Below are 72,089 nucleotides of genomic sequence, written 5' to 3' on the forward strand. Positions count from 1 at the left end.
ATGAGAAGCAGCACAGGGCCCCTTACAACCCACTCTGTTCAAACTACACTATGGAGGAGGAGAAGGGGGAGAGAAGGAAAAGGACAGGATGAGGAGGAAAAGAGGAGGCCCCATACTAGCCTCTTCGTTCAAACTACACCAGGGAGAAGGAGAGGAGGAGAGGAAAAGGAGGGGGCCCCTTACAAACCACTCTGTTCAAACTACAACATGGTGGAGGAGAGGAAAGGAGGAGAGGAGGGGGCCCCTTACAAACCACTCTGTTCAAACTACAACATGGTGGAGGAGAGGAAAGGAGGAGAGGAGGGGGCCCCTTACAAACCACTCTGTTCAAACTACAACATGGTGGAGGAGAGGAAAGGAGGAGAGGAGGGGGCCCCTTACAAACCAATCTGTTCAAACTACAACATGGTGGAGGAGAGGAAAGGAGGAGAGGAGGGGGCCCCTTACAAACCACTCTGTTCAAACTACAACATGGTGGAGGAGGGGGGAGGAGGAGGAGGGGAGGAGAGAAGGAGGAGAAGGGGGCTAGACTGTTAAATGGCATCACAAGTGCTGTGATCCTTAAGCAGATGATTAATGTTTTAAGGAAGAGCCAGCGCGGGCATCTGCTCCTGGTTACGGGCCTGGAAATGAGATTAAAGGAAAATCTCCAAACAGATTGAATTGTATTTGCCATAATTGCTGAGAACAGCTTATACAGAGCAGACCGCAAATAGCAGGGTACTAAAACCAAGGAGGGGAGGTGGGCTGGGACATCTGAGACTGGGGCTTTTTGGGTTCCTTAAAGTAATCAAATACAAGGCAAACACTGGAGTAATTAAAAGGTCTTCAGGACAGGGCAAGGTGTTGTCAGTCTGTGCAGCTTTCATTTTGGGTCCAAAAAAAAACAAGAAAGAAAAACAGAAATGTAGTTTGAATCCACACGCTGCATGCAACATGAGTAGAATGACAGCAAGGCTAGGACCATCACAACAAGCCATTACACTGATGAATGTGGAAGATTCAAAACAATGACGCAGCCTGGCAAACTCCGGCAATTAAACTGTCGGCTGGTGTACAGGAAGGGGCCAAAGGTGTCCTCGTGAAGGGCCCACCGGACTTCAAACGGATCTCTGCAGAGCACTTCCATATGACACAGCCTCTGACAACAATCCCCACCCCCTTGCTTCTGGCACACATTTGCACAAAACCTCCCCTTCACAGAGACACCACGGCGGTGGGAATGGGGATGGAGATGGGGATGAGGCTGCGGCTACTACCCCCCACCCCACCCCCACTACTGCGGCTCTGAACTTCGGCGTGGGCTATTGGCAGCACCTGAGGAAAATCAACCCCTTTGAGAGCGAGACAAAAAAGTACAAATCCACAAACGGTGCAAGATAAGAGCCGAGGAGCCGTGCCAGAGAGGCCCTTTCATTCCTCTTGTGATTGTGTTTCAAGTGAAACCACATGCACTGCACTGCGCCCACTCACAAGAGAGAGCTGTGGGGGCCTGGTAGAGAGCAGCTCCCTCCAGATGCTTCTGTTTAGGAGGAACAGAGGGAGATCATTACAGTGCTGCCAATAATACTTCTCAAACGGACTGAACTTTCAACTCCCACGAGACATCATCAAACAACACCGTCGCTGACAATCAAAATATTGAGACTTTATATCTTGGAGGCAGAACAAACAGAAAACACGCACACATATACAGTATGTACCCACACAAACATCTGATCGGTCTGGAGCCCCAGGGCTCCTGGTGGGGGGATGGCTCAGTCATATGGTTCACATGTCAGGGACACATTAAATGGATATGTCAAAAGCCCACTACTTTAACAAGTGGTAATTTGGTTCAATCAAAACAACAATGCATGTCAACGTAAACAAAACCAATCAGTGCCAACATCTGTTTAGATGAGACTTTTTTTTTTTCTTTCAAAAAAAGAAAGCTCAAATGCTCTTTTAGATTATTAAAGACATATGCAATGACAGATGTGCGTTATGGCACTATTTTACATATCATTAACCTCAACAATTAACCCAGCCTTTAATATGGTTCATTGTGGAAAGTGACGTACATAGTACCAATTAATTATTTAGGCAATTATTTAAATACCCCTTTTACAGACATCTACATAAACACATTTCTGTTTTTATAGGAAATACTGATTAATCAATTGGGCAATTATCTAAATACCCCTTTTACAACAGACACACGCAGAAACACATTTCTGTTTTATAGGCACTTTTATTGATGTTTGACTAACTTGTAAAACTAAAAAAAAAAAAAACATTAAATAAAACCACAACACACGCCTGTTAAAGACCAGTAGTGGATGGAAATCATGACATTGGTAATATATTGTATTAATGCAAATTTTTTTAACTCCCAAAAGGAAAATAAAAACATATCAATCCCAATCATGTTAGGTCAAACATTCAATCAGAGGTCATTTAAAACAGTTTAGTCAATATTACTGCATTATAAACGGATACCATGAGAAGTGAATATCATGAAATATATTGTTTTAAAAAATCATTCGCTTTTACAACTGATTGATCAGCTGACGAAAGCCTTTGACTGCATAAAGAGATAAATACCACCTCTACCGTGGGATTCAATGACTGTCCTGCGTCCTGAACTCTAACTAACTCCAGACCTGCTGTATATTTTACCTCAAAACAGGGTTTAATAAACATATTAAAAAGCCATGAAAAAATATATCAGTTTGCAGGCAAAAAAATGAAGACTCTCAAATGCCTAAAATCTCCCTACATTGAAAAAAAAACCCAATAACCATGAGAGCTACTCAAGTAACTTCACCCGGAGTAAAAGTACTAAACTTGGCCAGCCAAGTCACACCACTAGAGGGGGCTGTTGTCCCACTGGCAGGAGGCAGGCAACTGGGATAGGGAGGACGCTGTGTCGCCGCAAGGCACCAGAAAGCAATCAAAGTCCCATTCGCTTAACCAGGAGACACACCATTAACATTCTGTGACCCAAATCCGGCATTGACATCCAGAGTGAACCACACATAATGCTGTGGACCCACCACTTGTGTGTGTGTGTGTGTGCGCGCGCGCGCGTGTTTGAGTGTGTAAGAGAAATACAAACAGAGAGAGAAAGAGAGAGAGACAGACTCTGCGTCTGCCTCAGCACATGACACCCCCCCCCTTAGAGAGAGAGATGGAGAGATGAGAAAGAGAGTAAGACAGTGAGAGAGAGAACATAGATGAAGCGTATGACTAAGGTGAAAAAGACAGGAATAAAAGGATGAGAATGAGGAGGAGAGAGATATGATGGAGTGAGACAGGGCCGCTGAGATTAATGAAAAAAATGGAGTAAGGGAGAGCCTGACAGAGTGGGAGCACTGGAGACGTGTGGAGTGTGTTGATTGGTTTGGACCTGCAGGTTAAAGTCATTGTGGCGGATACCCCAGGGACACTGGTAGGGACGTGAGAGTGGAGCTGCTCATATGACTGTGTGGGTTCTGTATGAGTGGTGGGAGTCCGGCTCCCAGTCTGCTGCGCAAGGCAAGGCGGCGGAGAAGCTACAACCTCCTCTCTCTAGCGTGTGTGTATGGGAAGAGTGAGGGGTTGGTAGTCTGCAGATGCAGGCGGGCGGGGTGTGTGTGTGTGTGTGTGTGGCTATGTGGAGGGTCAAAGGAGGGCACCACGGAGGGAAAGTAGACCGTAACTTCTAATCCCGTCAGAGGCGTCATGACATTGACGTGACTCGATTGCCAAAAACTACACTCACACTCCCATAACGCCAACCTCATACCCCCTCTAAACAGCCACAAGGCACTCCACTCCCTCCCTTACCCCCTCCCTCTACTCCCTCACCCCCTCCACTCACTCCCTCACCCCTCCACTCACTCCCTTGCCCCCTCCACTCACTCCCTTACCCCCCTCCACTCACTCCCTTGCCCCCTCCACTCACTCCCTTGCCCCCCTCCACTCCTACCCTTACCCCCCTCCACTCACTCCCTTACCCCCTCCCCTCCACTCCTTACCCCCTCCCTCTCCCCTCCCCCCTCCCTCCTCCTCCACCCCCCCCTTTTGCTTTAAGAACTGCACTTGCCCTCTCTTTCCTCACTTCCACTCACATTTCTACAATACTTCCCAGCCATGTGTTCACATGCACGCCTGAGCGCCCTGAACAAACCTCGTCTAACGTGATCTAATCACTCCCAACACCTGCTAATACTGCACATGCTAAACTAACATGTAGTGGCTGTTAACCCAAAGTTCCTGGTCACCTCCTTCACATGTGGCTATCTATAGACCCTGGACAGGCATATGACGCTTGACGCCAACGTGGATCTACGTGGGTTGCTACGTTGGGTGGGCCCACATGTGGCTGTGCAGTGCATTGTGGGATGCTGGGTGAATGCTGGTGCTCCCACCGCGCTCCCTCTAGCACACAAACTCCTGCCGCATACGGATGATCTGCAGTAGAGCCGCCTGGACGTCTTCATCCATGTGCCCCTACGAGACACCACACACACACACACACACACACACACACACACACCATTAAATAAGTCTCATTTAAATCCTCAACCAGTCAGCCAGCAAATCCTTAACTGTCTACACATGTAAGCTACATCTAATCCATCCCTTCAGCCACTGGTAAACATGTCTGGACCCTCATGCTGAGCTGTGGGATGACAGCAATACTACGGCCCTCAAGTTCTGACACCTGAGAATCACATGGGCTCAAGCTGAAAATAGAGGACAGCGAATGTTTGCACGAATAGACCATTGAATACATACACACACACACACACATATATATATATATACATATATATATATATATATATATATATATATATATACATACATACATATCCATATAAACACAGTCGTGTTTGGGAAAACGTTTTGGGACATTTTTCCCAGGCTGGAACAAATTGTTCATGACAGAGCCCTGATTTCCAAGTAGGCAACACACAAAGCAGAGGGGTGGTGTTACCTGAGCAGCACTGAGGAGATGAGTTCGGTAAATGGAGACCACTTCCCTGTGCTGCCTTTCAGCATCCTGTGGGAGGGAGAGAGAGAGAGGGAGGGAGTGAGAGAGACAGAGAGAGGGAGGGAGTGAAAGAGAGAGGGAGGGAGTGAAAGAGAGAGTGTGTGAGAGAGAGAGAGACACAGAGAGATAGAGAGAGACACAGAGATAGATAGAGAGAGAGGGGGGGGGAGTGAGAGAGAGAGGGAGTGAGTGAGAGAGGGAGGGAGGGAGTGAAAGAGAGTGTGTGTGAGAGAGAGACAGAGAGACACAGAGAGATAGAGATAGAGAGAGAGAGAGAGAGAATCAGAGGTGTCTGGGGCTCTCTGATGATCTGCTCCCGGAGCAACTGAGAAACTGAGCCAGCACAGGCTATGTATAGAAGCGCACTCACCGCAACTCGCTGCCTTCTCAGGCTAAAGCCTGAACTCTAAAAAGGAAATGAGGGGGCCAGTCACAGTCACTGCCCACAACGCATCCTCCTGGACAACCTGATCTGCACAACAGTTTGGACACCAGTTTCTGGTCTTTAAAAAAGTTTGCAGGTTATTCCCTGCAGGTTGTTTCTGATTTGGCTCTGACCTGGAGGCAGGTGTCTTACTGGCTTCCTGACAATCATTTCCTTTGAGAGGGAGTGTCTGAAAGATTAATTATTATTGACAGGAGGAATGGTGTTTTAGTTCACACCTCAATCAATTACATCACTAGAATGTCAACTTTTGACTGTCTGCTTTGCCTTGTTTGACCCCAAGTTTAATAACAAGTTAAGTTTAAAGTTTGAACAGTTTTGTCTCAGTTAGACGTACATTTTAATTCAGGGAAACTCTTGCCCAGTGGCGAGCCAGATCTCCTGAAGGCAAGCCGCATATAAACATGTCAAATCCACTCATTTCTCTGACACGGAAACAGCGGCGCAGTTACGCACACTCATTTTTTCAACATAAACAACCAAAAAATATGCCAGTCAGTGAGTGTGGTCAGCACGTCTCATGTAAGTTATTTGTGGATTAGACAAGCTTACGTCTGTCCAATCCCCAGGTGGGAGAACGTGTTGTAATTGATTTCTCCAGCTTATATTTCTGCATACTGATGCCTGCATTGACACAAGGCAGCCCTGGTGTGTGTGTGTGTGTGTGTGTGTGTGTGTGTGTGTGTGTGTGTGTGTGTGTGTGTGTGTGTGTGTGTGAAGTGAACGGGTGAGACTGGACCAAGGTGGGGGGAGAGAGGGGTGAGGGTTGGTTTGATTGACCACGCAAAACACACACACACACACACACACACACACACACACGGTGCTCTTTGAGCAGGAATGGGGTGGGTTGTGGACTCACAGCCAGCTGCTGCTGCAGGCTTTTAACCTGGGCCTGGAGAGCATCAATGTGCTGCGCCTGCCTCTTGTTGGGCGCGCTGCCAGAGTAGGCCAGCTGGGACAGACCGTTCAGCGCCTGCTTCAGCCTCTCCACGTCTGCCAGGAGCTCTGTGATCTGAGGGAGACACACACACAAATGCAAACACACAGACACACACAAAACACACACACACACACACACACACACAAATGCAAACACACACACGCTATTACAGCTGCCGCTTCCCACGTCTGTATGGCCACTTGCAGTGTCAGAAGTGATTAAGGCTAACTGCAGGACAGTGCAGCGCACTGCAGAGGAGAGCGCGAGCAGGCCTCCTCCTCTCTTACCCGCTTGTCCTTGGCCTCGGTCTGCTCGGAGGACATCTGGATCCTCTTCTGCAGCTCGCCGATGGTGTGCAGAGAGCCGTCGTAGCGCTCCTTCAGCTCGCGGATCTCGCCCTCGATGGTGGTGCTCTTGGCCTGCAGGGAGTCGGCCTCGGCGCGCGCCTGCGTCTCGGCGTCGCGGCGCAGGGCCGTCTCCCGGTACAGCTCCTCGTACTGCTCGGCCAGCCCCGACAGCCTCTCGCCGAGCTCCTGCACCTCCTCCTCCAGCCGCTGCTTGTCCGGCTGCTGCTTGCTTCGGCCACCTCGCCTTCCTTTCATGCCCACAAGCGCTCCTCCAGGGCCTGGGTGGGCTCAGCTTCGCTCTGCAGGCGCCGCCCGTCCTCCTCCCATGGGCCTGCCCTCCCTCCTCGGCAGGGCGCCTAGCCGCTGCGTGGCCACCCTCCTGTCCGGCGCCCTGCGGCGCCTCCTCCTAACTGCTGGCTCACCAGGGACCAGGCGCCGACCGCGCCTGCCGGCCCGGCATTTGGGCCTGCAGCTCCTGCTCGAGGCTGGCGGCGGCTCGGCCTCGTGCGCTGGACGCCCTAGCCTGCTGGCATTGCTCCTGGGCCTGCTGCAGGCTGTCGGTCAGCGCCTGCTGCGTGGCCTCCAAGCGCTCCAGCCGCACGTACTCCCCCTCCAGGCGTCGCTGCAGCGCCTGGATCTCGGCGGCGCACAGCGCGTTCTGCTCCTCCAGCTCGGCGCGCTGCACCGTCACCTCCTTGTACTGCTGCTCCAGGTCCACCAGCTTGAGGCTCAGCTCCTCCGACTGACCCTTCTGCTCGGCCTCGGCCTCTAGCTGCCTCTCGCCGGACTCCAGGTCGGCCTCCAGCTTCTGCAGAGCCTCCTGCAGCTCTGCCTCCAGACGCTCAGTCTCAGACTTCCGACGTTCGCTCTCCGTCTTCTCCTGGTCGTACTTCTCCTGCATCTCGCTCAATTGCTCGTTCAAGTCCTTCAGCGCGGCCTCAAAGCCGCTCTCTTTCTCCTGCACGACAGACAGTGGCACAAACTTCACGTGAATAGCCTCCTGTATCGTATCCAGCTCTCTCTTCTGCGCTTCGATCTCCTCGTGCAGCTTCACGGTGTCGTCCTGAGCCGACTGATGCCTGGAGAGCGCTTCCTTGACCCTCTCCTCAGCTTCAGCTAAGGCACTGCTCAGCGTGCTTGTGACCGTTTGGTGGTCACTAAGGCTGATATAGTCATTTTCGAACACCGTCTGAACTTTCTCAAGCTCCTCTTTCAACATGGCACTTTCTTCTTTCACCTTCTGCAACTCTTCCTCCCTCGCCTCCCCGTTCTTCTCCAACGTGGAGATTTGATTCTTGGACTCCTCCAAGGCGGCGGTCAGCTCCGCCCTCATTCCCTCGTGGTCCTCCCTGGACACCACCCGTCCCCGCAGACTCTGCTCCAGGGCCTCCTTTTCGGCCAACGCCTCCCTCAGCTGCCTCTCCCACTCGTTGCTCCCCCGCTGCATGGCGTCCAGCTCCTGCTCCAGCTCCAGTTCTTGGCGTTGCTCCAGCTGGCCACCACCCGCCTGGAGCCTGCCTGAACTAGATGGCTGCTCGCAAGGGTGATCGTTCTCGCACAGCGAGGCCTTCTCGTCCTTAAGCCTGCGCAGCTCCTCCTCGGCCAGCTGCTTCTTCTCGGCCGCCTCGGCCAGCTTGTCCTTCAGGTCGTCCAGCGCGCGGCCCAGTGACCTCTTCACGTCCTCGTGGGACTGTAGGGGCACAAACTCGCTCTGGATCTGGTCCCGGAGGTCCTCCAGCTGCTCCCGGAGGACTTCCCGCTCCTCCTCACTCTCCTCGACCTCCTGGATCAGCGCCTGGCTCTTGGCGGTGATGTCCGACAGCTTCCTCTTGAGAGACGCGCTGTGCTCCTCCAGGGCCGCCCTCACGCGCTCGTGCTCCTGCAGGGGGACGGTCATGGCCGCCGGGCCGTTGCGGTTGTCCATCTCCCTGTGGAGCTCGGCCACCTCCTCCAAGACGCGGTCGTAGTCCTCCCTCAGCTCGGCTATCTGCTTCTCCTTCTCGTCCACGGCGTTGGTCAGCAGGTTCTTCATGTTGTCGAACTTCTCGGAGGGCACCATGGCGGACAGACGGATCTCCACCTCCTTGACGTGCGCCTCCATGTCCATCAGGGTCTCGGCCATGTCCTCGCGCTCGTCCTTCAGGACGTTGAGCTCCTGGGTGAGCCGCTCGGCCTCCACGGCCAGCTGGCCCTCGCTCTTCTTGTACTCCTCCAGCGCCTTCTCGCTCAGCTTCAGGTGGTTGCGCACGCGGCCCACCTCCGCCGACGCGCCCTCGTACTTGGCCTTGACGTCGCCGAGCTGCGTCTTCAGATCCTCCACCAGCTGGTTGCTCAGGTGCTCCTTGACCGCCACCACGTGGGCCTGCAGCTGCTTGACCTTGGCCTCGGAGTCGAGCATCCTCTTCTGCACGTCGCCCAGCGCCTCCTCCAGCTGCCGCACCTGCAGGTCAGCGTCGCGCTTGGTGGCGTCGCGACTCTGCGCCAGCTCCTCGCACTCCTGGACCTTACGGCTCAGTGCCGCCTGCAGCTGGGCCGTCTCCTCCTCCAACGCCTCCTGCTTCTTCCGCAGAGCGTCCAGCTCCCGCCGCAGGCTCTCCGCCTCGCCGCCCGACGCCACCAGCGATGGCGTCCTTGTCAGCTCCAGGGGTCGCGACACCGACGACTGCAGGACCTACAGAGAGACACAGTGCAACATTTAGGAACCAGCTCACATTTAACTAGGCAAGCTTTGACCTTCCACATCCATCTGTCTGTCCACACACAGACACAGACATAGACACACACACAGGCACATTAGGGTGGTCCTTAAATGGGGTAAAAAAAAAAAATTGGAAATGTTTAACTCTCACCTCCTAAATGTGTTAGGATATCAATAAAAACACACTGTGCAAAATTTTGAATTGTTCCCACAATATCTAGAGGTTGCTCAAGGCCTTTGAATATTTCCGGAATCGCTAATTTTTGCAGAAATTGTACCATTTAAGAACACAAAAAAAATAAAATGCAATATTATGCTTAATACTGTGGTATGTTGTGGTAAACAACATACAACATCAAAATCCTAGAAAGAAAGAAAGAAACAAACAAACAAACCAAAATCACTTGTCATGCTTGTATGACGTAATGACAGAATGTTGAACTCTAACTATAGTATAGTATCATCATATTGTACAGTTGTACACCTGAGATGTCCATTTTCACTCTGGGCCAGAGGAAAGTCTCTATCTTATGGATTCTTGAGATGAATGAGTGCATCCTGAAATGCAATATCAAACAGGTCTCCTAACTGGTCTACGAAGGCCTCTACATTGGACTGCTGAGTCTTGGAAGTTCTCTTGGCATTTTTCTTGGCTTCTGCCATTTGTCCTGAAGTGTTTCCAGTTGTTTTATGGCATGATGTTGGGGACGAACGGGAATCCTAGCCTTGTCCTAGAATACCAAGACTTCTTTTAGTTTTTTTTCAATGTTTTATGTGATACCCTTGGGTCTGGCCCTTGAGTCGTGGATCTGCTCGAGGTTTCTTCGTATATGTATCTTTAATTCTAGGGAGTTTTTCCTCGCCCCTGTTACTCGTGGGCTCTCTTTAAATGTTTAACACTCTGTAAAGCGTCATGACACATGAGTAATGTTTTGCCGCTCTATAAGTGAAATTAAATTGAAATTGATATTACAACACACATGAAACCTGCTTCTTGGAGGGTAACTTTGTTCCAGTTATTTCAGTCTCTTCTGATCCAAGTAACCATATAGCGGACTTGCTTCGTGTTGCTTCAGCCATTGTCTCAGTGTATATTGTCTACTGTGCTTCATTCACATTGAAGTGTTCTTGCTTTGAAAGACAGATCACAACTAAAACAGGAGTTGCTATGAAAATTGCTCACAACACAATATTATTGGGAAATACCGGAATCAGCAGATGAGATCAGCAAATCATCATTGTAAATTTGCATGGACAATATGGAATTCCCATTTTAAGATTACTTAGGTGATGTAGGTAAAACCACCACATGTGGTCACCAATAATCAATACACATTGTCATTGACTGCATGGTCAAATAAGTCCATTGCTGTCATAAGCATATATTATTAAACAATTATACATGCTAGCACAATGTATCACATAATAGGCGAAAAATCCCAAATATATGCACATTGCACAATATGTGTTAAACTTCAAAGGTCTTGAGCAACCTCTAAATATTGATTAATATTGATAAAAATTTGCCCAATTGTTTTTTTTATTTATTCAAAAATATTTGTGGGGTGAGAGCATGAACTTTTAAAAGTTGAAAAATAAGGACCACCCTAAGGCACATACTCAGACAGACACACACTGACAGACACACACAAACACACACACACACACACTTTTACTTGGGATGGATAAGACTGCTCTAATAGGGCAATACGGGTCACAAAAAAAGCTCCCACCACAAATTTAAGTTTATCCCAAACACACAGAGAGAAAAAAAAAAGAATAAAGTACGGGGATTAAAGCTAATGAAATCACAAATCTCCCCTTTTCCTGAGGGGGCAAAGAGCTGATGGTTTGAAATGAGGACTGGTGGCTTATTTGACTGCCTCCCTCTACCTCTCTAAAGCTGCACAGGGCTGACACAAGCAGTCTGTGTAAGGCAGGGCCATGCACATCATTACTGCATTGCTGGCCATCTGCTCAATTCTGCATCGAGGCATTGAGCCATGTGGTGACCTATCAGACTGGGGGTTCACACTGGAAATAATGATGCGTCAGCAGCAAAGCGTAACCAGAGAGGGTCAGTAATCATGGATCTTTGGCATAACGCAGCACTTACCATAATAATACTATTATTACAAATACAAACACCGTTCTATCTTGTTGTTAAGTGATGTTAAGTAGCGGTACTCATTTCTGTATATCAAACAGAAACCTCCCGTCCCTATAAAAACTTTGATTGCTTTGACTGGTCAGAATGTCTGAAGTGTTCCTAGGGTATATCAAACTGACACTGATGAGCCTGGCGTTACACTCTGAAAGTGGAACCAAGCTCCTGGGTCTCTAGTGCAATGCTGGCGGTACCAACCACTCCTCTGCAGATGCAAAGCACACAATAGAAAACCTGCCCCTGTAGCTCCAGACTGAGTACCTGAGCAGAATCGAGACACAGACACACACACACACACACCTGAGCGGAATCCAGGCTGTGGGACTGCCTCACCAGAATGTTTTCTTTTCCTGTGCGGTACAAAAACAGGAAGAAGAAACAGACAGGGTTGGGGGACAGGGAGCAGAGAGACAGAGAGAATCTGTGATCAAAAGCACGGCATGGCTTCAAATAACATAGCACTGCTCATTAGAGACAGAAGTTGCCCATCCGCCCGCCCGCCCGCCCCCCCCCACCTAAAAGCAGATGTAGCCGGTGCGATTCAGAGGGCTTGCTCACCTTTGATAACAGATTGGCCGGAATAATCCCCCTGTAGAAATCAGATGGAAATTTAGTATTCAAATCCACCAGTCAGCCTGGAGTTCAGGGCCAGCTAGATGCGGCCTGAGCATCATGAATAGTCTATGAGCGCTAAAAAGTGTGTGTGTGTGTGTGTGTGTGTGGGTGGTGTGTTGGCCACTGACCAGATGAGACTTCATCTGCACCTTGACTGTTTCCACAGCGCGAGCCCCATCCTCTCCTCTGGCCGTGAGCAGATGTCTGAGCTGTTCCCTCTACATGTCAAACAAACACAGAGAATCATGAGCTGTTCCCTCTACATGTACATGTCAAACAAACACAGAGAATCATGAGCTGTTCCCTCTACATGTACATGTCAAACAAACACAGAGAATCATGAGCTGTTCCCTCTACATGTCAAACAAACACAAAGAATCATGAGCTGTTCCCTCTACATGTACATGTCAAACAAACACAAAGAATCATCAGCATCCTGTTTGTAGAGCACTGTGGGGTACACTGGGAAGAGAGTTAATGGACCGCCGGGCTTGTGAGCAAGAAAATGCTGACATCCTCATCCTCATTAATCACCAGGACGCCAGCCTTCACTCACCTCCATGTGGATGTCCTCCATTGCGGACTTCTCCTACAAGGTGAAAAAAGACTAACTCAGTGAAATATCAGACACCACGGGAGCTGTGACGCAAGCAGCAACATCCCGACCATATTTGGGTCTATGAACCCACTAAGTCAATTCCTGCTCACATTCCCATCTACCGCTCCATATTCAGTTCCTGTCTATCCCTACTGCCTTGCCAATCAAAGCCAAAAGCCCCAAAAATATACAGTGGGGAAAAATATACAGTGGGGAAATATTTAATATAGGGATGCACGATATTTAATATGCCGACATTTTCTCTCACACACACGCCCTGTATGGTGTTTTAAGCCCCTAAAGTAGTCTTCCAGGCAGTGCTGCATAGAAGGCACTAGGGTTAGGGTATGGGTTGAACCCTGAAGTCAACAGTCACAGCGCTGCCTTGAAGTCGACGGTGGGGGCTTAAAACACCATCGAGCCACACAACCACACACACACACACACACACACACACACACACACACCTCTTTTACTCCTTTTAACAGGCTATACTGGAGTTAATCTACTCTTAGTGTTTCTCACTGTGACGGTTTAGGTACTGTATACAGCCATAAAACAGTTCCTTTCATTCTACCCCAATGTATATTTCAAGAAATGCAAACATTAACTCATGGAAAAATAAGGAAATCATTTCAAGTTGGTGTAGAAGTATTTTAAGTGACATCTACAAAAAAAATTAAAGATAATAATAAAAAAAATATCATCCTATTAGAACAGATTTTCATGAGACTGAGTCTGAAATCCGAATAATCATGAGTCTGAAATCCTAATAAATTGTGCCTTGCCGAATTATCTGCCATGAACATGGGCCGAAATGTTCCTATCTGCTGATGCCAATAATAAAATGTTTAAGCTGTTACCTGCTGATATCAATGTTTTTCCAATAATATTGTGCATTCCCTTATTCAATAATATTGTGCATTCCCTTATTCAATAATATTGTGCATTCCCTTATTCAATAATATTGTGCATTCCCTTATTCAATAATATTGTGCATTCCCTTATTCAATGTGGCATAGTGAAGCCTAGTGTTAGGTGTCTGGCTGGTCTAGACTGGACACGCTACCTGGCTGAGCTGCTGCTGCAGCATGTTGACCTGGTCCGTGAGGGCTCTCTGCTCCTGATGGAACTTCCTCAGTGACTCCTGCTGGCTCTCATTCTGCCTCTCCAGGTCCTGCACAACAACACAACAAACTCACTCACCCGCACCCACTGCAGCACCCGCACCCACTAAACACACAGTAGGCAACAAAACATGTCAGCCCTGTAAAAACTGTCAAGAGATGCTGGTGTTTCTCCTGAGAAGTCCTTGAAACTTAAGGCAACAGCTGAGTGAGACAAATCTATATTTACAAATTAAGATTTAACTTACATGTATCATCTGATCCTTGTTTGTATTTGAAGCAGGCTCTACACTCAACTGCTGCAGAGAGACAGATGGCTGTTGGTTAGTGTCCTTGCTGACAGAAAGCTGGCCAGAGGGTGCAGACTGCACATTACCTATCTAAACACCAGGGGGCGGTAATGTTCAACTCTACTGCAGACTGACACAGCAGATGAAAAACTTTAGCTTGGCGCAGTGTAGGACCTATGGGACTTAAATATAGCTTTAGAATGGCCACAGCTGGGAGACTTCAGCTCTTATGTGTACATACACACAAGTCAGTCTTCCTCGCTCCATACACGGCTGCCGCTTAGTCTGTCTGCAGCCTGTTGGATCCCCAGTAAACTAGCTTCGTTTATTTTCATTAGAATGCCTCAGCGGCTGTCTAACGCTACAACAATTACAGCCTAACCACTGAGCGCTTGTGTTGAGCCTGTGCAGAAAACAGTGTTAATGAAAACAATAACCCTGTATAATGAGGCGCCCGACGGCAGAGGCATCGCAGGGGAGCACTGATAGAAGAACACTCCAGTGTGCTGTGCCACCAGACACAAGTGTTTGATTTGCTCTCTACTTATGGAATGTAATCACATCTGTGTGTGTGTGTGTGTGTGTGTGTGTGTGTGTGTGTGTGTGTGTGTGTGTGTGTGTGGTGTTTGGGGAATGGGGGGTGGGGGCGGGGGGGAGTGTTGGGGTGGTGCTCCTCACCTGTCTTTTCTTCTGCTCCATCCTTGCAGCCTCTTTAGCTGGAAAGGACAGAAAAGGAGATTAAAACTACGGTGCGGAACACAGAATCCTGATTTTTGAAGGTTCGGCCGATTAACAAAATCCCTTATTTAAGATTTTGGCCGAATCCAAAACCCAAACACCGAATGAAAGAGGTGTCAGAGGAGATAGAACGTCAGGGGAGTCTATTTGCACAGAGACCACTTTGAGAGAGATGAAATGAGGACAGCTGCAGAAGCAGCGGCACTGCCTGGGTCTCGTATATACTGTGTGCAAAGCCCTAGCACAAACACAGTGATTACAGAATTACACTGTAATTAGGGAGGGATGCTAATGCTGAACGCCACTGCAGATTGTAACCAGACACTGACAGGTGCTAGACGGGGAATTTCAATTAGGACGACACAATAGGACTCTGGCCGTCCGTCCACACCACCGCCGGCCAGCGTCCTCTAATCACCTGTCTGTCAAACGAACGAGTAACTAGCATCAGCCGCGACAGCACGACATATCTCGGTGTCTCACAGAAACGCCACTGACTGGTGGATCAAAAATGGCTTTAGGTGTGAGAATGTGAAAATGTTTGTATGCAGACCAAAGAGGGGATCTGGGAAGCAGAAAGCAGCGGGGTAGTTTCCTCCATGATGGAGATATGACAAATGAGTGATCTTAGCGGTGAATAAGTATAGGTGCAAAGCCTTTTCCTTTCCTGTCATTAGGGAAGGGAGGGAGAGGGATTAACAAGAACCAGCACGCTCATTCACTCCAGGCAACCCAGCCAGGACTTCATTCCACTCCATACTATTGAAATAAACTCCTTTGTTCAGTACAGTGTGGCAGTATTGTTGGGGCTTTGCTTATCTGCGGCTAGTTTCTTGTGCTTGGCTGCCTGTGGTGTATCTGAATGCTCTCTCTGAGGAGGGTCCACCTGCCGAATCCCAAAACATGCTCATTCACCACGGCAACCGTAATGGAGTCCTTCAGAAAACACCAAAACAAATCGCTCACCACTGGATACAGCAGACACGGCCAGACTCTGCTCTGTAGCAGAATGCTGAGGTGAGAGGGCAAGGGTGGCGCGGCGTGGTGTCGCATAGCATCCCTACCTTTGTTGGTGCTGTCCAAGTAGCTCTTGACCAGTGCCACCAGTTCCTGGTTCTTGCTGAGGCGGGCGTAGTGGTAGCTGTCGTGGCCGGAGCCGTCAGTGGCGGTGACGTCCGCTCCGCTTCTTAGCAGGACCTCCACCGCGTCTCTACAGGCGTACTCACAGCCCAGGATCAGAGCCGTCCTAAGGGAACACCACCACAACAACAACAACGACGACGACAACAACAACAAACACACACGTTTTAAAGATATGCCAACTTAAATAGCATGGCAGAAAAGGTGAGTAACAGTTTTGTTCTTACTGTCCATCAAACTTAAATCAGGTTCTCACAGACTATTTTCTATACTTCTATAATTTCTCAGAGAACACATTTTCATAGTGTGATGTTTGCAAATGAAAACTGTTTCCATGTACCCATCACATATTGCCATATACTGCCACTGTAGGCTGAGCATGACCACTGTCAGCTAGCGCAACAGTCATGAGAATACAAATACTACGCCATATGATCACCCTCTCACCATAGCTTACTGCTTTACTTCTACTGTTGATCAACTCTCTGGCCAATCAATAAAATGAACTCCATATAAAACAGTTTCTCAAAATCAATCCCTCGTTAAAAAAAAGGAATAATTAATCCCAATGTGGGAAGTAGGGAGAAAGTAGCTGTATTAAGCCCTGTATGTGTTTACTTCAGTAGAGTAGATTGGTATGTCAAATCTGAAAGTCATAAATCTGCAGGGCAATGCAAACTCAGCAAAGAGGGTGTGGGTAGCGAGAGCAGACGGCTGACATGCGGGCGTACTTGTTCTGTTTATCACGGACGGTGATGTCTGCCCCGCGCTCCAGCAGCAGCTGGCAGATCCGTGGGTGGCACATCTGAGTGGCCAGCACCAGAGGAGTCCTCCCATCCTGCACACACACACACACACACACACACACACACACACACACACACACACACACACACACACACACACACACACACGCACCTCATCAATGACGAAAGAAAAATCTACAAAGTGAAATAGCTTGTTGTACTGATTTAATTATTCACTTTGTTCCATCCACACAGAAAATAAGGACCTGAAAATGGACTAATGTTTAGTGCTGAGATGCTAAACGTATTCGCAGCTTGGGTTCATTTTGAGTGAGACTAGATGAGGGTTTTTTCCCCGTTGTTAAACTGGTCATGAACACCGGAATGCAGAAGTGCTCATATATTCATTGTATTTATTGCAACCCAATGACAGCAGTGTGACAGGGTAACTGTGTGACAGACTCATTTTAAGGTCCGCCCCCTAATGAGGGACTGGAAACAGTGATACTCACAAAATCACTGGTGTTCACCGAAGCCCCACTATCACAGAGCAATTTAACACTGGAGGCACAGCCCGCCATCACTAGGGAGAGAGAGAGAGAAGGCAGTCAGAGCACAGTAGGGTTAAACAGATATGGACGTGTATTTTCTTTGGAACTGAGTAAACAACTGCATTTAAAACCCATTAAAAAAGAAAAAATGTGTTTGACGCACTTCTGAAACAATTTGGTGAGAGTTTAATGCACCAATTTCAGTTTAATTTCACTGCTGGTTATGTCCCTGGGAGTCATAAATCAATGAAGCCTTTTCAGACCCATTCTCAATCTCAATTTAGATTTAGGAGGCGGTCTGGTGTTAGCCAGGCTAAGAATAAACACACTCAGCATAATACCATTACAAAGCCTGCTTCAGGCGTCTACACCCTAATAAAGAGTCTTGAAAAGACAAAGAGGTCCAGGGTGCTCAGGAAGTTCCAATCAGAAATTTGAAGGTACTCTTTGGGTGCGGGAATCCAGTAGTAAATAGAAAAAAGGGGGTCCAAGGCACTCTTCTTCAAAAATATAAAAAGCCTTTATTTAACTGGCTAATTCATCATAGAACGTTTAAAAACATAGGGAGAAGCAACCCACGCGTAGCGCCACAAGCAGCCTTCTTCAGGGTGTGCTTCACAGACAAACAATTTCCCTTTTTGTAGGCTAATTGGAAACACCTGAGTGATATGGTGAATTACCACATGAAACATGCCAGAACAGTCCACTAGGTGGCTGGCTATACATCGTAAATATAAGCCTCCAGAGAGAGTACAAGGTATAGAGAATGACTATTACCAGTTAAGCCTAAGCTAATATATACAGAGAAAAGATGATCACAAAAAAGGACTGAAATCTATTTCTTCATTCAACCCAGGGTAAACTGTGGCCTGTAGATTATATATGTAGAATGTTTCTCTTTGTAAAAGTCATTTTAATCGGTCACCACCCCAAATGTTCTTTTTAATAGTTTCTAAACCCTCTACCATAAGGCCTTCTGGATTGCAGTTGTGCACATTTTGGAAGTGTTTTGCCATAGGGTAATCCAAATTAGCTTTTCTAATGGCGTTTGCTAATTTGGATTACCCTAAAAAAATCTACAGGAGGTTGGATGTTTACGGAAGTTATGGAGGCGGGACTTATTCTGGAGAGGTCTATAGACCCTTTCAACTGCATAAGCAAACAGGTGCGATCCTAAGGCATTGCTAGTGACCCAGAAAACAACATTGAGCTAATGGTAACTTGGGAACAAACAAAAATGAAAGTTGAGTTTTAGAGTTGACATTTTTTGGCGCATTCATTTGCATTTCAAATTATCTTTGTTGATTTTCATCGTTTCAACCGGAAACCCTCTGTTCTAGGAACGGAGTGAAAGGGTCTACAGTGAATGAGTGCATGTTCCAAACACAGGCAGAAAGAAAGTGAGGACAGAAAGAAAGCGCTCTTCTCACCGGCATCATGTAGTGCAGATCTTCCCTGCAGGTCCACGTTTCCCACAGGACAATTGTACTGCAAGACAGAAGAGCCGCACGGCATGAGACTGATTTGATTTAAATGGGAGCTCATCAGAGGGCCTGACACACACAGAGCTCATCCAACACTCCCACTGACACAATCAGCCATCTAAAGTCTGCCTCTCCTATTCTGGGACAGGGAAACACTAAGTAACAAGATAGTTTTTTGTTTTTCACAACAGCATAATTTCAACACCAACAGTAGTAGTTCATTTTTGACAGTGGAACTGCATCATTGTAAAATGTCATGGGGCCTAAATCTGGACGAACAATATGAAATGTGATGGAGCCTATATTTGCCCACATGTGTTGAGTGGTGTGGCTGTTGTGCTCAACGTGATTTAAACTAGTAGAGCGCGAGCAGGTCACGGGCCATGGAGGCTCTGGAGCTGGCTAAGTGGCTGCCGCATTCTTGTCTCCATAGCGACCCCGTTCTGCCCCCGACGAGAGGCCTGAGGAGGCGGAGTGTGGAGCGATTCCGCTCAGAGTGAGAAGCCACGGGGGCCACTATAAAAAACCTCGCTCTCTCTAGCAACAGGCTCCCAAAACTGACTGGTGATGGTCAGCTGACCCAGCGCTAACTGTGGGGCAGAGAAACCCAATCCTCTACCCCGCGGGCAGAAGGAGGAGGATTTACCCCTGACCTGGGGTCGGGTTCCAGCACAGGGCGCCACGCTGCGCCACGCCAAACCCCGTGGACCACCAGCGTGGGCAGGGATGGCGGGATCAGGCCTCCTGACATCACCTCAGGCCCGTGGGCGTTTATTTCGGTCCTACTGGTCTTGCCACTGTAATGGCAATCAGTGTGCTTGTCCTAGTTGTTTTGTCATTTAAAACTGAAGAGTTCCTTAATTGTGCCAAAGGCCCAAGCATGACTGTAAATGTGATTGTAATCATTAGCTCACTGCAGAGAGCCATGTGTAATTTAATCAGCCTATGAAGAGCAGGCCTGGACAGGGACACGGTTCTACAGAAACAACACCAACAGAATAGAAGCTTCAACAATAGTACTAATCAAGAAAAGTGAGAGAGTGAGAGAGAGAGAGAGATAGATAGATAGATAGATAGATTTAGAAAGAGAGAGAGATAGATAGATAGATAGATAGATAGATAGATAGATAGATAGATAGATTTAGAAAGAGAGAGAGATAGATAGATAGATTTAGAAAGAGAGAGAGATAGATAGATAGATAGATAGATAGATAGATTTAGAAAGAGAGAGAGATAGATAGATAGATAGATTTAGAAAGAGAGAGAGATAGATAGATAGATAGATAGATAGATTTAGAAAGAGAGAGAGATAGATAGATAGATAGATTTAGAAAGAGAGAGAGATAGATAGATAGATAGATAGATAGATAGATAGATAGATAGATTTAGAAAGAGAGAGAGATAGATAGATAGATTTAGAAAGAGAGAGAGATAGATAGATAGATAGATAGATTTAGAAAGAGAGAGAGATAGATAGATAGATTTAGAAAGAGAGAGAGATAGATAGATAGATAGATAGATAGATAGATAGGAAGGAGAGAGCGAGAGCGATAGATAGATAGATTTAGAAAGAGAGAGAGATAGATAGATAGATAGACACAGAGAGAGAGGTGAGATAAGATAGAAAAAACAGACAGAGACAGAGCACCAAAAGACAGAGATAGAGACAGACAGAGACAGCACAAGAGAGTGAGAGAGAGAGAGAGACAGAGAGAAAGAGCACCAAAAGACAGAGATAGAGACAGACAGAGACAGTACGAGAGAGAGAGAGAGAGAGAGAGAGAGAGAGCGAGAGAGACAGCACGAGAGAGAGAGAGTGAGAGAGAGAGAGAGAGACAGCACGAGAGTGAGAGAGAGAGAGAGAGAGAGAGAGAGAGAGAGAGAGAGCGAGAGAGACAGCACGAGAGAGTGAGAGAGAGAGAGAGAGAGAGAGAGAGAGGTGAAAACTGACGCCATCAACTCCATCAGCATACTCCAGAGAGCTGGTGGGAACCATCAACGGAAACCCAACTCCCCTCTCTCCCCCTCGCGACCCCAGGGGGACCGCGCTCCGCACTTGTTTTTTTACGACATCTTCACTTTATCCCCCGTGTGGGTGGCAAATGGACAGACTTAATACATTTGCCTGAGACTAATGGAGCCTCAGCAAAAACAAACACTGGCCAGAGACATGGACACACTGACCAGAGAGCCGGGTGAGGGGTGGAGTTTGTGAATGAACATGATGCCCCTCACCCCACCCCATCCCGCCCCTCACCCCACCCCAACCCACCCCTCCTAACACAGAGACCTTGTTTATGCATTAACCCCTAAAACATACCACCAAGGAGCCATGCAGACTGCCACCTCGTTTTGGGAGCGGTTATTAAAAGCTGCGTTGATGGCAAGGAGACGGGGCTAAGACATACGTGTCGGCCGAGACCATGACCTGCCAATCTGCCCCGCAAAGACACAAACACACACAAGCACACACACACACATTTCCCAAGCACGTGTTTTTGTATCTGTTTAGACCTCAGGCAGCACAAATATTCAATAACTGGATTCTAGTTCTGACCAGATATAATTAGAAACTTTCTTTGCCCTTGTTGCCTCAATGTAACTATTGCAAGAGCGGCTACTGACAACATTCACATAACTTGCGCCGTCCGCTCAGTGGGACTTTGTAAAGCTAGTGAGTAGGTTTTTTTCGACGTGTCCAATTCTCTGGGTTCTTTTGTGGTTTGTTTTTCCCTTCAGGGCTGTTTGCCAAGAGAGGCCATAAATCACCGCTCAGAGTGTACAGCCATTAACTGTGACCAAAGGCCAGGCTCTTTTGCAGGAGCCACAGACATGTCATTTTAGCTTGGCACCAGAGCACTGACTGCCTTTCAGGTCTGCAGTCCCCACATTATTTATTCTATTTTTGAAAACGAGGAGGTATGGGGGGGGGGGGTAGTAAGGGGAGGTGGGTGTAAAGCTTAATCCTCTTGCAAAACAAGTTAGCATTCCCTGCAACAGCTTTATTAACAGTTGTGGAACTGCAATGCATCCAAAGTGGTCAGTGGCTGGTCTGATGAAATTCTGATTGTTCTTATGCCCAGCAGCACGTCAGACAGAGGGTTTGGGGTCCTTACAAACATTATTAGATGTCAACATATTCGCTGGGAGAGAGTGCTTGATTGACTGTGATGAGCAGATCTGGCCTCTGACATGTTACACAGGAACACAGCTGAGAGATTTCACTAGATCAAGCCTACCATTGCAGTCTTTTTTTGTCATAGGCCTATTTGCTGCATCATCCCAATTATGAAAAAAAAAAAAAAAAAAAACCCCGACTGGAAGCAGTGGATGTGCATTTAAATTAAGCAGAGGGGGCCCAAACATGATTGTCTGCCGTTTCTATACAGAGGAGAAGGGCTCTGGGGAGGCCAATTAAATGGCAGAATGTGTAATTAATTGTGCAATTGGGCAAACGAGAGCGCCCGGCTGCAGCAGTGTGCGCACGTGGAACAATAAGCCCGTCACGGACGACTTCAAATCAGAAGGCTGCGTTGGCCTCCAGTAAGTCACGTAGCATCACGTAGCTCTCGCACAAACGCTGGGCCAGCAAGAGAGGTAGGTGGGGGGGCCAGAGACAATTTGGCTTCATATGTCACACTGGTGTTTATTGTGCCGAGCTGTGATTCTCTACAATCTGCCATGGCGTCTTTGATGGCGCTGATTTAGGCTTGCAAAATTCTGTCACCTTATTATGAGTCCAGGCCCTCCTGCTCCTACCAGCAGCAGCACAGGCCACTTGTTCTAGAAGCAGCTCATGTGTGGCTGAAAATACCGAGTGTCATATCCCCTGAGATCTAACACTCACTACCAGACACACAACAATGTGAGCCTACCGAGCTCCTCAACACGCTACTTCCAGTGCGGAGGTCCAAAAAAGCAGGCTAGTGCTAATTAAAGCTACACCAGAGGCTACTATGGAAAGGTATGGCTGGCTTTGGGTGGTTAGACAAACTGTCCATCTGACAGCTATCAATTACTGTGGGAGGTGCAGGAGCTATGCAGGTTTTAGTGCTAAAGCCTACACTGTGTTTGCTTTCATTTAAAAATAACCTGCCAGCTCAAAATCTGCAGCCCCATGGAGTCTGCATTTGTGCAGCTGGACAGTCCCGCTCAACCCAACCGGGGACAAATCTTGCAATTTCACCAAATCCAAATTCTAATTTTACTTTGTGTGCTAACTCCTTTCCTGCCCCAGGGGGACGGAGGCCTGGCCAAGCCCAACAGACCAGTGTGCTTGCCATAGCCATAGCTATAGCCATAGCCTGCCCTGAAGTCTGCACTGCAGCAGACCTCAGAGCTGATTACACACAAACACAATCCCAGCTAAAGGGATCAACTGGAAAAACCAGGAGCCCCACTGCAGATCCTAATCACTTCCATGTGTGGCCATCAGGGGCGCCTAGCTGGCAGTGCATGTCCCCATGCATCTAGCCAGGTCTTCAGTGGGGTAGAAAGATCGGCGTTGGCATGCAGGGATGGGGTGGGGTGGGGTGGAGTGGGGTGGGATGGGATGGGGTGGGGTGGAGTGGGTTTGAGCAGGGGGGGGGGGCAAAGCCGTTTGTGGTGATGTCATTTGGAGAGGGCAGGCGGTGGCAGAAGGGGGAAAACGGTGATGTCATGCGGAGTCTATGTCACTCGGTAGGTAGTGCATGCCCCCCGACCTTGTTTTGCACACCATTGTCGGCGAAAGGCCGCCAAAAATAAAAACAAACAACCATTCTATTCCTCACAGCGGAGGCAGACATTCTTACAGAGTGACCCACAGCTTCCATGGCTTTCATTCCATTTTGGGCCACAGCAGGAGGAAAACAGGAATAACAGCGCAATTCACTTCTGCTTAACCAAACAGAAACGCACCCATGTCTGGCTATGCAGCGAGTCTCCGCGGGCAGCGCGTTGAAAGGTGCCTACCCATGATTCATAGCTGGGTGCACAGTTAGAGGACTCAAAGGGCATATCTGCGTCAGGCCTTTGTGAGCGTGTGCTGAATGCTGATTAAGGCTGAGGGAAGGGGGCATCGGGGTTAGGAGTTTTGGGGTGCTTTGGGGAAGGGATGGGGTAAGGGGGCATCAGGGTTATGGTTTTGGGGGGGCATAAGAGTTAGAGTTTGGGTTTTGGGGTGCTTTGGAAGGTTTAAGGGGGTAGCACTCACGCAGATCTCCCCTCCACGTCCAGCTTGGTGGGGATGATGCCCTTCTTGTTCAGCACTGCGGCCACCTTGTCCACCTCGCCGCGTTCCACAGCCTTCATCAGCCGATCGTCATACTTGTTCCAATCTGTGTTCTGAAGGGGGAATTACAGATGCATAGTCAAAACACCATTCAGTTCAAGTTTAGTTACAAAAACACAATGACAGGAAATATTCAGAAGATGCAATCAAGCATAGTCCAGTATACTAGAGAGACCGTCAGTCACTCCACACAGAAGAGATGAGGTTAGCAGGCTAAGAGGGCAGACACAGGACTGTGTAGGACTTGACAACTTCAAGATTAAAATGGGCTAACTGTCAGGCAACGAAAGCTTTCGCACGTGGGAATGCAAGCAAGTCAAGTCCAGCCATTGTTATTCATTTAACCAAACAATCAGATGCAGTATACTTCCTAATGCTAATCGACTAGAGGAAATAACCGACAAACTCTCGCAACATACTTCTGCAAACCTACTAACCACACGGAATCCCTATTTCACAACAACGTGGTCAGCTAAATAAACGAAGGGAGAGAAATTAACAGCCTGTGGGGAATCTTCTCTCGACAGCAAGTTAAAACAAGCCTTTAAGCTGCTCAGAGAACCATATGGCAGCCTTAACCCAGAACTGCAGCTCTCGGCTGCACACACTCTTTGTAGGAAACTGAGAAACATTGTTCCAACTACTGGACAGGTCCGAGTGACTGATAACACTCCCCCCCCCATCCACGCACAAACACATACACACACACACACACACACATCCTTCCCCACCACCCATGTCTGCATATAAAACAAAACAAACCCACTGGACAATTCAAAAGCCACTTCAAATCCCGCCAGATACCTACAAAGTATGTAGAAGTGCACTTCAGCCATCGGCTCATGGCGACGGAGGTGCTGGTCCTTTGGGATGATGTAGCTTCGCTGAAGTTCCTCTCTAGATAACGTCAAACCCCCCCCTTGCCCTTTCTGTTCACAGAAAGTCACTCAGCCAGCGAGTGAGGGGGGATTTGTTTAGGTCAAAAAAAGCGTCTGAGCACAGAGCGAGCAGCAACAAGTTCCTCTGTGTGTGTGTGTCTCAGAAAAGTCCTGTGAGAGCATGGGCAACCAGTGCCTTGCTGATGACCAGGGAGAGTCGTGGGCAGAGTTTTCCCACTGCTGCCCAGTCCGAGAGCTGCTCTCCCTGGGCACTCATCCCTGCACTACTGCACACACACACACGCACACACACACACACACAAACGATCACACAGGCAGGCAGGGAGGCAGATGGGAGGCTGTCCCTGGGACAGCCCTACTCAGCCCAATGCTCCTCCTCTTCGCTGCTCTGAGCCGAGTGTTTGTGTGTGTGTGTGTGTGTGTGTGTGTGACACTGAGGTTGTGCAGGGGCACTCACCTACACACAAACATACACGCACGCACACAAATCACACACACACAGACAGACTCTCTTCTTCTCTCTCTTTTTTCCAGTGAGAGGAGATCCTCTCGGCTGCCTGCCGTTCTGTGCCTCTCCCAACAGCCAAATGGCAAGGTCGGCCAACCCCCTCCCGGTAAATATGTGCGCTCTCCTGGGTTTTAAAATACCTCCCCTCTCCGGTAAACACTGCGCAGACAACCCCTCAGACTGGTTACCTCTTTATTTTTTGACCCTCCAACCTTTCCCCTGTGACTGATTGGCAGGCATGCTCTAAGAATAACCCCACCCGTAGCATGCTATATGCATGAGTAATTGCGGTGGGTGTCAATCCAGCGAGAAACAAGGCCAGCCAAGAAGGAACCTTGCTTGCTTGCTTCGATCGGCATGCACCGCATCTAGAAATATTAACCTAAGAGGAGGAGGGGGGGGGGATTACAGTTGCAGATTTAAGTCCGTTGGCTTCGGGCCCCCCAGGGTACCCTTCCAGGCCTCCCAAACTTTAAAAACTTCAAGCGGCTGCTGATCCCGCCTGCACGGTAGCTGGATTATGTGTCGGCCGTTTTACAATCAGCTGTCTGGGACCGCGCTACTCCACCACACCGTGGTGGTAAACATTGCACGTACCAGCTATTTCCAAAGGAAGACGTCAGTTTTTTATTTGGAGCTGGGATGAAAGAAAAACCGCGGGACAGAGGCAGGAGGGCTAGGGGTCTGCAGAGGTGTTGGTGGGCAGGAGGGTGGGTGGTGGGGAGTGTTGCTGGGATGTGGACGCGTTTCATTTACACATTCTATGCGTCAGGAGGGTCTCAGGTTTTGGCTACAGGCAGACCGGTGGCAAACGAGTAGTGCTGTTATTCTGTGTCCATGTGAAAACGCCGGTCCTCATGACCCATGATGTGAAGAGGCCGGTGTCGGTGTCTGCTTACCTAAACTGCTCTCCCGCATGGAAACAAAGGAACTAAAATGGACCACCTTTAACGCCCTGTTTGTTCGCTTAAATAAGCCCACAGCAGCCCGGACTTCTGCTTTCGTCAGAGGCTTCTAGGGAACGACAGCCTGCATGTATTTTAGGCGGACAGTGGAATAGTGAAGATGTTAAAAATGACACAGTTCTGTTACCACGCTCACTAATGCCAAGTCGACTAGAACAGCAGCATGCATTTATTCAGACAAAAGTCTGCATATTAACGAACGCAGCACTAAAGAGCTGCGTGTATGTCAGCAAGACATCAGCGAGTACGTACAATCTACTCCAGGTGAAAACCTGTGACATGACTCATGTGTTGAGAGCTTACCTCTATCAATAAGTCTGTGCTGACAGCCCGGTCAGCTGTGGTCTCTGACCTGACGGCTCCTCTCCTGAGCTGGCTTCAATAAACAGCGGACCTTCTCTCGTCTGATTTACGTCATCTGATAAAGGTCATCCTAACCGCAGACTACTAGGCTGCGCCATACATTCCCAGTGAGACGTGCAAGTCTCATACTAAAGAAGATGGTTCACACCAAAACAAACAAAACCAGCCTACAACTCAAATGGAACAAAAGTGATTGCAGATTGTAGTTATTCATATTCATGACATGTTTCTTAAAATATTTAGTTTGTTTAGTTAGTTTAGTTGACAGGGACCATGTACAGAACTAGTTCTATACCAGAGTTAGCGAATTTGCATCTGTGGTGTGATGTTAAGCTATCATGTGTGATGTTAAGCTATCATAAAATGCTAGAAGTTAGTCACGCACGTCTCTATGAATTCACTGACCGATGAAGTGTAAACACTACACTTTACAAATACAGGAACTAACGAAGCTCTGGATAATGTCTCCAAAGATTTACAGTGTTGCTAAAAAAAGACCTTGTTATGGATCATAATATCCCTCAAAAGCACTGTGGGCGCAGGAGTAAGAAGTCAGGAATTTCCCAAAGCAAGGAACATTCCCTTTTGAAATACCACAAGTTGAGATAAGACAGACACTTATCCTGGTTTCAACCCCATTAGACTAGCACATTTTTCATTAGCCTGCTCAAGAGCGGAACTGTGTCAATGTCAGTGAGTGGCCTCTGCAATGTGCGTATGCTGACAAAACTGCCCGTTCCTCTGCAGGTGAGGTCTGTACTGGGCTTCACTTGATGGTGTTGCGCCTCAGTGTGCTGCAGCTCATTCTAAAAGCAATCCCCCGACTTCCTAACAGGACTATATATCCTAATATCCTGACACATTAAATCCCCCGTGATAAATGCACTTCCCGATACCTGAGACGCTCAGAGCTCTTCAGATGGGAGGTCAGAGCACTTCTCTTGCTCGCTCCCTCTCTGAATGTGTGAGAAAGTATGTGTGGGGGTATATCGTGTGTGTGAGTTTGGCAAAGACAGAAAGATGACAGAGAGAGAGAGTGAGAGAGAAAGAGATAGAGAGAGAGCGAAAGAGAGGGAGAGATTTTGGTTGTGTATATGTGTTTGAGTGTGAAACAGCTAAGTGTTTGGCAGTCAAGCAACCACTGCTAAAAACACCCCCCCACCCCCACCCGCCATGTTGCTGGAGCTGGGCCGCAACAGTGCTGGTGAGTGAGAGTGATATGTGATCTATGGGGCTTACTTGGCACCCTTCTCAGCCATCTCACTCATCACCTCCGACACGCAACCACCACCTGGACAAGGATGGCAGAGAGGGAGGAGGAGCAGAGGAGAGGAGGAGGAGGAGAAGGAGGGGGAGATGGAGGAGGAGGCCCAAACAAGACACCCTCTCTCTCTTTCCAGGTGTCCGTGTCTCTGCATCCATCATCTCAGGCCCAGCCCCACAGTCTCACACCTGTGGAAGACATCAGTGGTGCTGATTTAGCCCACGCTGCCTCAGATGGGAAAACCCAGAGGCCAGAGAGCTGCTGATGACCCTGATGACGACAGTGGGTTGCCTGGGGCGACTGGCAGAACTCCCACCCAGAGCACAACCACTCCAGAATGTTCGGTCTTAAAAAGAATGACAAGGGGATGATGTTCCGATGTTCTGACTCACGATGTTCTGACTCACAAAAGATGGAAAAAAGTGTGTGTGTGTGTGTGTGTGTGTGTGTGTGTGTGTGTGTGTGTGTGTGTGTGTGTGTGTGTGTGTGAGAACCGAGAGAAGATAGAGAGAGCAAAAGAATAAGTCTTTTTTAGAGCTTTTTCAGGTCAAGGCCCGACAAGACCAAGCTCACTCGAGGCAACTGAGAGGATTTCCTGCGAGTGACTGCACATCAAAGACCTTTTAAACTTGGCCTTCCTAGAGCAGGAAAAAAAGATTTTTTTTGCTTCCCTGCTGTGAAATGTGAAAAATGTCCCATGAAGGATCCTAGTAGCACCAGTAATTGCAGAGGAGCATTTTCAAGTAACTCAGGCAAAGGCCATTTAAAAGCCACGGAGGAGATGGGTTGGGACTTTGGGTTCTTCCTTCGGAAACACCCTGGCCCACATTGTGTTTGCCCTCTTGACCAGCACGGCTTGTTTAGGTTTCCGAGCTGCGACACACCAATGGCAAGTAACATTCTGCTGAGAGGGAATAAAAGTCTGATGGGGGTGCGCAGGGGGTGTCGTAATCGACTGACTATTTTCAGACCGGCTGACGCGCATTCACACTCAGCCAGTGCAAAAGGCCGCAATAAGAGGTACCTGTCGTTATGGAGATTGCAAATTGATGCTTTAATTAGCCCCACCACTATGGTCTCTCTCTCACACACACACACACACACACACACCCCTCCCTGTCTCGGGGGAAGTGGGACTCACAGTAATGCTACATGCCAAGTGTGTAAAGGGAGAGGGAGAGATAAGAGTACAAGAGACAGCTCGGAGGGAGAGAGGGAGTCAGAGACAGAGGAAGAGAAAAAGAGAGAATGAGAGACAGGGAATGTGAAAGAGGACAGACATCCACTCACTGGTGCATGGCTAGATCTCTAGCTCCCACACCAAGTCCAGTTTGAAGGGAAGGCGAACAATAGGGCTCATCTGACCTGCTTTGCCACCAGCCATTATCAGAATTTACAGAAAGGTGTGTGTGTGGGGGTAACAGAGTATACAGAATAGTGTGTGTGTGGGTAACGGAGTATACCAAATGGTGGGTGTGTGGGTAACACTCTATACAGAATGGTGTGTGTGTGGGTAACACTATACAGAACGGTGTGTGTGGGTAGCGGAGTATAAAGAATGGTGTGTGTGTGAGTATATAGAATGGTGGGTACAGGGCCGGCTCTGTGTGTGTGCTTGCGTGCGTGCGTGCGTGCGTGCGTGGAGGGTTGATCAAAGTCTCGAATCGCCACTGATGTGAATGATCGCACAATATTCAATATTACTGATGGCGTCAAGGTGGTGGGGGTATGATGTGTATCAAAAAAGTATATTGTGTCCCCACCAAAGCTGAGACCAAACCTATGCCCTTGTGTGTGATTCTATGTCTCTTGGCAGGGATGGGCAAAAATACATCAAAATGTATTAAAATAAAATATCAAATACCCTAATTTTAAGTGTAAAAAATACAAAATATATTATCAAACCATGTATCAAAATAAAATACTGCATATTTGTATTTTGAAAGACAGATATTTTCTAAAATATCTGTCTATTTAATCTGTTCCTTCATCAGTACACTGATTCTGTTGATTAAGTGGACAATGTTTGAGAGCAACAGCTTTTCTCTGCCTATGTGACATGCCATAACCTGCAAACACTCAACAACTATGCTGACCTGCCTGTTACATTTCATAGCCTAAATACTGTATCAGAGATGCACTCAAAAAGTCACAACTAAGACTTGTCACTACCGCTTGGCAAGTGATCATCAATGCGTACCCAGATTTACTTTTACTGTCTATGAATATAACAGGGCAACCACATACAACCGATTCCATGCCGATTGGTTCTCAATAAACTGATCATTAAAGCTTTTTAAGAAACTTGAGGTTGGTATTGGAGGAAGTATATTGTACTGTATGTGTTAGCAACCTACAAGTTACTCATCTTGCACTCATCTTCCTGAACCTCAATATTATGATCACAACAGGTCTGAGCAATTAAAAAGTCAACACAAGTTAGTCAGAGGCTACATTCATTGTTTTGCACATTTATGATGTCATCACCAAAAGTAGGTTATTTGTTTTAACAAAACTATTTGGTAGTATTTTTAAACTACAAAAATACACACATATAAAAGTATTTTGATACAAAATACTATTTTGTATTTGAAATTTTAAATACGTATCAGAAATACTGCCCATCACTGCCTGTTGGCTTCAGCAAATCGAGCTAGGTAGCACCGATTTTTTGGTGTGTTTGTGTTTGTCAATTTTGATCCAATTTGACTGCTTTGCTATGTTGTCCACCGAAAATTTCTACCAGCCCACCCAAATATGATAGGCTAGAACCAGCCCTGGGTTAGTAACATAATATACAGAATGGTGTGTGTGTGGGTAACAGAATGCCCAGTTCTTCATTCATCTAGGCTTCATTGGTTGCCTGAGGACAGCTCCATCATGTCCTGGTAATGACCACAAAACAGCCCCAGGGTGGGCTGCTGTTCAGCCCAATCTGACTGGTGAGCTCTGTTGCCCCTTGCCCCTAACCAGGCTATGCCCAATAAATTCCAACATTATAAAGTTGGTGGTTGTAGTCTTTAGAATGTAAAAGAAATGTTCTTTGGACATGTGGCTTTTGGACATGTCAAAGTCAGGGGAAACGAGAGGCAGGGGAGGGCAGAGACAGAGTGTCAGACGCACACAGAGAAAGCGAGAGGGCCAGGCACACACTCCTTCCTCTCCTGGGAGGAAGCGGAGCCCTGGAGGTCCCCAGTGACCGTCCAATTTCACAGCCATGTGTCCGGCCAGCTGCCCAGCTGCAGCCAGACAGCAGTCCACTCGGCCAGTCCAATGTGACCTCTGGCCTGGAGGTCATGCCACCTCCCTGCTACCCCCTTACTTCCGACAGCAGGTTGGAGCTCGAGGGATCCACTTTCTGCTGACCCCGCTAACCTTTTTCCTATTTGGTCCACACACACACACACACACACACACACACACACAAAAAAAGCCATGGTGAGCTCTGGCACACTCTACATGGGATGGACAACTTGAGTGCTATGAACTGTGCTGCCACCAACCATACATGCTGAGAACTGCAAACGTCCCAAACAAAAGTTACAAAACAGAGTTAATAATTCACTGTTTACATAGCATTTTCTGGTTAATAACTTTGTGCACAGAAAGTAAAGTACGAACGCATAGTGAGGCCATATAAAATGTATGAATAGTGCCACAAAGAAAATAAAAACAACTACACACAGAATACAGAACACAGGGGCCACTGCTGAATTTTACAGGCCGCACTAAGCCAGATCCTCTCAGGACATCCACACTACTCCAGTGAATTAGACTGGGAGAGAACTTTTGCATAAAACACAATAAAAGCAGCAGATGACCTGACACCCGTGACCAAGAGTTGGAATCGACAGTCGAGGTTATCTGATTAAACCCTCTCTCGATAAAAAAAAACAAAAACACATTGATTTTATTCATTACAAACACAGGGCGAGACTTCAAAAAACACTTTGTTTTTCTCTTCAGAACATGATCCAGCACAAAAGAATCCATTTCAAACAACTCCAGCACAAACAACCCCCCAACCCCCCTTTGGGTTTCACAGAGGAAGTTGTAAATTTGAGATCACGACCGCAAAACCCGTACTGCATTTTAATATAAGCTCTGCCTCCAAAACGCATAGAGCAGGCAGTCATTCCTTTCTAAACCTCAACCTCAATAACTCAAAACGCCGTTCCCTGCGATTCAACACGTTCACATATCTGAAAATATCTCCCAAATATCAAAACATTGCAATACTAGTCTGAAACCGCATCCAAGCATACTCATGGAACATTGTGTTGAAACAAAAGAAATGATAACAAAAGGCAAATGTGCCACACATTAAGTCCAAAAACAATCCAAAAAAAGAACAACATTTAAACCAAAATTCCTCTCGTGTTTGGAATAGCATTAACATGACCTTACGCCTACTCTCTCGGTTATTCACCCCCTTTCACAGGGTCCCCTGACCAATAAAATCCCCAAACCCCCAAGCGTGATTGTGACCTCACTGGCACGTTTTAATTCCGCGGCCGCAATAACAGTGTCCCTCACGGGGACTATGAAAACAGACCGGCTTATTGGTTTTGGCAGGCGGGAGTGGCATATTGTTCCAGCTGGCTTGCTGACATGCATTTGTGGAGAGGGTTTACTTTACCCCTGTGCTGTGCTGTGCTGTGCTGCAGTGGAGAACGCGGCCCAGTGGGCCAAGAACGGAGGGGGACTGGACTGGCTGTCCAGCAACAAAAACACTCGGCACTGTTCCAGCAAAGTCGAGCGCAACCCGCGCTCATAACGCTGGACAGACGCCACACGCAGCAAGCTATAGGTGTAGTCTATGAGCAGGAACGTGTCTGGACCATGACGTGAGTTTCTGGATGGAGAGAACTAGTGGCAAAGTCGGTGAAATGAGGTGAACCCGTGTCAACAGTGTGAAGTGTTGAAAGCGCTATCAGAGCGTCGAGAGAGTTTCTGTGGTCTGTGAAAACAGGGTGGAGACTGAAAGGTGTATGTCTGTGTCACCACTCGCTCACTCACACTCTCTCTCTCTCTGTGTGTGTGTGTGTGGGTGGGTGGGTGTACTCTCTCTCTCTCTCTCTCTCTGTGTGTGTGTGCGTGGGTGTGTGTACACCCACTCTGAGCATAAGCACTGCTGTAAATCTGCCTCCTCAGCCCAGCAACATTCCAGTAAAGCCCCAAGCATGGCAAGCTCAGGCTTGTGCGAAGATGTCACCCCACCCTTAACTCACCACTGACTCAGAGGGGCCGTCTCTGCCTGTCTCATGTGCTCCCTCTCCTTTTTTGGAGAAAAGTCAAGGAATATAATGGAAGATTTCTGGTTCACTGTTGTTTGAGTCATGGAACAGAGATCTACTACAGTATACCTGTCTATTAAGAGCAAACCACTCTGCAGTACCCTGCCTTACCTCTGGAGGGCAGTAGTTAGAAAAGACAACAGAAAGGTCTGATAACTGCTTCTGAATAATTTCATAACTGTGAGCTGCTTACCTCAGGCACATTATTATTCAAAAGATTTGCTGAAAAGGACAAAAAATGACAAAATGAAAAGGACAAAAAATCCTGGCAGACTTGCTGGATGCTGGTATATTACAGTAATACATTTCCCATGGTGTTTCTCCAGTGAGAGGTTCTCAGGGGAAGCGACGACTTCTCACATGGCTCATGAGTCTCTGGCTGAGCAGCCGGGAAATCCCTTCTTAAATAACTTTCGATTAGAGTGATGGAATCTTTTCATTTTACCCCAGAGGAGTTGGGGGTTGCGGCCCAGTCATGAGTCTTGATCCCTGCGCGACAGCGTATTCTGTCGAGTTCCTGTGGCGTGAGGCGTTCTGGGCTCAGCCCCGGATGTGTGACCCTGTACGCTGTGGCTCAGGCGAGGGGCCACGGGTAAATCTCCCATGATTGCCATGACTCGTCTCCACAAACCCCCTCACCCACGAACATGCCTGCGCGCACACAGCCCCTATCGGGCCCGAGAACAAAACAAGCACGGACGCAACATGTCACAACAATAAAGGCTGCTGACGGCTACTGTTGGCTCAGCGGGTAGTGGCTAGCGGATGCTAGACTTTGATGATGTTTAGATGCCATGTTGAATCAGCACCATTGAGTGGGAGTATGAGGAATGAATCATGTGTGATCTTCGTCATCCAACGCACTATATAAGCCTGCTCTGTTTTTATGAATAGATTTTTTTGCGCAAAAATTAGTCAATTTCACTTCACTATCACTACATTTTTTTCAGAGACGTCTTGAAAAAAGAAAACAACTCAAGAAAACTGATTTTATGTTCCAGGCGCTTTCAAAAGCAGACAGTGGGAAACCCATTTAGAGTGTCAAATAGCATTTCACAATCTGTACACTGCGCACGGAGTGTTTTGCATTATGGTTTGTGCATATCATTATCTCAGGGTTTCCATTCATCTTGCCTCCCACTGCGCAGGGTGATGTTACTGCACCATAAGTCATCCCATTCGACTGGCTTAGCTTATTCTCCGCTCCAGCTCGCATTAAATAAAAACTAATCTTCTTCAGCCTTACATATACAAACTGGTAAGGCGCATCAAAGCAAAGGAAATTTTCAAACGTCACCTCTGATTCAACATGGAATCTACAAGAAAACCACTGACTGATAAGATCTGACATACAACCTGTATGAAGCACTTTTTAATCTTTTTTTTTTTACATTTTTTAAAGAGCAACCTGTTGAAACACGGAAGCTGCAGAGGGCATGCGGACTGGTCAAGACCTTCTGAAACGCCTGCATTGTGGCTGTAGGTGATGACGTCCTCGCTCAAGCAAAATGTGTTTTTAACGGCCTCTCCCGAGCAGCCAATCTGCTCTCTTACACAATGGCTCTTGTCGGTACACGCGGGGAGGCCGCCAACAGCGCGCCCTGCCAAGTGCATTCCACAGGATATCAGTATCTGTGGGCACAATTCATTGGCCTCCATTTTGGGCTCCTCCCACCCCGGGCTTCTTTTGGTATTTCAGAGTCCATTTACATGCCAGAGTAAACGGTGAAAGAAGGCCTGCCAATGAATGCAACAGTTGATCAAACGCGTTGAAACGCATCAGGCTTTGTCATAATAACTGCCATGTGCGGTTTCTCTTGCATGCAAATGAAGAAACAGGCGTAATAAGCAACATTGTTTTACTAATAAAAAAGGATCAGCTTCTTGACCTTGTGATTCAGCAAGGAGAGGTGAGAGTTTTGGTTTTTTCCGAAGCACATATCTAAAGATAGCATTTCCAAGGAGAAATGTCAACTTTGGTTCAAGGTCATTCTGTGACTACTCTAACCCTTTCATATTCCCTACTGAGAGCCAGCCCCAAACTGAAACAAAAAAGATGAACTCATTCCACTTCCACTGAGTAGGCTACATTCTTGCTCTCCAAGTACTCCACATTCCTGCAACCTGGGACACAGCCATCATGCATAATTCTGGACTTCCCATAGTATGCTTGTAAGTCCTGCTTAGTTCATTGCAGAAAAGCAAGAGAAAACTCAAAAAAGTAGTCAAATATGATACAATAAAACGAGGCACTGCGTCTGGAGCCAAACAGAAACTTAAGAGAGCTTTTAACTGAGCATGGCAAACAGTTTGAAGGAAAAGTAAAAGTAGCGAAGTGTTTTCTAACGAGGCCTAAGGAGGGCCGGCCTTGTGTGCCAGTGTAAGCTCCAGGGTGTGAGGACTTTCAGTGCCAGAGCACTGGCCCATGGCAGCCAAGAACTCCTGGGTTCTTTCTAAGACACCACGGGGTTGCAGATCACAGTCACAGGAATTGAGGAGCAGAGGAGAGGAGGAGGAGGAAGAGCAGAGGACTTATGGATAACTTGAGGGTTAGAATAGATCACCTGACAAAGTCAACCAAGGTGCATTGTGTGTGTGTGTGTGTGGGGGCGGACAGAAAGATGAATGGAACTGCCCGGACAACTTCCTCCATTTGAGAGCTTAAATATTTTTACATCTTTAAACATATTTCAAAAGCCTAAACGCTGCCTGAAGTCTACATGATTTAAGCTACTTAGTGGCTACCAGCAGCTTTTAATTGTGTAGCTTCAACCTGACCATGCCCGGAAGATCAAAAATTCAGCTTAGAATTAAATCTAGGTTCAATTACAGACACATTCCCAGAGGGCTCTTTCCACAAGATACCTTTCTCCCTGTATAAGTATGCAATAGACATGTTTCTGATTAGGGAAAGTGACGGTGAAGGGGAGAAGATCTATTCTAATCATGTTAGTTGCCTGCTTAGTTAATGTCAAAGTCGTGTTTCAATCACTTTGGGCAAAACAGAAACCCTGGCTTTGCCCACTTAACAGGGAAGTGACATACAAAGAAGAGTTTGCGTATACGTGTTGCTATAAACTGGCCAGAAAATCCAATAATCAATAATGCGTAGAAACCCACCTACCTTCCTACGTAGACACAAAGTCTGAGAGAACAAAATCAACTTTTCCGTAGCAACAGGCTGTAACAATCTGATCATTTACCAAAATGAAAAAATAAATAAGTCCTGTTTTTTACTGATCTGTTTTAAATATAACTGTAGTGTCCATTTAAATAGAACTGTAGTAGTAATAGACTAATACCAATTTACTCAAATGTAGCCTACTTTCTCATCCAAAAGAACCTCTTGTGTGTTTTAAAACACAGACTCGATAAGACAAAGGTTTGAATCAGCATATCACAGCATTCTTCTTTTTCTGGTGATTCAGTGTTCTGGTTCATCCACGTAACTGGTTAATTAACAAGCGGGAATTCCTCATTTCTTGAATTTGACATTCATGTGATCATTTAGAGTAAGTCGTTTATGGTTATTTAAAATCTAAGAGAAGCCGGAGACAGTTATGTTATGTACACTAATTGAAGCAAGATGCAATATCTACCTGGGCTGACAAAAAAGGCTCTACCTTTTCCCACTCTTTTCAAAGCTATTCTGTTGCTCTCCCTGCCATGAGAGAACATCATGAAGATTACATGACAGGAATGCAATAACTGGCCCACTCCCTTCCCTCTTTGGTCTGCTCACAAAACAACCTTGAAACGTTAGACTTTTCACCTTCCCGGCGGGGAGCGACGGTTTCCTTGCTTTGCATTTCCCAGTGTAAACTGACTCCCAACCTCCACAGCAAGCATCACTCTCTGGCATTTTTCTGCCCACGAGTCCTCCTGGGGAGGGGACAGCAGATCACATTCCCCGGGTGGTGGTGGATGGAGGATGGGCTAGTAGACAAGATGGCCTGTATTTAGCCTGAGCTTCCTGGTTCCATACAATTGTACATTTGAATAACGAGAGGTGAGGTGAGGTTCTGTGATTAAAAGACATTAGAAAGCCATGCACAACACCCACTATCTAAATCTAGTAAACGTCTGAGACTCTGTACCCCAAGTATATCCAAGTGTATTAATCAAGCTTATCTTAATGACTACAGACCACCATCAAGCAGCTTAATGTCATCATTCCCATTTCTCAGTCTCCATCATGAAAGCAGCGAGTACATCTTGATATTAATATGCACAGAGTGCAGAGCATTAGCTGGCAGCTCAGTCATTCAGATGGCTTACTCAGTGGCAAGATAAAGCATTCACTCCCCTGAGTGTCTATGCGCTTGTTTTCTGAAACACACGGCCTTTCTCTCAGGCTTTCCCTAAGCCCCTTCTAAAAGCTCTGGCAGAGCAATGGCGCCAAACTGTGACTTTCATTCAGCCGTGTCTGTGTGTTTTACGTACATGATGTACATAAAGCCATAACGACTCATGATTCTGCACACTCCTAGTTCAGCAAAGACCAGGCTAGCAAGCAGTACTTTTCCATAATGAAGGATGGCCCATTATGTGATTCTGAATAATAATAATAATAATAATACATTTAGTTTATAAGCGCCTTTCAAGGTTCATGGACGTTATACTTCTGTAATGGCAGAATATTTGCTACTTATATCCTGGATTCATTCTTTACGCTTTCAAGCTATACAAAGTTTGGCGGTCCTAGATCAATTAACTATAGGACTGTCAAAACAGTTGGATTAATATTCTATTAAATCTAAGTAAAGGCATGGTAGGATTTCATAGACCACAGACAACACACATGACTGAAAAATGAAACAATAAAAACTGTATTTTCAGTTCTCAAATAACAAAAATCCCCTTGGCCTCGGATGACCAAAGTGTCAGTGCATCACTGAAGAATGATTGAGACAACTGCGACAGCACATTTTGATGGTGGAACAGGACAACCTTCTGTAACTCCTTTAGGAGTGTGGCCCCAGTGACGTGCAGTGCTGACGAAGCTGGACCGAGCTCCCACAGCGGCACGGTGCAGGAATGGGGGCTTTTATCCACGGTGCATTCACATCCTCAGTAATCCCAGGCCCTTTACTCATGCTAGGATAACCTTCAATCCACATTGTCCGACTTTTCCAAGCACTCTGGGGGCCCACCCTTGGTGCAGTCGAGCCTTTCAACCAAACAATGCAACTCCACAAGGAGCCCCATGGCTTCTGGCCTGGCCGAGCAGCTCAGATGATCGATATACAGCAGCAACAGCAGGATGACAAGACAAAACGCATCAGCTGAGGGGAAACTTCCAGCATCTCCAGCCAAGAATAAAGGGCCGTTTACACCAGGAACGACAACTATGCAGATAACTACAACTATAACGATATGAGCGTCCACACTAACCAACACACTGTTTCTCCTCCTATTGATGAATTTGATATCTAAAATTTTATGCATTCTGATTAGCTGTCAGCTTTTTATTGTTCTCAAAATCCCTCTGAAAGTGATCTCCAATGATATTGTTCTTCATGTCATTACTGTTATAGTTTATGTATATAGTGGACGCGGTCATTCATATTTTTTTCATACTTTTTCGCTTTACTTTTTAATTTAAGGTCAGAGTGACCCAAGGGTCCTTGTGGAGTGGGTCAACTCGTATCCAAATGCGCTCACAAGTAGGAACTGACTACTGATTCACTTTCATACTCATGGATCACTTGGATGAGAGAGAAGAATGTGTGATTACTGAAATTGTGACAGGACGATACAAGTGAGATGTTGCTGGGTACAGGTGAACGGTTTACCTCCAAAACAGCATGCCTAAAGAAAAGTTTAGTTTATACCTAACCTACAATCCAGCTGAAAATGGATTAATGCCTTGAGAAAACACATACTGTATCGCTTTTGTAGAAAGGAAGTCTTCCTCATTCCCCAGCCAGAGGAGGCATTTGTTCGATATGTGAAACAATATAACATGGAGGATTATCTCCGCGTGGCTGCAGGGGCTGTGTTGTGCCCTTGATACTCAGGGCGACCTTATTGTGTGCATAAATCCCAACAGGTCCGGCCAGGGTGTGGCGGGTCCCAGAGAACAGGGCTGAGGTTTTAATACAAACACAATCCGCCTTTCCCTGACTCAACAACAGACACTCACCTCCGTCTGCAGGTCACAACAACCCCCGCCAAACCCCTGACAACAGCCAGTAGGGCGTTTAGCCTTTATGTAACGACAACACTACCCTCAGGCGTCTAGATGGAAGTTTTCTTTACTGGAAAAACTCATCTGCTAACTTGCCCCAAACACGCAACCTCAAAAACCTACACAACCACCTAAACCTATCACCTACCACAGGTAACTTTTAACCAAAACAAAAGGATTAAGTAGAGTTTCAACGGATTAAGTAGAGTTTGGGAAAGTTATATACACAGTCACAAAATGCCTGTTTTTGTTTGCATCATCATGTCTTACATTTTGATATGCAGGACAACAGCAGAGCTTAATTGGGTGAAAACCTCGCCACTGATCTGATTTAAATAACATAGATAAACAGATTTGTTTCTTATTCATACAAAACCAAAAATAATTAAGCGAATAGTATTTAAACTGTAAATCCATCAAATGTAGAATATATATTTCCCCTGTGGAACTTATTGCACAACCAAATATTGTACGTGGTTAGGAAAGGACAATCTATTCTTCAGTCCTACTCCATGTCGGCATAGTTGCTCTCTGAGGATACAGATTAATTTCTCTTCACTCTTTCAAAACATTGAACACTTCTGTGTAAAACACAATGTAGTTTCCAAACAATGTGTATCATAAATCACAATGTGACTCGTAATCCTTGTAAATGGGGTTTATTCACTCCCACACTGAAGATGCAGCACCATGCAGTGACAATCTACCTGGGACAGAACTAGTGTGAGGTATAAATTCACATTTAATAAATGTAAATAAATAATTAAAAAAAATAGTACTGACTATGGTCAGTACACCACATTACAATTCAGTGCACTAATTCCGAGGTGATTAGCCTCGTAGTTACTCATAATAGAATGTAGCCTAGTCAGTTCACAACAGACATTCATTTTAACTGGTCAAACATTTCCATATCATGCTTTGAATGATGTAAAGTAGGCTCAGCATAGGCCTACAATAGAGTAAGGCATCTTTTTATAGTATCCAATAATTCATTTTATTCATGAACATGAAGCTCTTCATTCACTGTATTTGTTCATCACAGTGATATAGTATAGTAGTAGTAGGCTATAGTAGCAATAATTTCTGCATTCAGGAGAATTGAATAAGTAGCCTAGCCTATTTAGTTCCTTCTGATGGTTTAACCTATTAGAGGGATTCTTCCTTTAAATACTAAAAATGATAACTCAACTTGTCAGGTGGCCTCTCAGTAACCCACAAACCACCACTCCACACAAGGTTTCTTTCTCATGGTAATTAGAAGCCTGTAAAAGCACCAGGCAGCTGAAGCTCTGAAAGGACTGAGCTGAATCTTAATAGGAAAGCTTTTATGTGGCATGATTATTTTAAGGTTAAAATTCCATCCAAAGTGTTGGCTACACCAGAAAGTTTCATGTAAACATAACTGTTTAGCCCATCTAGCATTCAGCAAAAAATAATCAAAAGCTCCCATGTACCATGCTACAATGCACCTTAAATGTACAATTGAGTTTAACATGATCACTCCTCAAATGAGTAGCCTATGTTTATGCATAAACTCTTTTACATATTGGAATATGACATGACAAAAAATAGCCTGTCATTTACGTATGAATATATGTAGCCTACAGAGTTTTGATTGTTTGGCTTTCATTAGTCATATAGCCTAACCAAAGTGTCCAAATGGCTACATGAACCTAACGCCCTTGCCCCAAGAGCGCTCAAAAACCTGAATAACTCCAATACAATCCACAGGGACTGAAAATGATAGGCTATCTTGACACCTCAGTAACGCACTAATAAAAACATCGTTTTCAAATAAAATGGAATGGTGTAGGCTTCGATTTGTGAATCTGACAGTGTTCTTACAAACCGACAGCTAGGGTTTCTGATATTAACGTTACGCGAAGTTTCAGTGATTGCTGGTGAAAAAGACTTAACTGAAAAAGAAAAAAGTCTACTTACAGTGATGGTAACTTCGTGCTTTTTCAGGCGGTACTTTAAACTCTTCATCGTTGCGGCTTCGCTGCGTTGTAAAAGTCAGTAACGTTGTTACAGTAGACAATATCAAGTAGGCTTAAGTTCTATCTAAGGCTTAGGTTAGGCTACTAGTGTTAATTGACTTTTTTCCCTCTCAAAATACAATGATTTTCACCTGACGCATAACTACAAACTCTGGACCTGTTGCATGATTGACAAATCACTAAACTAATCCAATGCCGGTACAATTCACAGTGTTTACTACCTCACCAATCAAGTATTAGATGAGGAGGGACTTCCTCGCTGGCGGCTGGACGCTTTTTGCATGTAGCGCGAGGCCATGGGAACAACCTGCGGTCCTGTAGTGATGTGACGTCGTCCTTACCTGGAAGGGGCCGGACTCCGATGAGTGGGAGCATGTATTAGTTTTACTAAAGATCCTTGATTACTAGATCCGCTTGAACCCTCTCTGGTTTCACTGTAGTTAAAACGAACGACAAATAATATTAATCATTTTAAAAATATGCCGTTGTAAAAATTTATTTATTTATTTTTTTTTTTTAAAGCACAGCAGGCTATTGCATTCTATCATTGCGCTGATCCGCACTGCACTGAACACAAATAACCGTAGGCTAGTGGCCGAGGCATTTAACCTACTTTTAGTTTCTACATTGCATTATCAGTGCCTTATCGTTTTTTTTTTCTGACGGAACTGCAACTTTAAGTTGGATTCAGAGCCGAGAGGCGTGTTCATCAAAAAGTAGGCTATGTTAGCCTAACAAATGAGGAGCAAGCATTTTACGTTCTATTTTATTTATTTTAAATTCTAGGATACCTAGCATATTCTCAGAGTCAGAGCTTTGCCTAATGTGAACATTGAATCAGTGCACAAAGTTGCCCTGGGATATCGAGTTAATAAAGACAGTTGTTGCCCCCTTCTGGTTGTAGGTCAGATCTCCCCATTTCATTGATTGATTGCCAAATCGCAGGTTTCCTTTGCATTTGTGTCCAGTGAGATTGACGTTCAGTTTTGAAAGTAAGAAAACATAAGCTGTAAATGTTCTTCCATGAGATGGGGGCAGGGCACTGATCAGTGGGGCAGGCGTGCAAGTCCGTCTTTGTCCGTGCATGGCGCTCAAGGTCACCATAGCAACAAGGCTGCCATGGCTCTCCAGCGTGAATTAAACAGGGTTGCCAGATTGGAATTGGGCGGTTTTGCAATCTATTTTGCGGGCAAAAATGGGTTTGGGCGGGTGAATAGAAATTGGGCTGGTTTCGGATCAGTTCGGCGGGTTTTTGTAGCCGAAACACAGGCACTTCAGACCCTTCTTCCAGCGACCCTCTTTGGTCAGCAGGCAGCAGTCTCTCACTCACTCACTCACACACCCTCTGGCTGACGTGCCCCCTAAACTCACAACAGACACTCTCAGCTCACGTCACGTTATGTATCGAAACATGCATTCTAGCTATATAAATGGCAGTGCATGGTAGGCCTATTTCCATAACCGCGAGATAGCCTGCTTCACAATGACGGCAATTAGTTGTTAGATATTCATAGCAGACAGTAAAGCCCAGCAGTAATTTATCTAAAATAACACATATTAAGTACCATTCATGATGTTGTCAAATATTGAAGTTGTGGGAAGTTTAAGCTGTATTTTTCTTTTTCTTATTTTAAGCTGTAGGCCTATCATTTTCTCATTACAGTCAATCTCTTCATGAGGGTGCACACTGCTGAAAGATTACCTACGAGACAGGATGGACTTAGCCTACCCCTTCTTTCAGGGTTGATCAGGGGTGAAAGTAAGCCGGTACTGGCCGATACGGAGTACCACTAAAATATTTGGAGAGGGTATGCCGTACCGGAAAGAAAACTATACTGTCTCTGAAAAATATAGCACTTTCAGCATGACAACACAACTGCTAACGTCAAATTACCAGAAGCAACACGTTTCCCCCAAAATATATTTAATATACATCGTTCTGAACTGTATCTGAATTGTGTCTAAACCTCCCGTGCAGCTGGACAGACAACGAGCAAGCTATAGCGCGCATACAGTAGCCTACAGTAATTGCGCCAACGTGCACTGGTATCCAAAGTGTTTTAGCAGACGGACGTTTCTTGGAAAGTCTCCCAAATAAAAAAAACATGCAGGCTAAAGAAAAATATGTTGATGTTTCAATAGCCTATTCTGGTTTTATGTGTGCAGTGTTTCGCTGGAGAGACAGGAGACAGACAGTGCGTGTACGGCTTAACCAGATCTTGCGCAGCAATAATGAAAGTGTTTTAGCGGACAGAAGTATGTTGCAGTCTCCCAAATAAAAAGGCATGACTCAAAGAAACGTGTTTCATGATATACAGTAGCCTATAAAAAAAAAAATTGATTGGAAGTGGGAGCGAGCAGAGTAACTAGGTTAAATAAATAAATAAATGTTGAAATTAAGTGTTTGCAATTTATTCATAATCAAAAACAGATGCAGGTGGGTTAAAGAGTGATACTAGAGTGATAAGAAGTCCTAGTGAATGCTTGATAAGTAGACTATAATACAGTAAATAAACAAATGAATAAATAATAAATAATTAGGCTAAGTGAAATTTTCGGCGCGCGCTCTGGGCGCGCATTATAACTCTATATCATAGTACCACCAAGAAATAAAAACTACTTTCACCCCTGGGGTTGATGGATGTGCGCACAGGTCTTGCGCGAATGGCTTGACATAGGACTACGGCCCACGTTCCGTCCAGCCCGACAGTTGTTGAGTAAGTTTGACAAAGCCTACTAGAACTTTTTAATTGTTAACTTTTTAACAATTGCTCAAAGCGATTTTCACGAAGGGCCTAGGCCATAGGCCTATGTTTTTTGTGTAGAGATGGCCCGCCATGCATGAACGTTCTGCTTCTGCAAAGAGCGTACTGACACTGTCCTAAATAGCCTGTTCAGTGCGATTTTCATGAAAACTCTAGGCATAACTGTCTGTCTCAGAGAATAGATAGCGCCTATGTATTAATTAATTGTTCTAAATCACAGGTGTCAGACTCAAGTTTAACTCAAGCCTTTAGCCTACATTTGGGGTAGGCCTATGAAAATATTTTTTGTGTAGCCGAGTTGGCCCACCAGTTATGAACGCACTGCCTCTGCAAAGAGTCTATAATCAATGCGATTTTCATCTAATGTTATACAATATGCATGTGTCATGTTGCTATTATAAATAATTGAAATGTTGTTTTAGGCTATTTTGTATGTTCATATATCCACTCAATGTTTTTATGTTAGGCTAGCCTACTGAATGCTTTTGTTCCAAGCGTCTATTGACACAAACAGACTAATTGATAGTCTGTTTATTGCATTATTTTCCGTAACATAAGCTTATAAAAGAATCTGACTGAGGTCCGTGTAGCCAACTTTTCATTTGATGGAATATTGTTTCTGAAATTGGATAGGCTAAGTCGAAAAATGGGTAATTTAAAAGCTTGTGATTTCAATGTGTTTAACAAGGGCGGTTTTTTGTGCATTCTCGCGGTTTTTGACGAGGCTTTGGGCTGGAAAACCTTGCTGGCATCTGGCAACACTGGATAAATGTCATTGTTGCACGCAAGGCGTCGCTATGAAGAAAAGAGAACTTGATTATGCTACCAGAAAGCTGGAGCATGCATTATATTATAGGTACTATCTGTAATTAATCTCTCCGTTGTACTCCCTACTTTTGACACTATTTGAATCTGGCATGGCTTTCTTGACACTGTTTGTAGTGCTAGCTTATTGCTCAGCTGTGCTAAGGTCTGTCTCCATAGCCTTAACTTATAAGTTAACTGTTGTTAACAACTCATCAACTGCAGTAACGTTAGCCTAGCAGCATGCTGTGCTGTTATTGTTTTTTTCTGATACAGTTTACAATAACCTTGAGGTAGGCCTAAACAAACATAGCAAACTAGTGAACGTTTATGTTATGAGGCCTATTAGCCTTTTTAGGGGGGTTGGTTAACTTAACGATTTGCTGTACCGATCTTCTCCAGTGTATTGAAAGGTTGTTTGAATTATTTTTACCGTTGAATAAATATGCCACCCAAGTCATTGCTCCAGGAACCTCTCCTCTGGAATGCAGGGACCTGAAGATTGTTATAAGGCTTGAATAGCAGCATTCTGCCAGCAGAAACATGTTTGTTTGCTCCATTTTGTTTAAAACGTGAGCGTGAAAACTTAGTGTGTAAAACTAGTCCTTTAAGTTGTGTATGCTGTGGTAACTTTCAAAACGTAGGACTGACTATGATGTGCACTATTTGAACTGGATCCTGTTGATAATGGAGTCTATTTGGGAAGCTGAATCGCTGGATCTATGCTTATTGCCATAATGGCTCCGCCTTAACAATCTTTGCTGAAGAGTCCAAGTCTATCTTTTTCTGTCTATGGTCCAAGTCGATGGAGTTCAACTATTGACCTCAGGATGTTGATTTAGGAACAGCAGTGCTTGGGTCATGCTCACTGATCAGTGGTCCTGCTGTGGTAGATAAGGTTAAATAGTATTGATTTATTTTAAGTATAAATCCTGTTATACTTAAAAATACAGGAAATCCAATATCAGAACACTCAGATCAAGTATCGAGTATCAAACTAATACATTCTTACAGTCATGTTTTATATGGGGTGACGTCAGGTAAATTGGGACATCAGGTAAATGGGACAAATATGGTTTTACATCTTGGGCTCTTTAAATATTAGAAGGCAATAAGTAACTAATAATGTTATTATATGGTAACTACAAATGTCCTCTATTAGAAACTCTTGTCTGACATCTGAGGTCTGAGATTACAAGGACAGGTGTGGTTACAATATAAAAAAACACTGGACACAGAATTTGCAAGAACATCACCTGGCATGTTGAAGTTGGTTGATGGTGATAAGGGCACTGCAGCTAAAACCTTGATATAATCCAAAACATGCTTGTATGATGTGATATTTTATGAATTGTTTGGGTTATTGTCAAAATATTGTAACACCATACTTTTTTATGGAAAAGAATTGTTGTGACTTTCTGATGCATTAGGTAAATGGGGACAATTTTTCCATGTGAAATTGGCATGTTTATAAGCCACTGGGAGCCATAAAATCAAAAACCTTGTGCCACACATATATAGGCTAATGATTGTAGTAGTTTTGTCAGTTAAGAAATATTGAAAACTATTGAAGATGATGCAATGATTGTCACTATAGTCCAGATAAAAACATTATTATGTAGCTGTTAGTATGTAAGCTTACAGGTGGTTCTCAAAAAATTAGAATATTGTGGGAAAAGTTAATTTCCCCCTCCCCCTAATTTAGTTCAAAAAGTGGATCTTTCATATATCCTAGATTCATTAGATATCAAGTGAAATATTTCAAGCCATTTTTGTTGTAATCTTGATGATTATGGCTTACGGGTCATGAAAACCTAATGAAGGATCACACCTCCGTAACAACATCAGCTGATAAAAACGCGTCACACTACTCCACCGCGTTACCTTCTGATGAAGACGGAAGTATACGTCGAAACATGTCAAGGTAAAGAAAAAACATCTACCAATATATGTGTCTGTGATAAAATAAAAACCAAACTTATTTATCTCAAGTGTGAACACAATGAATGCAATACAAGTAAAGACTTGATAGTTGTCCAGAAGGCACTTATTGATACCCTCCACAGGGAGAGTAAGCCCCAGAAGGTGGACAGGGTGTACGGATCTCTTTCAAGAGAGTTCCATTATCAGCATCATAGTTGGCCCCACAAGACTTCCTTTTTAACATTCCATATGTTATCTTAATGCAGAGGAAGTAGATTGGGGCCCAAATAGAACGTTCAAGCATTGTTTTTGTTTTTATTGTTGAAAGGGTCTATGTGAAAGCATATTCATGGAAAGTTGACTGGAATGGAAAAGGAAAAGGTGTGCAAGCAACAAGGATGACAGCAGCCTTGAGAGAATTGTCAAGCATAGTCTTAAAAAGCTTGGGGGAACTTCACAAGGAGTGGACTGAGGCTGGAGTATAAGTTATGGAGCTAAGTATAAGCATAAGTATATATACTCTTTTGATCCTGTGAGGGAAATTTGGTCTCTGCATTTATCCCAATCCGTGAATTAGTGAAACACACTCAGCACACAGTGCCACGGCTGCCCCATCTGCATCAAGGGCCATATACGTGTCCAGAAAATGGGCTACAAGTGGCATATTCCTAGTGTCAAGCCACTCCTGAATCAGAGACCATGTTAGAGTGTCTTACCTGGGCAAAAAGAGACAGAACTGGACTGTTGCTCAGTGGTCCAAACTCCTCTTTTCACATAAAAACAGAATTTGCATTTCATTTGGATATCAGGTTCCAGTCACTGTTGGACTGCTTTTTGCACACTCACTCTCTTGAGCACCATACCATGCACATAGAACTACAGGCCAGTCCCGGCCCTGCCACTGCAAGCATCTCATGCTTGATCATCCTCAAGCACATTGTGGAAATTTTTTAATTTAATTTATATATTATATTTAGTATTCAGTTTTGTTAGTTTTTCTTATCTTCTACTGTCTCTATTGTACAGTGGAGTTTTGTTATATGTATATACTTATATATATATATATTTACCCTTTCTGCTGTAAATGCATGTTGTGTGTGATGTCTGTATGCTACTGAGACCTTGAATTTCCCCTTGGGGATCAATAAAGTATCTATCTATCTATCTATCTATCTATCTATCTATCTATCAATGTCCCAAGAGTCTGGAGGAAGAGTGGAGAGGCACAGCATCCAAGCATGCTTCAGTCCGGTCCAGTCCAGTTTCCACAGTCAGTGATGATTTGGGGTGCCATGTCATTTGCTGGTGTTGGTCCACTGTGTTTTATCAAGTCCAGAGTTAATGCAGCCATCTACCAGGAGATTTGAGTGCACTTCTTCCATCTGCTGACAAGCTTTATGGAGATCCTGATTTCCTTTTCCAGCAGGACTCGGCACCTGCCCACAGTGCATAGTAACTGGCTGGCTTAGTGCTTACCATGGTATTACTGTGCTTAATTGGCCAGACAACTCATCTTGAAGTATGGTTTATTGTCAAGAGAAAAATGAGAGACACCAGACCCAACAATACAAATGACCATATGGTCACTATCAAAGCAACCTGGGCTTCCATAACACCTCAGAACTGCCACAGGCTGATTGCCTCCATACCACGCCATATTGATGCAGTAATTTGTGCAAAAGCAGCCAACAGTCAAGTATTAAGTATAAATTAACTATTTTAGATTAGTCCGATTAGTTTATTTATTTTCAAAACATTTCTGTATTATAACCTCCTTATTCTAATATTTTGAGATACTCATTTTTGGTTTTCATGAGCTGTAAGCCGTAATCATCTAGATTACAACAAAAAATGGCTTGACATATTTCACTTTATATATCTAATGAATCTAGAATATATGAAAGATCCCATTTTAGGGGGTAAAAATAAACTTTTCCACGATATTCTAATTTTTTGAGACCCGCCCTGTACGTCCCATTTTACCTGAACATGCCATCAGAGTGAGATAGGGTGTCTTAATGTCTTCGAAGGCCCAAAGCTTCAAAAATATTTCACTTGGCAACATATTTTTTTATAGAAATATAGCAGAGTTGGTTGAAATTCTTTCCTGCAGTATTTCCTGCAGTAATCCTACTTTCCTCTACATTTCCCTTAACCTTCAAAACACCTCAATGCTCTCTTGACAGAACATGACTTGTGGCTTCTTCTTCCTGTCACTTTTCTAAAATTAATTTACTTTAGTGAGTGAAGAGTGCACAAAGCTTGTTTTTAACACAGGCACTTTTCAGAACAGAGGTTAAAGCAATTTGATGTAGTTTCTTTACCTTAAAATAACAGCTTTTATGTTATTTGGATGCTATACTCTGAATATGGCAAATGGAGTCTCTGGCATTGCTGATGCTCGCCTGAAACGCCTGGTGGCGCCACGTTAGCTTACGTTGGTGTTAGGGAGCATGACCCTATTCATCGGTATTAGACAAATTGGCCTTGCACATCTGTACATGACGAAAAGGGGAATTCCTACATTGTGTTATACTTTAATGCATGGGCAAACTTCCTTTTCAGAATATCTTCTGTGTGGTGAGTACTGAGAAAATGTGTCATTGCCTGTTAGTTTGTTAATAATTAATTAATCACCTCACTGTTTGTCAAGGACACTATGAGAAATTATCTCATTATAACTTCTCAGAGGTTACAGTAAACTTTATTGTAGCCTAATGGTGATAGAATCTGACCCTGCAATTGATTAACCTACATATGAGGTGAATGTCCTTTTGTAAAATATGCTCTCTCTTTTATTACTTCTTTTTTAGATTAATCACATACCAGAATATGTTTTATCATCCCCTTAGAATCATAAGGTTTTATCTGACATTTTTCTCAAAAATTAGTTATTGACATATTCCTATTTTATGAAAACTTAATAAGTTGGTGTGAGGCGTTTCTCGAAGATGCATTTTTGGACATTATATCTAAAGAGGCTTGTTCCACTTAGTAGAGTAGAGTAGTATAACCATGGAATTCTAACACTTTTAAGCTTTGATATCTCACTTTAAAACTTTGATATCTCAGAACTAACTCAGATGTAGATAGAACCTTATAATTCCAAGGGGACAATGTCTAGATGTAAGATCTCTAGTTTTCCTTAGGCTATAGACCCTTTCAGTCTGTTCCTAGAGGGTTTACGATTGGAACATTCAAAACCAACGCAGTACTTTGAATTGAAAAATGAATAAGACTTTAGCGTAATGTCGACTTTCAATCTTGTTTTTTTATTTTTTGTCTGTCCCCAAGAAACCATTAGCTCAATGTTATTTTCTGTGCCATCAGAAATGCCTTAGGAAGGCACCCGTTTGTTTATGCAATTGAAAGGGTCTATACTTTTAATCTTAAGACCTTTAGGAACCTCTCTTCCCTTAGCAGAGCAAGCAATCATAAACCAGTATAGGCTATCAACCAGTCCAGCATTATATTCTACTGTGACAAGTGTGATCATTTGGATACAAACTAATCCACACACCTGTTTGTGTCTACTGTCTGACTTCCAACTGCATGTGTCCACTAGTACATTCTCCAGGAATCTCAACTTTAAGATACTCCAGTGCAATTTTTTCGTATTGACAGTACTTGGTGACCTTGAGAAACAGAAATCTATATGATAAATTGTTTTCCTTTAACTTTCAAGTCAACATAGGCTTCCAAAACAGATCACATGTTTGTTCTGGGTTCCTCCATGCAAACAGACTCATACATGTACATGTCTGGGCATGACATTGTGTCCTAGAAATCCTCTTTAAGCTCATGACTTAAATATGCAGCTAGTGGGCATCTTCCTCTCTTGTGATTCTAATGAAAATAATCTATCTTCTCGCTTACTGTCCCTATCAACTGTCCCTATCATCGTTTTCACTCCAAGTATTACCTTGAATTAGGACTTTTGAAATGAGGGTGTACACTAATTTGAAAAAAGGATGACAAAAGGAAAATAATTAAAATATTGTTCAGTATCTGATTGAGTCTCACAGAACAGAGGGAATATTTTTTCTCACTTGCCAGTTAGGTCAATAGATCTATTCTGGGATTTCAATTCGGGACACAACTCTCTGGAAAGCTTTGTAAATCTCCAACGTCCTGTGATTATGTCGAGTTGTGTTTACTACCATATTTCTAAGACTCAATCAGGATGATGCAAGATCAGGATCCAGGCTTTATTCTTTTCAATGAGGGGCCAGTGGCCCTCAAGGGAGAGAAGTACATGTTTGTTTCACCCCATCATGGATTTCACCAGATTCTCAGTATTCTCTGACTTCTCTGACTATACAGAAGCAGTCTACCATATTTAAAGTTACACACATAGAGAAGGAGTGACCTCTAGGTCCAACCCAGTTTGAATATGCAATAGAAAGGGAGGATGAGGATTAGGCCTTCATCAGGTCTGGTCAGCTTCTATTGTCTTTTAATTAAAACTACCCCCTTTCCTGGGAAGTCCTTCAGAGGCTTGGACACATGCTGTTCTACAAACATTAACATTTCACACCTGGTGATAGGCAAAAGGCATCTAGACAGGCTTTCATTGAATTCTAATCATTCAAGAATAAACAATGGATACACTTTAGGGTACACATGGGTACAAAAATCACAGATGACCATAAGAAGTACGCAGTATGTACATTTACAAAAAATGAGGCTGATTCACAACACTTTCAAATCCCCCTCTTCAAGTCATAAAGACTTGAATCATTAAACTATTTACATAAAATATGAATCAGCTTATAACAAACAGATGACTTTTAGGGTGTGGAAGGAGGTTACAGATCATGGGAGGACAAAAATAACAACAGTAGAAAGACTGACATCATCTACCAAAGAAACAGCTAAGAAAATGCACCCAAAGCCAGTTTCCATTCTTCTTGTGGTGCACAATGCAATAGAATAAAATCACAGGTGGTTTGCTTTCATGTGGTGCACAATTTTTAGAATGTGTATGTGTGTGCAAAATGTGGTTAGGGTGGCGCTTGGCTCTATTAATAGGGGGCCCACACCCTGTGTTCCTCTTCTTTTTCTTCAATATTTCCTTCTCCAGTTAAAGTATACCAACAAAATAAAATTCTCTAGTCTAAACGTCAGGGTCGACTACCTGGAACCTTCGGAGCCTTGCTGTTTTTGGGGGTTATTTTGCCCACAGCAGGTCCACTATTCTAAATTGATCCAATCTTTCTCGTGATGTTCTGACCAAGGTCCTTTTGTGGGATGGTACACAAGACTTCCAAATGCTGCTCTCCCAGGAACACTGTGCTGCTGGGGTCTTCAGGGGTGGTGTTGGATATCAGATCAAAGGGCTGTCCCCCTTTCGATAAGCTGTGTCTTCCACCATCACACTTCTGTCCCATCCATCACACTTCTGTCCCAACCATGAGAAGCCAGCGGGGGAAGTGAGACACACAAACAATACAGTACATGAACTTTGAGGCTTGTGATGCCTCAGAACAGAATTCCTAGTAATAATGTAAACATTTCTTATGACAGTGGTAACAAAACATCTCGTCCAAATCTATTAAACAGTGTTCTTGAGAAGTAAAGTTTCTTGAGGAGCCCTAGTCCTCAACCTATAATGTAACAGGCTATCTACACACATCACCATCACCATTGTTAAAAACCATCAACCATCAACCATCCCCCTTCGGATCGGTGGCACACCCTTGTCCATCAGATCCGCCTCCGAAACTAATAACAAAACAAACTACATTGTATGAAATAACATGTTACAGTTCTGCTTGTAGACATCAAATATCATCCGGTGATGGGTGGCTAGGAGCAAAGCTTGTAAATGTATGAAATAAATCATTAAAAAACAACAAACAAACAAACAACATAAAAAAATAAAACTTCAACCCGCTTTCTAATGAAATTAAAATATATCAGCAGTTAAAGCAAGCAAACAGACCATCAGAAATTTAAACCAATGAGAACAAGGAACAAATAAATAAAAATAAAATAACAACACAGCCAGGAAAGGCTCAAATGGGGATTATATAAAAAATGATCCTCCTGTTATCTTGGCACCTATAATGGAATTGGGAAATCTGTAACCATATCATCTGAGCAACAAGTATTCCTAGTCAGGACAAACTGAGAAGGAAATCAAATGAAATAAACCGTAATATAAAGAAATAAAGGTGCAACAGAATAACAAAAAAAAAATTCAAAGTCAAAGAGAATCAAATCAAAGAAATAGAAATTATATTTGTTACTACCAGCATCTGTATAGCCTAGGTGTTTTAAAGCAACAAAAATACTTAGTCTATGCTCTTAGACCGGAGCATACAACAAAAAACAGTACATAACTTATTATCTTCAGCTTTCAGTGACTAGAGTAAAAATAAACTAAGTAATCATGAGTCAAACTCATGGAAGTGTGTAAAGGAACAGACAATAACACTAGATACATGCTCATTGCAAATGTTTACCATTGTGTTCCCCATATAAACCATAGAAATAAAATACAGTAAGATAAGGAAAGTAACAGTAATCTGGCCTTGCCCTGGTCAGAATGCCAGACATGAAAGGAAAGAAATAAAAATAAAACAAAACAACAACAACAAAAATAGAACAACAAAAATAACAACAATTGTCAGTCTTGATTGCATTAAACATTGGCTCACCATTAAAGAATTCACCAGCCAACCTGGAAATCAATTTGTCTTATAAGCATATTATAAGAAAGCAAAGAGTAAGAGACTTGCAATCATGTAGTATGGAAGACAAATGTAAAAAAAAAAAAAAAAACAACAAAGCCACTCTGACATGGCAGAAATTCATAAAACAATATTCAAAACATTATAAAAACAGGACTGTGATTGTAGATCACCAAAGAAATTAAATCTGTGTTACATTTATAAAAAGTTCCCCTTGGTACAAAGCTATTACCATTGGAATTAAGTTTCCACATTCACACATGCTGGCCAGCACATACACTCACACATTCATTCATTCATTCATTCAGGGCCCATGTTGACAATAGCAGTGACAAGACAGACAAGACAAGACAAGACAAGACAAACTCATCATGTTAGTTACACTGAACATAGAAAACTCCATCTTTGCAGATGGGGCAAATATTACTTGGATCCTGATCATCCATCATAAGTCTCCATAATTTAAAAGTTGCATTATCAATCCAATTTCAAACTAGATGTACTTTTATCAATTTGAAGAACACAGTATCATACCAACTCCAATGTCTTTACTTTAAACGGTGGAAAACGTCATTCGACGCCCAACTATTAATATTACGCTTTCAGTTCAACATCTTTATAGGCTACTTCAAACTGTGATCTTAGTTACACAATCTAAAGATGGTTTCATACATCTGTTATGACCAGCAACACTCTTATGCAATTTAATTTTCAGGTGAGAGATTCTTAGGCAAGCAGTCCCCCCAAATGTAGCCGTAAAGTGGGGAATGGCCAAGACCCCGGCTACCCTGAAAAGCTTAATCCGATAAGCTCCAGATTGTGTCCATAGGACCGAATATGTTTCTGTCTAAAACATACATGGCTATTTCCAGAACTATTGTTCTAACGCCAGTCTCATAGTGACGAAAGTATTTTCAATAATACTTACGGGCCATTTACAGGAACAAAATAAGCTTGTTACTAACGCCCAACAGAGCTCCCTGCTGGAGCCCGATAGTCTGTCAAGGACTATTTAGGACAACTCCCTAATATCTCACCACCAGAAAATATCAATTACCTTACCTTAAGAGTGTGCCGTCAAACACGATGTTGAAGATCTCTCAGCAAAATTTGAATCCAATTTAAATCTAAAATTTTAGTCTCACGGTTGGAACCTCCATAACTGATAGTATATTTTTTACTACCATATTTCTCTTAAGACTCAATCAGGATGATGCAAGATCAGGATCCAGGCTTTATTCTTTTCAATGAGGGGCCAGTGGCCCTCAAGGGAGAGAAGTACATGTTTGTTTCACCCCATCATGGATTTCACCAGATTCTCAGTATTCTCTGACTATACAGAAGCAGTCTACCATATTTAAAGTTACACACATAGAGAAGGAGTGACCTCTAGGTCCAACCCAGTTTGAATATGCAATAGAAAGGGAGGATGAGGATTAGGCCTTCATCAGGTCTGGTCAGCTTCTATTGTCTTTTAATTAAAACTACCCCCTTTCCTGGGAAGTCCTTCAGAGGCTTGGACACATGCTGTTCTACAAACATTAACATTTCACACCTGGTGATAGGCAAAAGGCATCTAGACAGGCTTTCATTGAATTCTAATCCTTCAAGAAGTACGCAGTATGTACATTTACAAAAAATGAGGCTGATTCACAACACTTTCATGTCACACACCTTTGATGACTAAAACGACTGATAAAAGGAAAAACAGAAGAACAAATGCAGACAATAAAATGTATACATATAATACTCATGTACATAACCATATACATTTAACATAGACACTAACACATGTTGACATGTTGAATGTTTAAAACATGTTGAATTGATCAAATGTAAGCAACAGGATCGGCAGAGAGCATTACATTGTTTTTACACTTTAATACAGTATATTTACATACAAACACAAACACATACAGTTGGCTGCTTGAAGCTGAATGCCAAGCGAAATGTAAATTAACCCATGGCAAATGACTCAGATGTACTGGTAATTACTGGTGGTTAACCACGGCTCAGCTTCATGATGATTTCTTGTAAAAGGATCCATCTTGATAAAGGTTACTGAAGTGTTTTGTCATATTGTGGTATGGTCATCACAAAAGTCAGCATGAATGACAATGTATGCCACCTTATACATGAGATGCATCAGATATTATAACTTAAAACTATTTCAATCCAATTATATTTTCTTTCACAGCATATTCTGCTTTTTATACTTTCAGCCATAGTCTCAACACATGCACCACACAAATACATACTATGTAATAGTATGTAATACATACTATACCAATACAAACATGTGTATTTGCTCAGGCCTTACCAAATTTATTTCAATGCCAGAGAGAAGAGAGACAGAGACAGAGATCAAATGCATCACAATTCCAGGCACAAATAATATCGTTCATTTCAGAGAGACCAAATCCTTTAGTTTTTTCCTGAACTCCTTCCGCATGAGACAGTAAATAATTGGGTTTAAACAGCTGTTGGCATGGGCAAGGCATACTGTAACTGGGAATATGTAAGTGTGAACCATATAGTATGTTTTATCCCAATAGACAACGTTAAATTTCACTAGAACACCCCAGAATGTAATAGCATGATTGGGCATCCAGCAGAGAAAGAAGGACAGAACGACAATGGTGACTGATTTGGTTACTTGCGTTATTCGTCTCGAACTATTCTTCATACTGCAACGCCGAATGAGTCTCACTAACATCAAGTAACTGACTGAAACGATAACCATAGGTATGATAAAAGCTATTAAAATTTTCTGTAGATGATAGACAGCCAGCCAGTACTGTCCCTCTGGAAACTTCAGGAGACAGAGTTTTTCTCCAGCGACATTTGTGACAGTTGAAAAAATAGCCGTTGGTGCTGTGGCTACAGTGGCCAGAACCCAAAGCGCCACACAGACCCATTTCACCGAACAAGATCTCTTTCGGGTTCGGTCTTTCAGCGCAGAGGCAACCGACCAGTACCGAGTAACGCTCATTGCAGTCAGGAAAAACACACTTGCGTACATGTTCATGACGGTGACGGAGAGCACAATCTTGCACATGGCATCTCCAAATGGCCAGCTGAAGTCCAGCGCAGTGTCCACAGCCCAAAAAGGCAGAGTTAGAACAAACTGGCAGTCCGTAGCAGCTAGATTAAGTATGAAAAAGTTTATTTTAGACTTGCGCCTCTCTTTTCGTACTTTGATGAAGAACAAGACAAGTAAATTTCCAACTAGACCCACAGCGCATACAATCGAGTAGGTGATCGAGATCAAAAATCTCAAAACGGGACTTCCATCGACATCGATGTCTTCCAAGCTTCGGAAACGGTCTTCATCCGTTAACGACTTGTTTATTATTCCGCTTTGGTTTAAGTCTTCCATCTCCTCAGCCATTGGAATGCCTTAGCCACAAACAGCGCGTAATGCGCAAAGGTGCATCACGTCTCTATCCGTAAATAATGCCTTCTATCGAGGACAGTAATTGTCAAACTACGCACACTCTGTTCTCTGGTGCCTGGTGGGAACTTTATGCGGACTGCTTCTGCCAGAGATCGGCTTGGTTATGATTTTATGTCATGCGCCTTTTGGATGACATGCCGCTGAACCAACCGATTGGCTCATATTGGTGTTGGTCGTGCTTGAGTGACATACAATTTCATATGAAAGCGCAGTGATATATTTTCAGGGGAAAATCTGTTTAAATAGCTGTTTCTCACCCATCAACAACACATCTACTGTAATAGGTAGGACATGGTAAATAGGAGTTGTTTCCATATGCAAAGCAAGTGCGATTTGGTCAGGCCTTGCCCGTGTCTTTACTGCCACCTGCAGTTCTTACGAATGTACTGCATGTTTTGATAAACTACTCTTTTCCCATTAATGCAAATCTGATATGATGAGCGCCTGATGGGTTTGTCAGTTTTGTCAGCCTTCACACTATGAAGCTAACAGCATCTTAGAAATATCCTCCGTTACAATACTTGCTCTTGAACAAGAGGCATTTTACAACGATGCTTTGAGGAGTACTTAAGAAAGTAGCCTATCTGTAGTAGTATGTGATAAAACGGAATAGTGTTCCTTTCATTTCATTATAGGACGTCATTGCAAAGCCCACACTAGGAAATTAAAACTATCTTCTGGGAATGCCAACATGCTTTGGTAGCTTTGAGCCCTGAACAGCTTCACATCATTACACTAATGATGTTTTTGGTGGGGAAATATCGAGGTAGCCTGACAAAACAGGACTACAAGTCAGCCCCGTTGTTTATTAATCAACATGTGTGCAATTATGTAAAACTAATGTCTCATTTGGAATACTCACAGGCCTCCAGCAAATACCTAAAGTAGGCCAATAGGCCTCAACTTTGAATCCCAAGTGAATGGTTTACAAGCGCACCAAGCGCTGCCTTGAAGTCGATGTAGGGGGCCCAAATGACCATATGACACACCAGACATTTCAGGAATAACTTTACTTTAAATCTTGGATCTATAACTAGTTCACATAGGTTAATCCTTCACTCGTCATGGAAGCTAATAGTACTGGTGTTCAAAGCCAGTTTCTGTGGTCCAAGGTGGATGAGGAAGGGCTGTTTCCACTGCAGGAACTCGGGGGTAGCCCCAAGGCAAAGTTTGTCCCCATTCAGTTGGGAGGACTGAGACCGTGCAGACAAAGAGCCTTATCTAGGGCCACAACACACAATCAGCCACACCAGGAAGTGAAGGTAAAACGAGAGAGAATGTCTGCACACCGGAGTAGCTCCCAAATTTATAATAATAATAAAAATAAAAACAGAAATGGATGGGGTTAGTTCGTAACACCAGTATGGCAGTAGTCTCTATACATACAGTTGCCGCAGACAGTTTGTCCAATGACCCACATGCACTGAATTCAAGCCACAGTACACTGAAGACAGTAAAGCATGGTGGTGCTCAATTCATGTTATGGAGATGTTTCTCATACTATGGTGTTGGACCTATTTATCGCACACCAGAGATCATGGATCAGTTTCAATACATCAAAATATTTGAAGAGGTCATGCCTTTGAAATGGGTGTTTCAACAAGACAATGACCCAAAACACACCACTAAGTGAGTAAAGTCTTGGTTCCAGACTAACAAGATTGACGTTGTGGAGTGGCCAGCCCGATCCCCAGACCTCAATCCTATAGAAAACTTGTGGGGTGACATCAAAAATGCTGTTTCTGAGGCAAAACCCAGAAATGCAGAGGAATTGTGGAATGTAGTTCAATCGTCTTGGGCTGGAATACCTGTTCACAGGTGCCAGTAGTTGGTCGACTCCATGCAACACAGATGTGAAGCAATTGGCAGAAATAATGGTAATGCAACTAGATATTAGTGCAGTGATTCGAAGTAAAGCAACATCTTTTAGTTTATACAGTCAATGTTTAGAGTTTGTAAAGGAAAATGCAAACACTGCTATTTTTTTGAACAGCCTAACATTCCTTTTTCTTCACTTTCTGTAAAGGTATAACACAAACTGATCAATTTTGGTCATGTTTGATTTGAAATTGAATGTGCAGCGTTCCCAATGCATTGATATTATGGAATTAACAGTTATTCTAAGGATTTTGAGCTTTATTCAATTTTTTAAAACACACCTCTTTTATTCTGCACACAACTGTATGCCTCCCCATCCACTTGAATAGGAAAATAGCTGCCCAATAAATGCCCAAAGTGTGTTACCAAGAGTGGGGGGAACTTGCCTTAAAGGACTTTGATGAAACTACATATTTCAGCATTGAGTGATGAGGCGCTGTGGTGTGTATTAAGTTTATATTGAGTACTGACAGTAAATGAAACCTTAATATGAAGCCAAAGCGAATTGCAACTTTTAATATTGATACAAAAGATGTGTCAATGGAAAAAAAACAAAGGGATTGTGGACACAGATGTGAAGAGTGCTTTCATTTTTGTTGATGGGATTGACGTGTTCCCTTTCTAAGTTTCATGTTGTGAATCACTTGCGGACACCAATACATTTGGGCATCTAGTGTACTCACCTCAAGAGTGACAAAGCAGAGCCTCTCCACACTCACCACAGAACCGGGCATTCCCTTTGGTGAGGCCAGCCGTGGCTGCCGGTACCTTAACAGCATCTCTTTGGTTGCACTGGTTCTAACAGTTTGTCCTCAGAACGTACAGAGGTTCCTTCTGGGGGGAGTGAGGGCAGAGAGAGACTCACCACACAACATGATTTCAGTGATTCTGATGTATGGTGTTACCTGACAATCTAGAACGCCACTGCTTATGAACTCCCAAATGTTTCTGTTTTGAAAGACTAGAGAAGACTAGTTCTAGAAAGACTCAAGAAAAAGAGTGACACCAAATTGTTCTGCCATGGTTACCAAAGGGGCCTATTCTGTCCATAGACTGTTCAACAAAGAAAGCTATGACACATTTAACTCAATGCGGTTTATTACATCTAAACTTCCCTACATAAACAGGTAACATTCAATAAGTAAACAATTTCTTTCAATGCATGTAATAAATATTTTTTTTTCACTTAGTACTTTATACAAACTGACATTGGTCAACTGTACATCATTACTTTCGTTTTTTTCCTTAAAAAGCCATTTCTCTCGTAGGACATGCCGCATGGAAACTGACTCGATGGGGTTAAGGCAGTGAGCGCAGACGTCAGCTGATCTGAAATACTTTAAAAAAAAAAAAAAAAAAAAAAAAAAACAAAATCGGAATCCATCTCAAACCCACTTGGTGCACAATTTTCTTTGTATCTAAAATATAAAATCATTCTCAATAGGATGTTTTTGGGAACGATGACAGAAGACACTATAACATTACCAGAACATTAATTCTGCACAATTCACCATACACTTTGTTTTACCCAGTAATGGCATACACACACACACTCACTCAAAACAGTTTCCCTTTATCAATTTATCGTCTTCACAACACTGACATTGAGTGCAGGAGAGCTCCTGTTGCTTCAGTCATTTTCACAGGATTTCCAACCACACCCCGTGACTCATGCCGACATTGATCGGATCATATTTACAGACATGGCGGAAAATGAGACACAAACAAAAAAAAAAAACACAACACAACTCCCAGCAACGAACAAAACAAACAAAAAAACCTTCAGAAACAAAGCAAGACGGCTGCACTGCATGAGGCAGCCGTTTGGCTAGGTTGTGGCATAGGCTGCCCGTGGGACTGTGGCTAACAAGTAAGGCCCTGTGCTTATCTGTCAATCACTCCATGCAATGGTGGTCACAACTGTTAAATAAATACCAGGGCAGCAATGCACTCATAACACTGACATTTGAGGAGTAATTTAAAAAAAAAAAAAAAAAAAAAAAAAAAAAAAAAAAAAAAAAAAAACAGTTCATCAAACATGGTCTTGGCCATAAAAAGAAGCATGCAAGCCGCATGAAGCACATCAATGGAGAAAAACATTCAAAGTCTCTCTGTGAGCACTTTTAAAAGGTTGTCTTCTGGATGGGCCGTAATGCGTTCTTAACATGAATACTGAGGAGAATGAAGAAGTTTGAGGTTTTGCTACAAGGACTAAGCATGCAGATATTGCATGGCCTGCCACCCAAACCAGCTGATCACTAACACGAGCCTTCAACAGTGTGGATTCATTACTGGGTTCATGAAAAGAATGTCAATAATAAAAGCTATATCCACATGAGTGCGACACTGGGAGAAAAAAAAATGAAGAAAGTGAACAAAAATGAAGCTCATTAAATAGTTATGCTCATACAAGACTAGCAAGTGACAACAAATCAGTTGAAATCAAGATGTAAAAAACATATAGATTACGAAATAAATAAAATACAGAGCATATTCTATACACAGGATGAAGTCAGGAAGGAAAACATTTCATTCAGTCGAGAAGTGTTGAAAAGAATGGGGTTGCACAATTTAAACGTCCCGTTAGAAATCTGTTCAGAAGCCAGGAATGGCTGTGTAACAAGGAACCTTAATGAAAAAGGTTGCTCATCTGACCCAAATAACGGAATTAGAATTCCAGAACATAGCCCTTGGTCACATTTCTGCATTTCAAAGAATAAACTACCCTTAAAGAAACCACTAGATGCTGACACACTGCTCAAACACCTACTCAGGTTTTCGATCATATTTTGGGCTTCCTTCAAACTCTACAAGCTTACAAGAGGACAGAAGGGATTTGACTATGTGTTTTTGAAAATATACATGCACATAAAATGGTCACAAATAAATCTATATGAAATTAACTCTGGGAATGTCTTTGGGGTCACAATGTGTGACATTAAAAACGACACCCAAACTATTTCCCCGATCTTACCCCTTATTCTTTTCATCCGTCTAAGCATTTAAGTTTAATAACTAACATTTATTCAAGGCTTGAACACATTAATCTGTCAGGGAAAATTCTGTATATAATTCTTCCAGTGGGGTTGCAGACTGATTTTTGCTCCATCTGTCTACATCAGGGGCAAGACCGTGACAAACATAATTGTAGAACATCTAGTTTAACATAAACATCAAAAGAGATGTCTATAACTGAATAGAGGCATGCATGCTTGCCTGTTTAGGTGGTACCAAACACCTACTGCCAGATTACATGGTGCTAATCTTTTGCTATCTTGAGTTTAAATACTAGACTGCAGGAATGGAAAGAACTTCACATGGATTTGGAATCCCCATGTATGCATACACACACACACACACACACTCTCTCTCTCTTACACTTACACACACACACACAGATGATGGACGGGATTCAGATAAAGACTTCCTGCACACAGACACTGCTCTACAGTACCAAAGACTTTTTTCAGGGATGGGAGCAGAAACCATCACACCGAGAGAATAACCTGTGAATGCTTTTCACGGCTCCCTGGGGTGATTCCAGAGCTTGAACACACAAGAGATCGATTTTGGCATTGTGCAAAATGAAAATTAAGTGGTCGGCAAAGCGGAAAAAGAAACATAACAAAAACATCCTCCTTTCACATGAAATGCAGGAGCTTTCCAAATGCCAACAGAGCGTGTGACAGCACTGGAGGATCTGGACACTCACTTGGGACGAAATTAACCAGACAAGCCACACAAACTAGATGCACGTCCCACAGCATGGCGGCCAAGGCCGAGGAAATGCTTTACAAACGTGAGGAGAACTCACAGAATACCTACGAACCGGAACTCGACCAACCCTACCTCGCACACTACTGGACAATTCCAGAGAATCCTCTTCTCTTTTGTTCCTTTCCTTTTTTCCTTTTTTTTTTTTTAGTAGAAATAACACAAATTCAAATTTGGAAGAAAGAATGTCTGATGTCTTGATAACCTCAGTGTCTCTCTCGGTCTCTGAAGGCGACAAATCCCACTGGTGCGGAACAAGACTCAGTGTAAGATAAGAATAGAATTCTTAAAAAAGAAAACAAGAGGTATAAAAGTTCTGACCGAAGCACAGGAACCGATAAATGTGTACAGAAGGGAGAAAGGGACCCAACAATCTTCAGTATCCTGGGGAAATAAAAGTCAACTGAAGTCATTCACTGAACAGAGAGGCAGTCTCATACGTCTTATGTACAAAAGTAAAACTGAAAATATATTTATATATTTATATATATATATTTTTGTTCTCTGTACATAGCATTGTTCTTTTCGTCCTTAAAAAAAACTCCACGTTCCACTTTTTTCTTGTTCTCCTAAATGCCTTTTCTTCTTTCCTCACCCTCGAAATCTCATCAGTGTTCAGTCCATTTTGGTGTGCGTGCATGTATGTGTGTGTGTGTGTGTGTATACGTTTACGTCTCTGTATACTTAGTGAGTATGTGTGTTACGCGTACGTGTGTGTACATGTATGTGTGTGTGTGTGTGTGTGTGTGTGTGTGTGTGTGTGTGTGTGTGTGTGTGTGTGCGCGCGCGCGCGCGCGAGCTCAGTCTAGCGAGATGACATCGGAGATGGATCCGTAGAGGGCGGCGGCAGCGGCGAGGGCATCTGCGCTGGGCCGCGAGGTGGCGGGGTGCAGGTGTGCCGAGGTGGCGTCCCGGAGGCTACTGGACGACACCAAGCTGCTGCTGCTCCCGCTGCTGCTGCCGCCACTACTGCTGCCCACGCTGCCCCCTCCTCCGCCGCCCCCGTTGACCGGCGCCAATCCTCCGCCACTGGATCCAGCGCCCGGCGGCTCCAGGAAGAGCTGCGACGAGCTGTACGGCAGAAAGCGGTTGAGGAGCAGTTCGTGCTCGTCTGAGGCCGATGCCGCCGCAGCTGCCGCTGCCATCACCATGTTGTAATGCTGAAGGAGGAGAGAAAGGACAAAAAGGAGAGTAGATGAGAGAAATGACCTCTAAATGACCTTTGGTCCCATTCAGACTTCTGAGACCTTCAAGAGACCTCTGCAGTGAAATGACTTCCCTAAATAAAAGATATTGATATGAGTGCAGATATTTTCCACTCCAGACACATGGGGTGTTTTAGGGTTGCCAGCACCCTTGTGTAGGTTCTGTGGGTCATTTTCGGGAAATAACTAAGTACCTACACAGGGGATGCGTGCGCCTGTGCAGCCCCGAAACTGCTGGATCATTATTATTAGATCATCATTAGATAAAAAGGATGTGAGTGGAAGACGAGAGGGGTGCTGGCATCTTCATTTCTCGAGTAATTACAGCGACCAGACTCCATGGTCTAGCTTCTTATTGTTAACGCTACTGCCGGTACACTGTTATTTTGTACTGCTTGGAAATTGACGTCACAAGCAAAGGCTGCATCAAGTAGGTCTGGTAGCCCATACAGGCTACCTTGCAATGGTAATATGAAACAAGTTCAGGGTGGGGAGTTCAAGATGTTGGTTTGGGAAACAAACCCTTGTCACAGAAAATCATGGAGCTTCTACAAAGCATGCAAAAATAAAATACATTCAGCTTTTAGATTCGCTCACCTGGTTTTCGCCTTGTAAAACAGAGAAGAAATTCAAATCTGTGGGAGAAAACAAAAGGAGTGAGAAGGTGTGGACATGGTGCAGTGGGACTCTGTGGGGAAGCCGCCTCCAACCTGCAGTCTTAATAAAGTCAATTAAATACCAAAGGAGAACAGCCTTTGATGTAAAAAAACAAAACAAAACAAAGAACTTTTGACAAAAATATGAAGAAGTAAAAAGTTGGCTATTTTGCTGTAGGGTCTAATCAAGATCTGCTATAACTGCAATGTGTGGCTGCTAAAATTGGATAATGTGCACACACTTACACACACACTCATCAAACATGCAGCCTATTTTTGAGGGAACACTATTTTCATGATGAAGTCATAAATAACCTTGGCCTACAATCATGCCGTCCCTACTGCAGAGGCACACAAGTACAGCTGATGTTTGGTCAGAGTCCTCCTGAAATCACTCAGAGGTAGCATTCCACCACACAGGCTGAGGGGTTGGCATTGACACGGCTTTACTGGAATTCATGATTGTGGGAAAGTAACTCATCTTATTACCATTAATGGCCATGAGACAAAACTAATCTATTCAAGTGTCCACCTGAGGCCCTGTCCACACTAAGCGAGGAAGTGCTTGGGCCTACACGGGAGAGATTAGAGGAAGTGATGTGGGCCTACTCGGAAGAGGTAGTGGCAGAGACTTTCTAATGAGGAGACACAGCACTCAAAAAATCCTCCATAGAAATGCATGGGGTTAGTTTGTAACGCCAATATGGCCGTTGTCTACACATATCCCACCCCTTCTTCGGCAAAACGTCGACATGTAAATACATTGAGCCAATCATGTGGTGTGATGTGAATACATTGAGCCAAATTATATGGTGTGTTGTGAAGACACCTTGCCAATCATGTGTTGTGAACTCGCCGCTGGAACAAGATTGGTGTCGTGAAGCCTTGCGCACGCGCATTTCTGCTGACGAGGATGCCCGATGAGTGCCCAAAAAGCGTTGCTATATGGCCGCCGAGTGGAGGGACTTGCCTAAAAGGACTTTGGTAGTGGGTTGACTGTGGTGGTGCATGAAGGCTCTTGGTGAAACAATAAATAATAATTGCTGAGTTGACTATTGACTCTTTGATTACAGTCAGTTTTGACTGAAAATGTGATGTGGCCTCTGTTGATGTCTAAAAGCAACTTAAAGATGACCAATTCAAAGGGATTTCTTTTACCAGAACAATAAATCATTAAACATTCAATCACTTGCTAAACCCAAACTTAACCCCTGTGCCCACCTGACAAGTCGTTGTGTGTCGGGTAGTAGTGGCGGTAGTCCTGGATGAGGGGGGGTGGGGGCGGGATGTAGTTGGAGTCCACCTGGGGCATGCTGGGAGTTCTGCTCACCGGAGACGCCTGTGTGTGCAGGTTCAGCACCCTGCAGGCCAACGCAATCAATCAGTCAATCAGGAGTATATGCTTCATTTTAGTTTCAGTTTCTCTTTCAGAATCACACAATATTTTAGTGTTTGTGGTTCAAAGCACAGAACCAAGTAATGACATCAAAGAGGTTATGTGAGGACACTGCAGAGTTCAATTAATTATCAAAATATTAGCTCAATGTCAAGCTTCAACAAATTTATTATATGCTTTAACAGACTGCCAAATTCAATAAAAGAAAATGACAAGCCTTACAAAGTAAGACAAATTATACAATCAGACCAATAAAGTGTACAATACTCCTTAAATAATAATAATAATGTTAATGGGAGCAAAGTCAGCTGGAAGTCACAGAGATCTTGCATGGTGTGATCATCTTACCCTTTACTAATTTGCGGCGAGGTGGGAGACAGAGAGGGACACGACCTCTTGGATGGGGGTTCGTCGTCGTCGTCTTCGTCTGACGAGCTGTCCAGCGTCAGGTCAATCACCTCCACCTTCTTGTTGTTGCTGGAGTGGGAGGAGGACCTCTGCTCCGAAACGGCTGATCGACATTGCGAGCCTGACATCAAACACACACGCACACACACATCTGTTAACACACTGATGGCAGGCTGACACTGCTGCACTGCACCAATGAGTGATGACCTGGATTATCTACCAGCACTGAGGAGTCAGACTTAGCTACTCTCATCTGTAGCATCAAACACGGTCATTCAAACAAAACAAAAAATGAGCTTTCCTACCAAACCAGGCAAGCCAATTTGACGAAGACAAGAAAACCCACTAATCAAGGACTAGTGTCATCAACTGGCACCATCAGCAAGTCAAATTAGTTATGAACTGCAGCACTGGCAAGTCCTTTCTGCTTGATGGTGTATTATTCAAATGAACTACAGAACAAACAAGCACCAAACCAGTCACCAAACTCACAATGAGTAAGGCTAACATTGGCTTATTTTACAGTACCTTGTCTGTTGATTAATGAGCACTGTCCCTATTAAATAAACAAATAAATAAAAAATAAAAATAAATAAAGTTTGTTTGATCTGTCACTAAAGAGGTCTCTGAGAATGGGAGTCCATTACAGGCTTGAAGCTCTGGTTCTGGCACACTCTAAAAGCCTAATAAAAACTACAGGAATGGCAGGGAAACCATCTGAAAAACAAGCTCAGCTTCTCAAACACCAAATCCAAATGACCAGACCTCCAAACAGACCGGAGGAGACTGAACAAGCACATTCTGAGTATATACTACAGGGTCTCTGGGCTCTCTTATGCTGTATGTAGTCCGAGTTTGCAGAGAAAAGCCCCATCTCAAGGCCACCTTCTGAGCCTCCTGTTAGAAAGCAGACTAAGCCGGTATATATCCTCACAACAAACAGCACTGAGGATATAATTTATTTATAATAATAAAACTGTGACTGTCTTAGTAGGAGTAGGCTGCTAAACAACATATTGCAAAAGTCAACATATAACCTGACCCTGCCTCAACCCATCATTGAGTCATCAATATTTTTGTATTGTGGCAAAGATGTAATTTTATACACATAGACTAGAATAGAATGTTTAAACGACAGTACAATGTGTGCAAAATTCACGGTGAAAAGAAAGAGAAGAAAAAGAAAAAGAAGTAATCCTACAGTGAAGTCTGAGTGTCCAGAGTAATGCACATGGCCAAAAAAAAAAACTAAACGAAACAAAAAAAAGCATTTATTATCTAAAAACAACTGCACTCTGATAAACGGTCACTAAGCCTTTAAATTGTTTAACAACCTTGTCTCACACCAATAACACTTCTCTCAGGGACTGTACAAACAAACCCTAAATGTTCTTGATAGAAAACCTAGACATCACCACTGTCTGGTTTTTAATGATGGGCAAGCTATTTGCAAAATGGAGCTTAATGGAGAAATCCGGCAATTTTTCATATAGATGTCTGTTTCTCGAGGTCACCGAGTACGGTCAGTATGAAAACCCCCCAAATTGGTAAAGCAGCCAGGCAGCTACAGCGCTACCCTGAAAGCTCTAACTAGAGCTAGGTAGCCAGTAGCTTATAGAGTAGCTTAGCTCACTCTACTTTGCCCATTACTGCTGGTTTTGTCAAAATATGGGTTGCTTAGTTGGGAAAACCTGATAAAATACACCAATTCCTGTCTTATGCATAAGATTTGTAATGGACAAGCTCCACCAGTTCTAAGACCATTTGCTAGAGGAGACTGTACAATTACATTCAGAAAAAGTAGTTTCCATCAATCTGCTTTTTCAATTCGAGCTGCTTGAAAAAAAAAAAGTCTACATTTTTTTTATTACTTATGCTAACTAAATTATTATTTGTTTTATGTGCTTTGTGTCCTTTTAACACATGCTTTTACCATGTGTAGTGTAATTTCTGACCTTTTAACACCGGTTGGTTAATTCTGCCATATTTACATTTCATGTTTATTAATGTGCAATTTGATGCCAAAGTATGTGTAAAGTGTCGTACCCCCAACCCCTGAATGAGCAAGTGTGTCAGCCTCAGCAGAACGTAACGTACCCTCCAGTCCGTTGTATGAAGCAGGCACCTCCTGCACTTCCTTCTTCGACCTCATGGGGGCCCAGCTGCCGTCCTCCTTGAACTGGATTTCATCGCAGTCGTCGCAGCTGTTCAGGATCTCCATGAACAACCTACAGGAGCAGCGCGGAAGTTAGCGGGCAGGAAACCAACACTGCTCTCCACCTCACCAGTCTGACTTCAATCCCTGGGTTGGCTTTTAAACACCTGTGCATCATACTCCACATATTTTCCTTTCTGCTGGGTGTAAGAGTCAACAAGGACCTTTAAAAAGCAGCTGTCTGTCACAGTTAAATGGTTTAATGAGTCCACACCGGAAGAGTCAGCTGGCAGCTGCAGGTTGTGGGAGAGAGGCCTCTGGGGTGGGGATCAATGTTCCCTCTAAGCTGTGCGCGGCCGCGCAATAGATTTTTCAGACCGTGCACATTTTTCACACACAAACGATTTTTTTTCAGGGGTTAAAAATCTGAGCATCAACGGCGATGTAGGCTAGGTAATAAACATTTAAAATACTGACATGTCTGACAACAAAGCCGGATGTAGCCCAAGTTAGAATGTTTACATACAAAGTATCCTTTAGGCGGGCCCTTCTCCAGGCTACCATGGCAAAAAGAAAGGCAGAGCAGATGCCCCAGAAAAAGTCTGCCTAACGTTTAAACATGAGTGGCTAGATGAAATACTCCAATCTCACACAAAAGATGGTCCAGGTAAGAAAAAACTTTCAGACATATTTACGAAAGGAGTGGCGTGATGTCCTATGATCTAATACATAGACCTGCGCGGCGGTCATAATTAATCGACAATGTGATGGTAGCAATTAACACCAACATGTCCATGTTATCAGTTCAGGATACACGATCATATGGCACGATGCTTGTGCTTTACATTACGTTTCGGAAGCAAACTGATTTCAGTTACAAGACAGTTTTTTTCTGGAATCATTCAGCTTTCAGGATGCCCTGCATAAAATATCCTTGATGCCATTACCAAGTTCTACGCAGTCCATGCAAAAGGGTATGTTTCAGATGGTGCTTAAAGGCTGTATCAGCGATTACGGCTGAACGACACATCACATATGTTCAAACAAAACAGAGAGCTAGCTCGCTACTCCCTTCCCCTCCCTCCCGTGCAATTCAAACTCTCCTAAACGCGAATCTCGTCGCCCAACCAGAAACATTTTATTTTGCCTTTGAGTGGTTGCCAACACTTGTTGGTAGCAATTGTTTTTGTGTACAGATCTCGGAGCCTAGGCTGACTACAGAGACGCGTTTTTTTGACGGCCTGCTTATGGCAGACAGCTAGCGGATCGTTAGGAAAGATTAGATGAATTTGATCATTTATGTTTGGGCCTTTTTTGTGCCTGAAATCGCTGATACAACCTTTAATGTTGGGCAGACTTAAAGGAGTGGCTGCTTTACTAAAGCGTCAGGTACAAGACAAGATGAGCCACATAGCCAGATAGGCCTATCTTTCTCAATGAAATTCAAATGACATGTTTTGTAGCCTAGTTTGCAAACCACTCCAGTTATGAAAATTGTTTAGGCTACCTTTAGGAAAAATGACACCATGTCAATTTAATAGTCAATTTAATAAGCACTGCATTAGCATTTTTCTTTCACTGAAGTTCCACTTAAATGTACCTGCTGAGAAATGACTAGTAAACACCTTGGATACTTATATAATGATATATAATGTGTATATATATATATATATATATATATATATATATATATATATATATATATATATATATATATATATATATATATCTCATTATCAGTCATAACCAGGAACCAGTCATTTTCTAAACCTTATTGAAGTTCAACCAAAGATGGTTTAAACTGACTGGTAAACACCATCATTAAAATGTTCCACAAGTCCACAGTGCTGAAAAATTCAACCTTTTAGACAGAAAACAAAATATTTGCTCAGCTCACAGCTGAAAAAAAACAAAATTAAAAATTAGAGGGAACATTGGTGGGGATAGGTGTTCATGTCGAGGTAGAGAGATGTTTAGCAGACGCTTTGAAAACATTCAGACCCGAAGCTGTTCCGTCATGCCCCCTACAAAAGTGGGAGACGGGAAGCATCTCTACCACCACTAACCACTCGGTGAGTTGCACTGTTTTGAAAACGAACGTTAAGGGTTGTTTTAGGACATGTTTGAGTAGCCTACTACAGTATGCCTGTTGGCAACCACTCTGAGTAGTCAAAGGCGATTCAAAACGAGTCAGAAAGGTCAAGACAGGACCAATAGTCAAAATTTCGGTGTCCATCACTCTAGTTCATCCAAAACAAACCAGAAAAGGGACTCAAAAGTGCTAAATACCGGAATTTTCCTTAAAGGCTACAGCCCACTGGCGGCAACATTCCTGTCTATGTATTTGACGCTCAAGAGATAGAAACACTTTCTTAAAGTTGGCGTCGACGCTCGTCAGATGCCGCTAGTGGGCTTTGCGCCGTTAAAAATAATTTTCTAAAATAAAGTTCTAAACTTTGGCGTCACTTGACGTGCGTCAGAAGAAGGACTCTGGGTTCTGTGGAGGGGTGGATTCGGGTTCTTGCTCGTCAATGATGGGGTGTTTTGTAGAGGGTCTGTAGAGGGGTGGATTCAGGTTCTTGCTCGTCAATGATAGATAGGGTGTTTCGTAGGGAGTCTGGGAAGGGGTGGGTGTGGGCTCTTACCCGTCAATGATGAGGTGCTCATAGGGTGCTTTCTTGTCACAGACAGGGCACACCCATGTGGGCTTCTTCTCGTTCATCTGGAGGTAGAGAGTGGCATCGAAACACTGCAGGTGCGAACAGGTCAGCGCTCGGCACGGGATCATCAGACGCATCTTCCCCAGCTGCAACACACGCACGCAAAACGTGTGCACGCACGCACACACACACACACAGGCATGTTAGAACATGACTTCAAGTATGCAGACAGGTACAGACAGATAAAGACATAAAATAAACATTGACTACGCCAACAGACACACACAAACAAAGTGACATCAAGCAGATGGCTCCATGACAAGGGAATATGAAACAGCAGGTACGCCCATGCGGGTACACGTGAACTTAAACCTTGAACTCCCAGGTGCACATTAAAAAGCATGCACCCAGGATGGGTCCACACAAGCACACACACACAAAGCCAGGTGAGCAAGCACGCATGCGCACACACACACACGCAGAGGCATGTGAAGGCGATAAGCAGACAGATAAGAGGCACAGAGAAATGGAGGAAGTATGTCTACACCTAAAACATTTCAAGCACACAGATTAAAATATGTATGAGCCATTTGAGGGCAAGATCACATCTAATTTCAGGTCTAAAAAATCATACACACTA

General features: G+C 44.0%; 3 protein-coding genes across 5 annotated transcripts in view; all 3 read right to left on the reverse strand.

Moving 5' to 3' along the window:
* Positions 1–4,261: 4,261 nt before the first annotated feature.
* Positions 4,262–42,000, reverse strand: uacab (uveal autoantigen with coiled-coil domains and ankyrin repeats b). Its single transcript, XM_048263128.1, is given in 18 exon segments — positions 4,262–4,476; positions 4,967–5,032; positions 6,331–6,483; positions 6,699–7,158; positions 7,199–9,429; positions 11,924–11,973; positions 12,182–12,212; positions 12,367–12,456; positions 12,795–12,827; positions 13,906–14,013; positions 14,212–14,262; positions 14,932–14,969; positions 16,056–16,237; positions 16,863–16,969; positions 17,390–17,460; positions 18,859–19,067; positions 24,107–24,237; positions 41,615–42,000. Coding segments are annotated over 18 exon segments (4,131 nt in total). The 5' UTR covers positions 41,663–42,000; the 3' UTR covers positions 4,262–4,404.
* Positions 42,001–55,094: 13,094 nt separating this feature from the next.
* On the reverse strand, positions 55,095–57,402 carry rxfp3.3a1 (relaxin family peptide receptor 3.3a1). Its single transcript, XM_048262956.1, has one exon. The coding sequence runs from the start codon at positions 57,249–57,251 to the stop codon at positions 56,262–56,264; it is 990 nt and encodes a 329-aa protein (XP_048118913.1). The 5' UTR covers positions 57,252–57,402; the 3' UTR covers positions 55,095–56,261.
* Positions 57,403–60,275: 2,873 nt separating this feature from the next.
* Positions 60,276–72,089, reverse strand: part of pias1a (protein inhibitor of activated STAT, 1a) — a 51,892-nt gene continuing 40,078 nt past the window's right edge. For all 3 annotated transcript variants that reach the window (XM_048262952.1, XM_048262955.1, XM_048262954.1), the window contains exons 9-14: positions 71,435–71,595; positions 68,732–68,862; positions 66,575–66,755; positions 66,052–66,191; positions 64,772–64,809; positions 60,276–64,129 (exon numbers count right to left, since the gene is read on the reverse strand). In XM_048262952.1, the coding sequence (XP_048118909.1) occupies positions 63,770–64,129; positions 64,772–64,809; positions 66,052–66,191; positions 66,575–66,755; positions 68,732–68,862; positions 71,435–71,595 (1,011 nt within the window). In that variant the 3' untranslated portion in view covers positions 60,276–63,769. The remainder of the gene's footprint in view (positions 64,130–64,771; positions 64,810–66,051; positions 66,192–66,574; positions 66,756–68,731; positions 68,863–71,434; positions 71,596–72,089) is intronic.

This window comes from Alosa alosa, chromosome 14 (genome assembly GCF_017589495.1).
Source record: "Alosa alosa isolate M-15738 ecotype Scorff River chromosome 14, AALO_Geno_1.1, whole genome shotgun sequence".
NCBI lineage: Eukaryota > Metazoa > Chordata > Actinopteri > Clupeiformes > Clupeidae > Alosa > Alosa alosa.

Coding starts and splice junctions, on each gene's coding strand:
- rxfp3.3a1 (XM_048262956.1), bottom strand. CDS start 57,251: ATGGCTGAGGAGATGGAAGACTTAAACCAAAGCGGAATAATAAACAAG.